We start from the raw sequence: 72,089 nt of genomic DNA on the forward strand, positions 1-72,089 counted from the left end.
TCTCATTCCCAGAGTTACTTTCCTATAGAATTTCCCCTCAAGTAATTGACCATTAGAAGATTCAGCACAATCTCTAAGAATGGTCTCAATAACAGTCTACTGTGTCAGACCATTAATCAGGAAGACCTTGGATGTCAAAACATAAATGGTCAACTTATATAAACTTGTAAGCATTGTCATTAATATTTGACCCCCTTATATTTTTTTTTATGGGCAAACTGTGTTGCTCATACTTTGACCTGGTAAATCAGTCCCATAAGCATTCAGTGCTATCCCTGTCAGAAGACAAACTTTTAAACTGTTGGAAAACCTTTCACAAAACAATTTATATGGCAGAATGAAGAATCATGAAAATAAAATTAAATGGAAAATATTGATATATGAAAAACAAAAAATATCTCACTTTTTCCAGTCCTGTCCTGAAGTTAGGAAATCCATGACATACACCTTCAGGTTGTTTTATTTTTTTTTAACTGTTTCGTTTGGATTACACATACCTGCCATGAGGAGAGATGTCCCAGTCCATGCAGGGAAGATTCACATGTGCTTGTTCCAGAAGATCCGGGTCACGTCATGGACTGAGCTAGAGGCTGAGCAATCTTGAGTTTGCGTAGAAAAAATGCAAAAGAAAAAAAAAATTGTGCATTCAAACAATATTTCTTATAGTACCTATGTACTGGTGAGATGGATGGACAGTCTGAACCAGAAGCAGCAAAATCATGAGCTTCTGAAAGTTCTGGGACCACAATATAGGAAGTTGTCACTGTAACTGCCAACGCCTCCCTTTGTTTATGGTAAAAGATCAGCATCAGTTTTTTTTTTTTTTTAATGGCTAAAGATCAAAATAATTTGTAAAAAATATTTGAGGCCTCCCTGGTGGCGCAAAGGGTTAAGCACTGATCTGTGAAGCCGTAAAAAGAGGTGTTATTATTTTCCAGCCCAGGATAAATCTTGGAAGTCCTTTGTTTCAGAAATTTAAGTTTCAGAAATCTTTTTCACCTCCTCATTAGGGTTCCATCAAATTATTTAATTAGCTTATTAATGTTATTATTGACCTGTCTTCCTGTATCAGCTATAGTCATTTTCAAAGCCCTGAAGGGGGCCTCACTGTTGGCGCAAGAGGTTATTGAGTGTAAAAAGAGCAAAAGCTTCCTGCAGTGAGGAGCAACAACTTCTAAGAAAAAAATAGTACTGAGTCTAGTCCCCACATCATTTTATTTTTAATGATACTTTTGCTTTATTTCTATGAATGTAGATGAAATTACTTCTATTTATAATTTTATTATTGGTAGTATTAATATTATTATATATTACATCATTCTTCCCTTATGTACAGTGCTTGATTTATTTCTCCTCTCACATCTTCAGTAAGTTTTCTTCTGGCAAAACCTGGAAGCAATCACTGTGATCCAAGACTTCAAAGTGAGAGGGTCAAATTGTTTTATAAAATACATTAAAATCAGGTGTTTTTTTTTGTTTTAAAGATTTATTTATTTTTTATACAAGAGGTGGGGTACAGGCCAGAGGTGTGGATGGGTGAGAGGATTCACCAGAGACAGAGTGGGGAGCCCAACAGGGACAGACACAAATACACTGCTGAGGGGAGCAGCGGGGAGACAGGAGCGGTCTGCTGCCCCATGTGGGAATCTCCCTGAAGGGCCGGGACTCAAACCCTCGCTGCAGAGGCTGCAGACAGCTTCACAGCACTGTGCTCAATCCACTGCACCACCGGGGAGGCCCAAAATCAGGTGTTTTATAAAACTTTTTTTGATATTTGTGCTTCAAGCAGAGACTTAAATTATATAAAAAATAATATATTTGGCTTAAAATTTATATAATGCCTATTACAATAAGATAAAATACACATTGGTACAATTCACTGTGTTAGGGAAGTGGGAAAATAATCCTGAGGTGTTAAAATGTAAGTGGTTCCTTTTTTGTCAGAATAGGCTTGAATTCTCCCTAAGAAAACTGTGAAGTGGGATGTTTCTTATAAATGTAATGGCTTTCATTTTATACCATCCCCTTTCCTTACATTGTGAGACTGATGATGATAATGTGAAAAAAGGGGAGAGAGAGTGTGTGTATGTGTATGTGTGTGTGTGTGCATGTGCATCACATACCTGTCTACAAATACATAAGGTCTGAAATCTGTATGGACACACAGACACTTTCATCCCTTGGGCCAACTGGGGTAAACTGGATAGAGAAGAATAATTTTATTCTGTTTTCTTTCTTTCCTTCTCTCACATTTCACATGTGGAGCTTGACTTCACTATGAAATGTGGATGACTGACGTCATATCTAAGGTTCAACTCAAAGAAAAAGCACTCACAAAAACTCTCAGACACTTAACACATTATAGAAAGGAAAATAGCACCTCCATCAGCAGGTGCTGAGTGGATCTGACCCAGTCAAAAGCTGGGAGGAAGTTTACAAAGCCCTGGTTGAAAGAGAGTCAATAAAATAAAATGAATTTCAACCCTGCAGCCCTAGACACAAAGATTCATATATTCATTTCTTTTTTTTATGGATGTTAATTTTTTTTATATATATAATTTTTTTACATCATTGTTCATTTTTAAATAATATTTGCTTCCCTCCACCCTCTCAGGTGTAGTCCCCATTGAGTTTTCTTCACCAATGCACCCGTGCACCATCACCACAGTCCCCAGTGTTCCTGCTTCCCTCCCTCTGATCCCTCTCCCTCCTCCTCCCCTGCAGGATGTCTCTGATTTATAATTGTTCATTTTTGATTTGTTGTGTTTTGTACTGTTATTATTTTTTTACACTGATGTCTTATTTGGTTCCCCTACATTCCTGCTATAAGTGAAACCATCCGATATTTTTCTTTTTTCTTCCGGCTTATTTCACTGAGTATAATTCCTTCTAGCTCCGTCCATGTTGCTACGAATGGCGTGAGTTTATCTTTTTTGTTTGCGGAATAATATTCCTTTGTGTATATGTGCCACATCTTCTTGATCCAGTCATATATTTTGGGCATTTCGGTTTTTTCTAGGTTTTACCAATTATAAATAGTGCTGCAATAAACATAGGTGTACAGGTGTTCTTTTGAATCAGTGTTTTTGTGTCCTTTGGAGAGATCCCTAGTAGTGGAATTGCCAGGCCGTATGGTAGCTCCAATTTTGTTCCTACAACTCAGGGCAACTTAGATTTTGTAAACCAAATACTGCCATCAAATGTACCCATTGAGTCTTGTACTCCAATGTGATTTTTCTCTTTTAATAAGAAAATAATCCTGTGATTCATCTTTTTATATTTTTCTTGTTTCAACTCTTTTTTGGCCGTTCCTTTATAGAATGTAAATCCCCTCACCTGCCTTCGTCTGAGAATTGAGAACAGAGATGTGATCAGAAATGTTTCCTTCCTAAATTATTAAAGATCCCACCTCCTGACACCTGAATCCAATGAAACTTTGTGGGAAAGTGCTGGCTTGTCCTGTAGCTAGAGAGTCAGGGCAGGTCCAATGAAGCCACAGCAGGATCTTCTTTCTTTCTTTTTTTTTTAAGATTTATTGATTGATTGATTGATTGATTGATTTGTTTGTTTGTTTGTTTGTTTATACAAGCACTGGGTACAGTTAGAAGCACGGGAGGGTGAGAGAATTCAACAGAGACAGTACAGGGAACAGAACAGGAAGGCTGATGAAATACACTGCTGAGGGAAGCAGTAGGCGTGGCAGGAGAGGTCTGCGTGCCATGTGGGATCCTCACTGGTGGCCGGGGGTCGAACTGGCACTGCAGAGGCTGCAGGCAGCTTCTCAGCCCAGCGCTCAACCGCTGTGCCCCCAGGGGAGGCCCAGGATCTTCTTTCTTAAAAGGATGGGACTATTTTTGATATTTAAACCTCTAAGACAGTTTCATTTGATATTTTAGGGGAAAAAAGCCTGCATCATTTTAAAACAAATGATAAAAATGACTTAAAATTACTAGATTGATGGGGCTCCAAGTAGTTGTTAAATAAAACAATGGATGGCATTTCACTATATGTTGAAATCAATATTAGATTATGATGTTTTTATTTCTCTCTTCGCCTAAGGAGCAAAATATGAAGTTATTAAGCTTCTTAAGTGAAATATCACAGGGCAAGAGCACTGAATATATATATATATATATATATATATATATATATTAGCCATATATTCAAAATTTGATTCATTTTTGCAGAAACATGGGTCTCTATACTGATATGAATATTATTGATCTAGTTTATTATAAATTTTCCTATATCTTATAGACACTTCCTAAAAACTTGAATTTTATAAAAGTTCTATATTTTCATATTACATAAAAGTTGTTATATAATGAGTTTAGAGTACTAGAAAGATTTACATGTGTGTTCAAAACTTCAATGTATAGCAGTCAAATTAAATGTTTACATTCATTTTAAAGTACATTTTAATGTTTCCTAAAGGAAACAACCAATAATTGACTCTCTTCTGAAAAATACACTGTAATTCCTGAAGGAGGGGATGTTACCATTATATGAAAGTACTTTAGAAATGAAGTGCAGTCACTTAGAATTGTAGATAAATATAAAGAATTAATGGAACACACACCTTGTGTAGGAAAATCTCTTTTTACTGGTAATTATCAGAGGGTAATTAATGTGCATATTATACTCATTAGATCTCATAGGATAAATCATAATTTTATTTATATACTTGAAGATTTATTTGACATTAATTTGTTGTTAAGATTCGGTAGAGAAAAAGGAAGAAGGAACAAGTGTGAGATAATTATCTCCATGGGGTTTGTCTATGTAGCACACACCTTCTACATGTTGAAATTTATCATTAAGTTCTTTTTTGCAACTACCCTATGAGGTAGGTTCTATTATTCACTTATTTTTATAGAAGATGGATAGAAACTGTACACAAATTGTTTGAATAACAAGACTGACATCATCCAAGTGGTAGAGACAAGCCATCAATCCAGATAGTTCATCTTCACACCCTGTGTTGTCAATTACCACATTAAACTGTGGAAATGAAGACAGGAAGCCAGAGTGTGAATATTTCAGCATTTCCCAGAGTCTCATTAAACTGACCTCTACAAACTTGTGATCTATTTGATATCACTGAGAATCACAAAAGTATGTATTTGCAATAAATGGAGTGAAATTTCAATACATCACTTGTATTGAGGGCATGTGCATGATGAGGCTCCTTTAACTTCCCTAATGGAAAATGGCTTTGCCTGAAACAATCTTGTTATACTTTTGCCAATAGCCTTGTCCCACCCTATTTCTTTCTTTCATGGTATGTGAGTCCTGCAGATACTTTCTACGTGCTAGTCAGGATGAAGTCCATTTGCAGAATCATATAATAATCCAATTAGAAATTTATATTTATTCATTATATTTTTTTAAAGATTTATTTATTTTTATTTATTGATGCAAGCACTGGGTACAGTCAGAAGCGCGGGAGGGTGAGAGAATTCACCAGAACCAGAGCAGGGAGCAGAGCAGGTAGACTGAAGTACACTGCTGAGGGGAGCAGCGGGCAGCAGGAGAGGTCAGCACGCCATGTGGGACCCTCCTCCTCCGGTGGCCGGGGAGCAGCCGGGGATCGAACCGGTGCCGCAGAGGCTGCGGGCAACTTCGCAACCCAGCGCTCAACTGCTGCGCCACCGGGGAGGCCCTATTTATTATATTTTTAATAATACATTTGACTGTGTGAAAATACTTGGTCCTACAGGTAGATTTCACTCTGTCTGCTTACATGGATACAGGTGTACATATCAAGCAAAATAGCTGATAACAAGTGAATTCTCAACTCTCTTCTACAAATATAATTATGTCTTAGACACTTCTAAGATTATTTTATTTCCTTCTTTGTTGCAGGAGATATTGCCCGGATACCTTTTTGAATTATATGAGTTCTGAATCACTAAGGGAAATGAGAAAGATTATATTTAACCTCAAAGAGAAAATTAATCGGACGATCCTGTTGGCCAAACACTATATTTACATAGAAAAAACAAAAGTGATTAATGGTTTGCATTGAAAAAAATCAATGTAATACAGACATAAACATAAGAATCAAACTATAATATTACAATTCCATACAGCAATTGGGCAGAAGACAGAATTTCTATTCTTGTAGCATTGTGAGCAAACTTCTCACAGTGAGTAAAATTAATTTTCAAAAGAAAAAGAAGGAATTTTTCTTGTAAAGCAAATATGACAACTGATAGGCATTAAGTAAAGTTCATGATATACTTTAAAATGAACAACGTTTCTATGTATTTGTAAGACATCATATTCAGTGTCTGTAGAGATTATTTTTTTGGTCAAGGAATAGAGTGGATCAAAAATGCATTGTTGTCAACAGATTATTCAGTATGAGTAGAAAAGAGGCGTATTTCTATTTTACACAGTGACTTACACTTCATGGCTAAGAATCCAGCAGACACAAGCAGCGCCAGGCAAACGATCCCCAGAATCAGTGCAAGGACTCTCCATGAAAGATGAAGTAGAAAGAACTAGAAAAGAGGTAAATAAGCCTGGGACATCAAGTCTATATTTCCCTGAGTTAAGCTTCTTTTTTAGGTGTAGAAAACTGTGCAACACAGCTCACACTTAAGAGAAGGAAAAGCAAGATAGTTTGAAAAGTCATTATTCATTTTGAGTGAGAAAGCACAATTCAAAAGCATTACGCTGAACTGTGTTCTAAAGAGGACATCACCCTGTGTCCGTGGAGAGACAGAACACAGACTCTACTTCACTTTTTCAAATCAGAGGAGAAAAGGAGGCAGCCATGAAGCACTGGAGAATTTAACAAAGTCTCTGAGGGGTGAGCAAGTTATTTTAAGATTAGAATCCCTTGTATCTGTAGATCAAGTTGAGTTCATTCTCTTTCCAACAGAATATATTAATTTCTACTGGGTACTCATGGAAAAAGGGGGGAATTTCAGAGGAACTGAGATCCCCTTCTGTGGCACAGTTCTTCTAAGGAACTGCCATCATTTGTGGGTGTAGCGTGAATATCTGGGGACCATGCGTGACCTACTGGTTAAGTTAAAAGTGATGAACAGCTGCCTTTGAGGAATAAACATCAAATCCATGGAAGCCAGAAATTCCTAATTTGAGGATTGTGATAAAGACAAGATGCCTCTGGAGAAGGAATGTTCATTCTCCACCACAGCAAACATAAATTAGTGTTCCTTTAAGATTCTTCGGTTTGTTTTGTTATTAGTAAAATGTTTTTCTTTAAAAGACTAATGGTAACTACATACATTGGTAAATTGAACTGTTTATTAGTAATATTTTTTTAAATTTTAATACATTACAGGCAGATTCTGTGTAAAAAACTTAAAAAATTGAAAATACAGTAAAATAATAATAAAATTAGTTTTAAAAACATCTAAAATAGCTTCTTTGAGCTCATGCACACTTAATTTCCCTCCTATCATCTCCCTTTTTAAATATTTTCTCTTGTCCTTTTCTCTATATCCTCTTTCCCTATCTGTAAACCATAATTTTATTCTCTTTTCTTCCAAATGACACAAGGAGAGACATAAATTATAGGTATAGATCTTGAAAATAATATATACAAATGTGTATATATATAGCTACAAATTATACATTTGTATATAGAATTTTCAAATACATATACAAATATATATACCACATTTAATAAATCTTTAGTCTTCAAATGCCTTTAGTTTCCTTCAATATCATTTCCTCAAAATTCCAAAAAAAAAAAAAAAAAAAAAGATGTTGAGACATGGAATAAATATCTGGGAAATTATAATTACCTGAAATTTAGAAGAAAAATATCAGACCTTTTGAAGAGCACATATATAATAACCAGGAAAGAGGCGGGCATTATCTCCAATTTAATAAGTTGGAATTTAAAATTTTTGAGAGTCCGTGATACACGTCTAGATCCCAGAACAAAAGATAAGAAAAAAAAGAAATGCATAGGCTGGGCCTCACTGGTGGCACAGGTGGTTGAGCGCAGTGCTATGAAGTTGTACACAACCTCTGCAGCACAGGTTCGATCCAGGCCGGCCAGCGTGATACCCACATGGCACAGCAGACCTCTTCTGTCTGCCGGATGCTGCCCTCAGCAGTGTATTTCAGTCAGTCTGCCTGTTCTGTTTCCCACTCTGTCTATGGTGAATCCTCTTACCTTCCCGCACATCTGGCCTGTACTCCAGTTCTTGTATAAATAATGTTTAAAAAAAAAAAGAAATGCACAGGCTAATAATAATGCCTTTGAGCACAGAGTTCAAGAATAAGAGAGTTGTGGATGCAACCATGCAGGAAACGTTTCTACTGCTGCTCAGCTTAGCTCTGTATCATCTCTAGATAGGATTTTTCTTCATCTTTCTTTACATTGCATAAGATACCCACCATATTTGGCTAATTAGGCATTCCCTTTCACATGATCTTTGTATGATCACAGATCTGCATGAACGGCATTCACTATTAAGAAAGTAGCTTCAGGCCTCCCCGGTGGCGCAGTGTTGAGCACTGGGTTGCGAAGCTGCCTGCAGCCTCGGCAGCGCCGGTTCGATCCCCGGCTTTTCCCAGGCCACTGGAGGAGGGTCCCACATGGCGTGCAGACCTCTCCTGCTGCCCGCTGTTCCCCTCAGCAGTGTACTTCGGTCCTTCTTCCTGCTCTGCTCCCTGCTCTGGCTCTGGTGAATTCTCTCACCCTCCCGTGCTTCTGACTGTACCCAGTGCTTGTATGTATAAAGAAAAAAGAAAGAAAAGAAAAAAAAAGTAGCTTCAGATATTTTTGTGAATTTCTATGTGTACTATAAAATTCCAAATTCAATTAGAATCTGGGTAAATCCTTCAGGCACTTTGTGATGTCTCTTGTTGACACTTTCAGTTCTAGAGGAGGTGCTGTATTTCATCGCTAGATGGTGCATGCCTGACCTGTGTCTGACCCCTCCAACTTTCTGGTTAGTGGACTGTCCACCAATTCCCAAGAATCATTCCTGTTAGTCATGTCACAGAAGCAAGCCAGTAATACTAATCAATGAGTTATTCACATCCATATCATATGCAATTTTATACAATATTATGCTTGGAATGATAGAAAACATTTAAACGTTTTAAAATTCTACACTGTTTTAGCTTAGGTTACATTATATTTGTATTTGTTTTATCCTTTCATTTAACTTTTTCAAAGGTTTTAACTAATTAATATGGGTCATTTCTTCATCATCTGTTGGAAATACGCATATTTGATACTATTAAGTAAATAGAACCCATATTCACAATCGTAATGTGAATTAAAGTAGTCATAACCCTTATAAAATTGCATAATAAGTTTAAGTACAAAGGTAAGTATATAACATATCACTTCTAAGAAATTGGGAGAACTTTATAAATAAATGTGGATTTTGTGTGGTTTTATTTGATTTTTTAAATTTTTCGATTGAAGGTAAGATATGTAATAAAACTACTCCTAACACATTGAAGATACTGATATCAAACAAGTATTTTTTTTCTTTTTTATCCAATGGCATGAAAGTAGAATTCCATAGCAAAAGAAACCAGAAAGTTCCCAAATTTGTCTCATGTTTTTGTAAATAAGTTATTTGTAAAACAAACCATTTATCTATATCCAAGATTTCTTTTTAATTACAATGCCAGAGCTGCAGAGTTTACACAGATTGACCCAAAGGTAGAAAAAAAAATTGCTAGCTAGTTCTTTAAAGATAGATTTACAAATACTCACTAGAATTTATATTTTAAAAGTTCAAAAGGTATAGAAAATTATGAAATTAAAAAGTGTTTAAATAGTAAATGATTTCCAAGTTTATAAAATGGAAAGAAACTGTAAGATTTCAAAGATTATTTCAAGTAACTGTGTTTAAATAAAGGCAAATAATATGAGACAGCAGGAGAAAGAGAATTAATTTTAGCTGTGGGAACCATGAAACCTCCAGGAACAAGCTCCCTGACATTCATATTTACATGGAGACATATATATATATATATTTTTTCCAACTCGATGAAGCTGCTGATATTTGCCTTGAAAAGTGGCTTCAGGAGAGCTCAGTGAGAAGTTTTATGCAGAGTCCCAGCAAATAGAAATAGGCACAGAAAGACTGTTTAAATTGCAAGTTGACATTCAAATATGAAGTAGTCTCTAGGTACCACAAGGAATTTTGAACTGTAATCAATTTACCACAACTTATTAGTTAGTTAGCTCACTGTCCTTATTTTTGCCAACAGCCAAAAATTGACAATGAAGCATCTTGGATATAAGCAAAGAACTCTCAGTCCATCTGCAAAATAACTGTCTTTATTATCAAATTTATATCACATTAATGGAGAGACTAAGAATTAAATATTAGGATGAATAGAAAAGGATTACTTGTTCTACAGTCTGTGAGTTAAATCCTTGGTTATTTTATCAAGAATCAAAAGTCCTTATTTAAATTCAGTATCCAGAGACTCTGAATATGAAGTATTGAATCATAACTGAAGTTTGAAACTGAGTCCCAACATATGCACACAGGACTTTCCACAAAACCAAAATATTCTTCCATGCACCAAACCTTACAAGATTACATTCATCAAAATTTAAAGAAAAGTATGAAGAATTGCTTAAACTAATGATTGAACCCACATCTAGATCAACACAGAGAGAAATTTACTGAAGTAAAAACAAGTTCTTCAAATCAGAGACAGAAAAATTCTACTGCAGTCACACAATCCTAATGAACTTGCAGTGAACAACACAAGGAAGGGCCCTATGTGTGTTGTATGATGTCCCTACTATTGGGCACCAAGTTGTTAGAGGTGGACAACCCCAGGGCTATGAGGGTGACCTGCGTGTGTCTTCACCCTTATGTTTTAGGACATGGGACGAGACTGAAAAGCAGAAATCACAGAGAATTTTAAAAATGTTTTATTTACAAGGGGAGTAGAAAAAGGGAGAGAGAGATATCAATTGGATGATATTTCCTACCAACAATATCAACTGAGGTGAGATGCCAGGGTACAAGCAAAATCTGGAAAAGCAAGAGTGACAGCATGCATTTGTTGAGGTTTTAAGGCAAATATGGCTGCTTACCTCTCCCAGTTCTTAAGAAAGAATTAACTACACAATTTCATGTAAGCAATAGAATACCTAACAATCTAAATGCAAAGGTCATATACAAAGACACATAATAGAAAATTATCAATTATCAAACATAAATATACAGATATCCAGAATTTCAAGACACATGAAACAAAATATCTCTTTCAAATTTAGTATGCATACAAAAGACTGAAGTGATGTTGCATACAAAAGACAAAGTGATATCATTTGATGTGAATCTTTGTTTAATTTAAATTTCTACAGAAAGACTGTATAAAATTATACACATAAAGCATAGGCAATATAATGTTGAACATGCATTTATCAAACTATCCATTACAATATTTATCTTGATGCTTTTTAATGTCATAGTAGCACAAATTTATCAATTTTAAAACATTTCAAATATGTGAAAATCATACATACAATCAGACCCAATTAGAAACATTTTACAGATTCTAGAAATACATAATTGGAATACTATTCTTTAGATGGAACTTCATTGTCCACTTTTGCCCCTAGAAACACCTATAGGTTCTTGCTTACAGATAAATAAGAGTGTCCTCATGCAAGGTTGATCCTGAACACCAAAGTTTGGGTTGTATACTATGCAGTTCTTTGAACGTGCAGTTTTATGGGATCGAAATCTGTAATGAAAATAAAATATTAACATATGGGAAAATGAAATTGCAATGTTCATTGATGTGTTTTTATTAAATAATAGAACTTTTCAATGCATTTCATTGACTCATTAGTGGCTCATATTGAGCCAGTATGTTTTTTATACAATAGCCACAGTTTTGACATTTACAGAGAACAATATTACAAAACTAGGCTATTACCTCAGTAAACAACAGCACAGAGTTCAGTCATTTTTTTTTGCATTTGTTTAAATGGATTTGGTATATTATATACTCTACTTTAATTCTGCTTAAATATTTTTTGACTAAACTAGTCTAGGTAAACAATATAGGTGAGACAATTTGTATGATACTGAAAAATACTGTGTTTATCAATGAAAAAGATATTCAAAAACTACAAACACACAGAAAATTAGTCTAGAAATTTAGAAAAGAAGGAAGTGTAAGCTGAGGCTATTGGTGCCAGCAAAATAAAAGCTATCATGGACACTGTTTCCTGTGGATAGTTCCTGTGAATGTAACATCTGTGCCCACACCCACCAGGGTGAAAAAGCCTCATCTCACTTATCTCACAAGTTCTTTCATGGTCACATGTACACAAATTTGATGGTAATTCACTTGTATTTTCCAGATGCAACAAAATTATTATTCTGTTGAATTGAGCTTGTCTATATTATCATGCTTTAGGAAAAGGATCTTAGCTAGAGTTGTGGAGAGATAAGGAATAAGTTAATACAGATCAGAAAAACTCTGAACAGAACAAACGTACAGATCTAGAGGGAGAGCAGAGCCATTCAGCCACACCCAGGTTTTTAGTTCTTCACTGTAGATGACTCCAATCCAGTAAAATTTGCTACTTAACTTCATAAAGTGCTGCTCAGAGACAGAAACAAACAATTATAATTTAAATCTACTCTGGAATAATATTGTTTTAAAAAGTTAGTCCAAATCCCTGCTATGTGGGGTATAAACAAGATGAAAATGCATATATTTGCAAAAATTAAAATTGATGTACAAAATATATTAAATTAAAAATTTAAAAAAATGAAATACTTTCAAAGAAATGAAAAAAAAGTTAGTGTCCAACATCAGATTCAGCCTTTCAATCACAAGCACTTAAAAGCAGTTTTAATTCTTGACTTAGGAGGTGGTCACAAGTCTATTTTTCCCTCAAATATCAAGCCTATCTACTTATGGGGGAAAATAACATAAAAATCTCAGGTCTTCACAGAATGAAGACTTTATCATATATATTACTATGTATTAAATATTATAACGGGAGTTAGAATTTTACTTCACAGGAGTCCGACATCCAAATTTACTCTACAGCAGAGTCTTAGGGAATAAATTTTGTGGATAAAAACTTCTCAACCTATATTCAGTACAGATTCTTCATACAGCTAGAGAAATATTTCACTTTTTATTAAGAACTGGGTAATTTTTATGATCATATATTTCATTTTCATTGTATATCCCATAATGATGACAAAATATACCGAATGACAAAATAAATTATAAAATTAATGAAAGCACTGAGATTCAGTTATTTAGTTTTTTTAGAAAAATACTCATATATTAGATTCTCTTTGAATTCTCTAAATCTCTTATACTTTCTCTGACATTTCTCTTGAGTTTTTTCCCAACAAAATCTGAATTTATCAAATTCCTGATAAAATTTTATAAGTTTTATAATTATTAAGTTAAAGGCTATTCGTAAGTCATTATTTCAAAAAATATTCTTCATTATCTGATTAAAGACTGAATCTAATTCGGCTTACTTAACGAGTACACATTCTTAGGTCAAAAAAATACGTCGGAAACCAGAAATAAATACATGCCAATTCATCTCTGTTGTGCATCTGAAAAAGTGTAGAGTTCTGAGAAATACAGAAAGCGCTACTTTCTTGCCAAGTTTTTGGTTCACTGGAAATGAGGTAACAGTTGCATCTGTACAGGAACCACCTTTCATGGCAAGAACAGCAGTCAGAGTCTAAGGAAAAAAAAAAAGCATAACTCTTGACATTGAAGATTCTGATTTTTTAATATTCTTTACTCCTATAAAAATTATTGTTTTTTTCCTACAATTTTCTAAAAAATTAAATTCAATGTTGAACATCCATTATAATATTTATTTTGACGTTTTATAATGTCAATTGTAAGTGCACAAATTCATCAATTCTAAACATTTCAAATACATGAAATTCAAATGATTTGACACAAGTAGAAACATATTACAGATTCTAGAAGTTCATGATTGCAATACCATTCTTTTTTTTTTTTAAAGATTTATTTATTTTTATACAAAAGCTAGGGTACAGGCCAGAGGCGCGGGAGGGTGAGAGGATCCACCAGAGACAGAGCAGGGAGCAGAACAGGCAGGCCACCGACTGAAATACACTGTTGAGACAGCTGGCGAGCCTCTGGCGAGACAGGAGGGGAGCAGCTGGCGAGACAGGAGAGGTCTGCCACATCATTTGGGATCCTGGCCAGCTGGCCCAGATGTAACCCGCACCCGCACTGCAGAGGCTGAGGACAACTTCACAGTGCCTCTCTCAACTTGCTGCATCGCCACCAGGGAGGCCCTGCAATACCATTCTTAAGGTGGAACCTCCTTGCCCACTTCTGTCCCAAGAAATACCTAAATAAATTGTGGTTAAAAAAACAAAAAAATCTTTGAACATCTATCTGAACATAAACAGGATGATCTAGAGGTAATTAAAAAGGTTTCTTTTAAGTCTTAAATGTACACAATGTTCTTTGTCAATTATACCTCAAAGCTAGAAACAAACTGAAGGAAAAAAGAATAAAATAAAGTGAGAAATAATCACAGAAGATATTGAGATAACATATAAAGTGCAGGCAAAATATATTAAAATTTGTGCATTGAACTGCTGAAATCTTTGTACTATGTTCTGAGTCATGGGAGATGCAAAAGCAAAGCTAAAGATATAAATTCATGGGTTATGAGCAAACACAATTAGGTAATTAGAATTAGCTGGGAAATAAAAAAGAACTTATTTTTTTATTTATTACTTCAATATGAATACTTATGTAGGAAAAACTAGATTATTTCAGGTTAATATTTTCCTTATTTAAATACACAAATGACACATATTCAAAGTAACTCAATAATTCTTACAATGGAAGACAATGAAATGAGACTATCCTGAAATTAGTGTATCAACTTGCAGAACTAGATCACAATATTCCATCATGATTCTGTGTGAGAAAAACAGGAAACTGCATATTTTATCCTCTACCAACCTCAAGATTTACAAAGTATGCAACTTACCTTCCTGGGATTTGAGGGTGGTTCCTGGAGAGAGTGTTGGTTGAACATCTGGTTTATGAAAAGCTATCAGAAATGATAAGAAATTAACTACTAGATACAAGTTTGTGAAATGATAAAATACTCCACATTAGTAAATGAAACCTTTATTAAATGATTTCTTCGATGCTCTAATGTTATACAAACATGACCATAACAACTTACAGTTTTTCGACACAATTCCCAAAATAGCCATCAACAAAAGACACATTACTGCTAAGATCCCAGAAATCCACCTCCATGGAGTGGTGCAAAAACCTATAAAGAAAGAGAGGTAGGGTAATGACTTCAAAGAAAGACATAGGAGCCAAAGATCTCAAAAACAGAAACAAGCACAAGAGAATTGAAAAAAAAAAAGGTTTTGGGTTGGAAACCTCATCATCTTCCCAATGAAACACTAGAAATATGAAGACATTGCATAGAAAACTGAAAACAAAAATCTATTCTTCTGTGAGATTATCTACACTCTTTCTTTTTGCCAAATGCATGTCATTAATGTGATTTACCAATTATTTATTTATTGGTATAGAAACTGAGAGACTATAGAGTAGAAGTGATCACACACAGAGTTATGCTTTGTTCTTCACAGCCAACATTTACTTTTATTTTCTCAACAAAATTCACAAGTGATAAGATTCTTATTAGGCAGTTGAGAAAACTAGAATTCATTAATAATGTTATTTATTTAAGTTATTAACACTAGTAACAACGCAGAAATGATATAAATTTGTCTCCTGGAGTCTTTCATCTAATATATCTATCATTGTGTAAATCACACTTCTGGGGACTGTGCACTTCTCCTAATCTCAATGTATTCCCTGATGAAGTGATGTCAGGCTGCTCATAACTCTGGGGAGTCCTATGGGGAAGAAAAGACAGGACTCTCTGGTCGGGGATGATCAGATTTTTCCAAAACAATTACGTGACACACCCGGGCGACTAGCATTTATTTCACATATTTTGAAAGATGGTTTAAAAGCAACCATTTTGAATAAGACATTTTCTCATTCCCAGAGTTACTTTCCTACAGGAATTTCCCCTCAAGCAATTGACCATTAGAAGATTCAGCACAATCTCTAAGAACAGAGTCAGTAACAGTCTACCGTGTCAGACTATTAATCAGGAAGACCTTGGATGTCAAAAACATAAATGGTCAACTTATATAAACTTACAATCATTGTCATTGATATTTGGCATCCCTAATTTTTTTTAATGCTCAAATTGTGTTGCTCATAATTTGACCTGGTAAATCAATCCCATAAGCATTTAGTGCTATCCCTGTCAGAAGACAACCTTTTAAACTGTTGGAAAAACTTACACAAAATAATTTATGTTGCAGAATGAAAAATCATGAAAATAAAATTAAATGGAAAATACTGATATATGAAAAACCAAAAAATCTCACTTTTTCCAGTCCTGTCCTGAAGTTAGCAAATCCATGACATACACCTTCTGGTTGTTTTTTATTTTTTTTAACTGTTCGGTTTGTATTACACATACCTGCCATGAGGGGAGATGTCCCAGTCCATGCAGGGAAGACTCGCAGTGTGCTTGTTCCAGAAGATCCGGGTCACGTCATGAACTGAGCTCGAGGCTGAGCAATCTTGAGTTTGTGAAGGAAAAATGTAAAAGAAAAAGAGAAATTGTGCATTCAAAGAATGTTCTCGTATCACCTATGTACTGGTGAGAATGGATGGACAGTCTGAATCAGAAGCAGCAAAATCACGAGCTTCTGAAAGTTCTGGGACCACAATACAGGAAATTGTCACTGTAGCTGCCAACGCCTCCCTTTGTTTTTGGTAAAAGGTCAGCATGAGTTTTGTTGTTGTTGTTTTTTTTTAATTACTAAAGATCAAAATAAATTTAAAAAAATATTTGGGGTCTCCCTGGTAGCGCAAGGGGTTAAGCATAGCACTGTGAAGTTATCTGCAGCCTCTGCAACACAAGTTCAATCCCTGGCTAGCCAGGGAGCTATCCACATGGCACAGAAGACCTCTCCTGTCTCACACGCTGCTCCCCTCAGCAGTGTATTTCAGCCAGTGTGCCTGTTCTGCTCCCCACTCTGTCTCTGGTGAACCTTCTCATCCCTGCACCTGTGGCCTGTACCCCAGTTCTTGTATACATAAATAAATCTTTTTTTTTAATTATTTGGGAAACAGGAAGAATATGGGGAAATCTAAATATGTAATTAGTGCAATAAAGTTCCACATAATAGGGGCTCCCCTGGTAGCGCAGAGGTTGAGCGCTGGGCTGCAAGTCTGCCCACAGCCTCTGCAGCACCAGCTTGATCCCCGGCCACAGGCGAACATGAGGAGGCAGACCTCTCCTGCCGCACCCACTGCTCCCCTCAGCAGTGTATTTCCTCGGTCTGCCTGTTCTCTTTCCTGCTCTGGCTCTGGTAAATTCTCTCACCCTCCCCCGTGCTTCTGACCATACCCAGTGCTTGTATAAATAAATAAATGTCTTTAAAAAAAAAAAGTTCCACATAATAAAAGTTTCCTTTTTTAATAAGAAACAGTCATTACTGACATGGTGCTATACGCTAATTAAAGCACTTAGCAAGTTTAGATTTATTTCTGAAACTGACTTAATAATGAAGATATATAAATAAACTCATTATTGGTGAAAAACCAAAGGCATGAGAAAACTAAGAAAATTGTCAAGAAGACTTACATTTGAAACTTGGTAGTATATGTCCATGAACTCATGCAGTTAATTTTAAATCAAGCTTTTTCTCCACATTTGTATATTTTGTGAATTTTCATTTTCTTAGCACAGAGTGTTTGGCATTTCCATATCTTATTCTGTGTTGTGATCCCTGACTCCATAACTCAGCTAGGGAAGTCAGGGATAAAAAAATTTAGAAGTGCTGTGACCTCCCACTATTTTTCCATGCACACACACACACACACACACACACACTCACACACGCTCTAGCACAGCCAAAGCTGGCCTGAGCCCACACTCAGTGTCTCATTAACATTAACCTTCAAACCTTCCTTCAACACTTGCCTCCCCAGATTTCCCTTCGCTTCAGGGCTTTAGCTCATACAGGAAGACAGATCTGTAATAACATTAGTAACCTAATTAAATAATTTGATGGAACACTTATGATGAGGTGGAAAAGATTCCTAACCTTGAATTCCTGAGACAAAGGACTTCCAAGATTCATCCTGGGCTGGAAAATAATAACACCTCTTTATACCTTTACAGCAAAAAACAATAAATGTATAGAAAGCAGAAATGGTATCAGCAGCTCCTTAAAGAAGTAGCAAAGAACAAACAGAAGAAGAATCATTGATTTTACTGCCAACCTCTTTTATAATGTGAATTTTTAATGAATATTCAAGTTTAGCTTTGGAAACTAAATGGACTTTTGACCAAAAAGCATAAACTCCTCCCCCCAAAAAAATTCATATAACACACTTAACTAATTTGAAAGATGGTATTTTTTTGATCTGCATCTGTCATCATATAAATAATGTTGTTACTCCTAATTCTCACCTTATTGAAAAATAAAATTGTTTTAGTTTGATACATATTGTCCTTAAACCTTGTGAAGGAAATGAAGTTTTCTTTAATCCACATGAGCACATTGTTTGGTGAAAATGTGAAACAAAATCATGTGCAGCTCATCTGTATTCTTAGTGCTTGTAATATACTATTAGGATCAAAATTATATTACCAACCCAAGCTTACTAAGCTATATCAGTGACATTATCACCAAGAGTTTTATAATATATGACACATGACATTTAGGAAAAGTGTTCTCTCTCAGTTGATCAATGAAAAAAGAGCAAAAGCTTCTGTAGTGTGGAGCAAGAACACGTAAGGAAAAAAAAAAGTGCTGAGTCTAGTCCCCACATCATTTTATTTTGAATGATATTTTGCTTTATTTCTGTTAATGTAGATGGAATTACTTCTTTTTTATAATTTATTATGTATATATTACATCGTTCTTCCTTTTTTTTTTTTTTAGATTTATTCATTTATTTATACAAGCACTGGGTATAGTCAGAAGCGGGGAGGGTGAGAGAATTCACCAGAGCCAGAGCAGGGAGCAGAGCAGGCAGAAGGACCCAAGTACACCACTGAGGGGAGCAGTAGGAGCGCAGGAGAGGTCTGCTCACAATGTGGGACCCTCACCTGGCAGCTGGGGATTGAACTGGTGATCCAGAGGCTGAGGGCAACTTTGCAACCCAGCACTCAACCGCTGCGCCACTGGGGAGGCCCCGTTTTTCCTTTTTGTACAGTGCATGCTCTCTCCTCTCTCCCACATCTTAATTAAGTTTTCTTTTGGCAAAATCTGGAAGCAATCACTGTGATCCATGACTTCAAAGTGAGAGGCTCAATTTTTTTTATAAAATACATTCAAATCAGGTGTTTTATAATTTCTTTTATATTTATGCTTCAAGCAGAGACTTAAATTATATAAAAATAATATATTTGGCATAAAATTTATATAATACCTATTACAATAAGATAAAATACACATTGATACAATTCACTGTGTTAGGGAGGAGGGAAAATGATCCCGAGGTGTTAAAATGTAAGTGGTTCCTTTTTTGTCAGAATAGGCTTGAATTCTCCCTAAGAAAACTGTGAAGTGGGATGTTTCTTATAAATGTAATGGCTTTCATTTTATACCATGCCCTTTCCCTACATTGTAGGGGTTGATGATGATAATGTGAAAAAAGAGAATGTGTGTGTGTGTGTGTATGTGCATGAGCATCACACACCTATCTACAAATACATAAGGTCTGAAATCTGTATGGACACACAGACACTTTCATCCCTTGGGCCAACTGGGGTAAACTGGATGGAGAAGAACTAATTATTATTCTGTTTTCTTTCTTTCCTTCTCTCACATTTCACATCCGGAGCTTGACTGCACTATGGAATGTGGATGACCGACATCATATCTAAGGTTAAACTCAAAGAAAAAGCACCCACAAAAATGCTGAGACACTTAACACAATATAGAAAGGAAAATAGCACCTCCATCACCAGGTGCTGAGTGAATGTGACCCAGTCAAAAGTTGGTAGGAAGTTTACAAAGCCCTGGTTGAAAGAGAGTCAATTATATGAAATGAATCCCAACCCTGCAGCCCAGAGACACAAAGATTCACATATTCATTTTTGCTCCTACAACTCAGGGCATCTTATGTTTTAAGTAAACTAAATTCCTGCCATCAGATATAGCCACTGAATCTTGCCCTCCAAAGTAATTTTCTCTTTTAATAAGAAAATTATCCTGCGATTCATTTTTATATGTTTTTCTTTTTTCAACCTTTTTTGGCCATTCATTTAAAGAATGTAAATCACCCTCACCTGCCTTCATCTAGGAGAGTCAGAACAGAGGTGTGGTGAACAGTGTTTCCTTCCTAAGTTGTTAAAGATCCCACCTCCTGACACCTGATTTCAGTGAAACACCATGGGAAAGTGCTGGCTTGTCCTGTAGCTAGAGAGTTAGGGCAGGTCCAAAGAAGCCACAATAGGACCTTCTTTCTTAAAAGGATGTTACTATTTTTGATATTTAGATCTCGAAGACAGTTCCATTTGATAGTTCAGAAAAAAATAACCTACGTCATTTTAAAACAAATGATAAAAATGATTTAAATCAATAGATACATGGAGCTCCAAGTAATTGTTAAATAAAACAATGGATGACATTATATATATGTTGAAATCAATATTAGATTATGATACTCCTTTTTTTCTCTAGTCACCTAAGGAGCAAAATATGAACTTATTAATATTCTTAAGTGAAATATCACAGGGCAAGAGCACTGAATATACATATAATAGTAATGTATTCAAAATTTGATTCATTTTTGAAGAAACATGGGTCTCTATACTGGTATAATTACTATTGATCTATTTTATTATAAATTTTCCTAAAAATAATATAGACTTCTTAAATACTTGAATTTTATAAAATTTCTATATTGTCATATTATATAAAACTTTTTCTATGAGTCTTGAGCACTATAAGATTTATATATGTGTTCAAAACTTCAATATCTAACAGTCAAATTAAATGTTTGCATTCATTTTGAAGTATTTTTCAATGGCTCCCAAAGGAAACAACCAATAATTACTCTCTCCTGAAAAATACACTGTAATACTGAAGGAGGGCATGTCACCATCATATGGAAGTGCATTAGAAATGAAGTGCAGTCACTTATTGTAGATAAATATGAGGTATTAATTGAACACAACCTTGTGTCAGAAAAGCACTTCCTTTTACTGGGGATTATCGGAAGGTAATGTGCATATTATACTTATAAGATCTCAGTGGAGAGATCATGTATTTTAATTATATTTATAGCCTTGAAGTATTCTTTGACATTAATTTACTGTTAAGTTATGGAAGAGAAAAAGGAAGAAGGAACAAATGTGAGATAATTATCTTCATGGAGATTGTCTATGTAGCAGGTACCTTCTACATGCGGAAACTTATCATCAAGGTCTTTTTTGTAACTACCCTGTGAGGTAGGTTCTATTATTCACTTATTTTTATAGAAGATGGGATAGAAACTCTAACACAAATTGTTTAAATAACAAGACTAACATAATCCAAGTGGCAGAGACAAGTCATCAATCCAGACAGTTTATCTTCATACCCTGTGTTGTCACTCACCACATTAAACTGTGGAAATGAAGACAGGAAGCCAGAGTGTGAATATTTCAGCATTTCTCAGAGTCTCATTAAACTGACCTCTACAAACTTGTGATCTACTTGCTATCCCTGGGAATCACGAAAGGATGTATTTGCAATAAATGAAGTAAAATGTCAGTACATCACTTGTACATGATAAGGCCCCTCTGACTTCCATCTTAGAATATGGCTTTGCCTGAAACAATCTTTTTATCCTTGTGCCAATCGTCTTGTCTCATCCTATTTCTGTCTTTAAAAACCCTTCATGGTGTGTAAGCCCTGCAGATTCTTTCTATGTGCTAGTCAGGATGAAGTCCATTTGAAGAATCATATAACAATCCAATAAGACATTTATATTTAGTAATTATATTTTTAATAATACATTTGACTTGTATTAGAAATACTTGGTCCCACATGTAGATTTCTTTCCATCTGCTTACATGGATACAGGTGTACATTTCAAAAAAATAGCTGATAACAAATGAATTCTCACCTCTCTCCTACTAATAAAATTATGACTCCGACATTTCTTAAGATTGCCTTTTTTATTTCCTTCCTTGTTGCAGGAGATATTGCCCGGATATTGTTTTGCATTATGTGTTCTGAATCACTAAGGGAACTGAGAAAGATCATTTTTAAACTCAAAGAGAAAATTAATTGGACAATCCTGTTTCCTAAACACTATATTTACATAAAAAAACAAAAGTGAGTAATGTTTTGCATTGAAGAAAACAATGTAATGCAGACATAAGCATAGGAATCAAACTATATTATGACAAGTCAATACAGCAATTATACAGAAGACAGAAATTCTACTCTTGTAACAGTGTGAGCAAGCTTCTTACAGTGAGATAAAAAATTTTCAAAAGAAAAAAGAAGGAATTTTTCTTGTAAAGCAAATATGACAACTGATAGGCATTAAGTAAAGTTCATGATATACTTTAAAATGAACAATTCTGTTTGTAAGACACCATATTCAGTCTCTGTTGAGATAATTTTATTTGGTCAAGGAATAGAGTGGATCAAAAATGCATTGTTGTCAACAGATTTTTCAGTATGAGTAGAAAAGCAGTTTATTTTATTTTATACCATAACTTAACACTTTGTGGCTAAAAACCCAGCAGACACAAGCAGCACCAAGTAAATAATCCCCAGATCACTGCAAGGACTCAAGGACTTTCCATTTAGAAGATGAAGAAGAAAGATCTAGAAAAGAGGTAAATAAGCCTGTGACATCAAGTCTAATATTTCCCTGAGTTCACTGTCTTTTTTAGGTGTAGGAAAGAGTGCGACACAGCTCACACCTAAGAGAAGGAAAAGCAAGGTAGTTTGCAAAGTCATTATTCATTTTAAGTGAGAAAGCACAATTCAAAAGCATTAAGCTGAACTGAGTTCTAAAGAGGACATCACCCTGTGTCCGTGGAGAGACAGAACACAGACTCTACTTCACTTTTTCAAATCAGAGGAGAAAAGGAGGCAGCCATGAAGCACTGGAGAATTTAACAAAGTCTCTGAGGGGTGAGCAAGTTATTTTAAGATTAGAATCCCTTGTATCTGTAGATCAAGTTGAGTTCATTCTCTTTCCAACAGAATATATTAATTTCTACTGGGTACTCATGGAAAAAGGGGGGAATTTCAGAGGAACTGAGATCCCCTTCTGTGGCACAGTTCTTCTAAGGAACTGCCATCATTTGTGGGTGTAGCATGTGTGGGGACCATGTGTGCCCTGATGGTTAAGTTAAAAGTGATGAATAGTGGCCTTTGAGGAATAAACATCAAATCCATAGAAGCCAGAAATTCCTAATTTGAGGATTGTGATGAAGACAAGATGCCTCTGGAGAAGAAATGTTCATTCCCCACTACAGCAAACATAAATTAATGTTCCTTTAAGATTCTTCGGATTGTTTTGTTATTAGTAAAAAGTTTTTCTATGAAAGTCTAATGGTAACTACATACATTGGTAAATTGAACTGTTCATTAGTAATATATTTTTTTTAATTTTAATACATTACAGGCAAATTCTAGTGTAAAAGCTTTTAAAAATTGAAAATACAGTAAAATAATAATAAAATTAGTTTTAAAAACATCTAAAATAGCTTCTTTAAGCTCATGCACACTTAATTTCCCTCCTATCATCTCCCTTTTTAAATATTTTTCTCTTGTCCTTTTCTCTATATCCTCTTTCCCTACCTGTAAACCACAATTTTATTCTCTTCTCTTCCAAATGACATAAGGAGAGACATAAATTATAGGTATAGAACTTGAAAATTCTATATACAAATGTGTATATATATATATAGCTACAAATTATATATTTGTATATAGAATTTTCCAATACATATATACTATAAAATTCCAAATTGAATTAGAATCTGGTAAATCCTTCAGGCACTTTGTGATGTCTCTTGCTGATCATTTCAGTTCTAGAGGATGTGCTGTATTTCATCGCTAGATGGTGCATGCCTGACCAGTGTCTGACCCCTCCATCTTTCTGGTTAGTGGACTGTCCACCAATTCCCAAGAATCATTCCTGCTGGTCATGTCACAGTAGCAAGCCAGTAATACTAATCAATGAGTTATTCACATCCATACATATGCAATTTTATACAATATTATGCTGGGAATGATAGAAAACATTTAAACGTTTTAAAATTCTACACTGTTTTAGCTTTTAGCTTAGGTTATGTTATATTTGCGTTTGTTTTATCCTTTCATTTAACATTTTCAAAGATTTTAACGAATTAATATGGGTCATTTCTTCATCATCTGTTGGGAAATATACATATTTGAAGCTATTACGTAAATAGAAATCATATTCACAATAGTAATGTGAATTAAAGTAGTCATAACCTTTATAAAGTTGCATAATAAGTTTAAGTAGAAAGGTAAGTACATAACATAACATATCACTTTTAAGAAATTGGGAGAACTTTATAAATAAATGTGGTAAAATAAATTTCAAATGAAGAAGCATTTTAACATCAAGTATTTAACCTGCTACTCAATTTTCAAGATTATTAATGAAAACAAACTGGGAGTAAATATAAATAATTATAAATGCTGTTTTATACTAGAAGACAGAAACCCCAAATTTGCAGACTTTTAACTATTCATAACAAAGTCACTATTTCTTTAGGAAAGAAGAAACAGAAAAATACTCCTCTGAACCTGCTGCAGTGTTGTAACCAATGTTACCTCCATTAAAAACAACAGAGAAAGTAAGCTCTATGATGCAATTATATAGCTAATCATATTTGCACAAATTGTTTGCATAGAAATAACCTGTGTTGTTGAAGTGTTGAATGCTATTAGACCTATATTTGAAAATTATATCTAGTGTTATTCTCGTGTACACAATTCAATTATTGGAAATCAATTAAAATAAAATTTGACCTTGGTAAAGTAAATCTTTATTCAAAGTTGTTCACTAAAAGAGATTTTGTAACTCAACAAGGAAATCAGAAATATTGCATGTCATAGAATGGAAAAAAATATTTAAATGGTTCATTAACTTACTATGAAATGATGAAATCATGAAAAAATTCATCAATGAGTCAAAAGTATGCAAGTATTTATTGAAGACTTTGACAATTCAGTTAAAACAGTGGTGACAAACATTATAATAGAAATTAGTTGCCCACATTCAAACCTCATTCTCATGGACAGGTAATCATTTTTCTTACATATTTTTCGATGTTCTTTGCAACAAAAGAACACACACACACATAGATAAATACACAAACTCATTGTTTATTAACATGATTGAAGAAAAATTTGGTAAGATTTGACTTTTTATGTTCTTCAGGTTTGTTTCATGGAACAGACTATGATCTAGTTCGTCAAAGTTAGTTTGCAAACCTTTAATGTTGGGTAAAATATATAAATGTCAATTCAAACAAGTTGTTAGAGATGGTACAAGAGATTTTCAATATTATTTTAATACTTCAATTAATAATTTCTAGAAAAGGGCGTTTTTAATATCTCCATCAGGAATTATACATATGTCTGTCTCATTCCCTTTTTCAACTGTGTCAAATATTGCTTCATGAATTTTGAACATTGCTACTTATTGCATTCATGGCATCGGGATTATTATAGCTACATAACAAATTCTTGTTGTTATGCTATAGTCTTGATTTCTGCTTAGGTACCTACCACATATTTTTTTATATATTTTTGTGTCAAAGTGCAGTAGGTTGGGCCTCCCCTGGTGGCGCAGGTGGTTGAGCACAGCTCTGTGAAGCTGTCCGCAGCCTCTTCAATGCCGGTTTGATCCTGGCCCGTCGGCAAGGGTCCCACATGGCGCAGCAGACCTCTCCTGTCTCTCCCGCTGCTCCCTTCAGCAGTGTATTTCATCAGTCTGCCTGTTCTGTTCCCTGGTCTGTCTCTGGTGAGTCCTCTCACCCTCCCACAGATCTGGCCTGTACCCCGGTTCTTTTACAAATAAATAAATAAATCTTTAAAAAAAGTGCACTAGGTTGATTCTAGTGTTTGGTTATTGCAAATTAAATACTTGTTTATTCTAAATACTCATTTAAAGAAACTTTCTGAACTCCTAAAGATATCATTTTATTTAAACATATTTTCCTTCAATTCATATTCCTTACTATGGAGCTATTTTAATTATCTCTTCAAAATAGATAATAATTTCAAAGTCATTTTGACTGTCATAGGTGCAGCTAACCATATGAATTTTCAAGTCTTAATGGAAATGTTTCAAGTGCCTCTCTATTTTGCAGGTTTGCTTGTTATTTGAAGCAGTAGAATGCAAAATTAAAAACTTCCTTTTATTCCTGGTTTACTATTTCATTATTTCTTTTCCTACTTTATATATGTTTGCCAAATTTTATCAAAGAAGTTTTGAGAGGATTTTCTGATAGTCTCTTTTGCATTTTCATTCACAAATGGATCAACTTGCAATTGGAGACCCTCTAATTATCAATTGTTGGTAAATATTTATGATTTGCACAAAATAAATTTGAGACATCACATATTTTTAGAGGCTTTACAATATTTTAATCAGAAGCAAATTTTTCTTAAAGTTTAAATAAAGTCCATATGAAATATTACATGGACCTTTTATTTTATCATTAGAACTCTAATTCTTTTTCTAACAATTTCAGTGCTTATTATTGTCTTCATGTTTTCTTTCTGTGTTTTCAGCAATCATATACTGTATGTTGCTAGCTAATGACCTATTACCATTCAAGTTTTCCAATTTACCACCGCAGATAGACAAATTAGTAATACATTTTGGACTTTCAATTGGTGACACCAACTAAATTTTTGACTTATTAAACCTTGTACCCTGTAGTTCTAAATTTTAGTTCCTTCATCAAATGCCTTATTAATTCTTTTTATTTGACATTTCCAAGATTCAGCTTTTGGTCATATATGTATATAATAAATATAATAAATACATATAATAAATATATGTGTGTATGTGTGTGTATAATATATAGTTGTGTATACTTACATATTGTCACTATATTTTTAAAAAAATCATTACTGACTTAACAGCTATTCCACAAAAAATGATATCTAAATGGACAAAAATATCAGCACTCTTATTCATAAACATTTTTCTCATAAATGCAGATTTAAGTTGCAATTATATCAGGAGCAGTCCTTTTTCAGAGTTGCCTCATTGGAATAAAAAAAGAAAATGATAGCACTGTGTCCTTAACCCTTTTACCACTAGAAAGGCCAGGCAAAAGGAATCTAGTAGAAGAGAAGAGAGGAAAAGAGTCAGCAGTGGGCATGGGAGGGCAGGGAAAAGAAGGAAATGGAAGAAAATTTCCTCCAAGTCTGTGTACAATTTAGCATTGCCTCCTGCAAGGTATGAAAATGTGTTTTCTCCTCAAACTTCCTCAGCTTTATACATGTTTGCCTAAGTGAGAGATGAGAAATGGAATTTCATTGCAATTTTACTTTTCAAATTAACTTTCCACAGGGATTTGACCATTTTTAAAAAGAATTTTGATATTTTTCTCAGGTTTTAATCATTCTTTTGCCTTATCTGTAATATCTGTTGAAAATATTTTTCCAAGTTTTCATGTGTATTTTAACCTTGCTTTAGGTGTTTTATGCTATGCCAGATCTTTCTATCTTTAAAGTCATTATGTTTATTTTTTAGGATAACTTAAGAAGTCTTTCCCCACAATGTAATGATGGCAATTTTTCTCCCATATATATGCATATTCCTTTAATATTGTAAGATCCATGGTCCATTTGAAGTTTATTCCTACATATGAGGAATATATCCAATTTTAACCTTTACAAACAACTATCCAGATGTCTGACAGAACATCTATTAAGAGGCCCATGTTTGACAATAATGTCTTTTCACATAGGAATTTCTGTATGTAGTTGAGAGAACTTTTGGCCTTTGCATTCTATTCCACTAGTCTATTTCTCTGTTACTAGCCAGAAAACTGTTATAAATGGGGAATTTTGAAATTTATTTTAATATTAGTAGACAAAGTCATTCTCAGAACTCGGCTTATGTAGTCTGCATAGTCCATTGACTGCCTTTCACATGAACTTCAGGATCAATTTATTCAGACCCATCAGTCATTGGATGTTTATTGGGATTATTTCAAAGATATAAATACACTTAAGCAAGGGTCTTATCCAAAAACAGATGGCTTTACCTTTCTAAATTCAACTGTTTTGTCTTTCTAAATATTTTCCATATTTTTCATATATATTATGAACAGCCTTTGTTAAGTATATTGCCAAATACTGCATCAGTTTTTCACCATTGCAAATAAGGTTTTTCACGTATCATGCCTTGCACATGATTTGAAGGTTGTGACATATGTATCTCTGGAGATACTGAGAGAGCATGGATTTTGTGTAGTTTTATTTGATTTTTTAAATTTTTCATTTGAAGGTAAGATATGTAATAAAACTACTCCTAACACATTGAAGATACTGATATAAAACAAGTAACTTTTTTCTTTTTTATCCAATGGCATGAAAGTAGAATTCCATAGCAAAAGAAACCAGAAAGTTCACAAATTTGTCTCACATCTGTTTTTGTAGATAAGTTATTTGTAAAACAAACCATTTATCTATATCCAAGATTTTTTTTTTAATTACGATGCCAGAGCTAAAGATTTTAAACAGATTGACCAAAGGTAGAAAAAAAAAATGCTAGCTAGTTCTTTAAAGATAAATTTCCAAATACTCACTAGAATTTATATTTTAAAAGTTCAAAAGGTATAGAAAATTATGAAATTAGAAAGTGTTTAAATAGTAATGATTTCCAAGTTTATAAAATGGAAAGAAACTGTAAGTTTTCAAAGATTATTTCAAGTAATGTGTATTTAAATAAAGAGAAATAATATGAGACAGCAGGAGAAAAAGAATTAATTTTAGCAGTGGGAACCATGAAATGTCCAGGAACAAGCTCCTCAACATTCATATTTACATGGAGACATATATATATATATATATGTGTGTGTGTGTGTGTATATATACACATATATATATACATACACACATACACACACACACACACATAGATATATTTTCAACTTGATGAAGCTGCCGATATTTGTGTCTTGAAAAGGGTCTTCAGGAGAGCTCAATGAGAAGTTTCATGCAGAGTCCCAGCAAATAGAAACAGGCACAGAAAGACTGTTTAAATTGCAAGTTGACTTTCAAATATGAAATAGTCCCTAGGTACCACAAGGAATTTTGAACTGTAATCAATTTACCACAACTTATTAGTTAGTTAGCTCACTGTCCTTATTTTTGCCAACAGCCAAAAATTGACAATGAAGCATCTCTGGATATAAGCAAAGAACTCTCAGTCCATCTGCAAAATAACTGTTTTTATTATCAAATTTATATCACATTAATGGAGAGACTAAGAATTAAATATTAGGATGAATAGAAAAGGATTACATGTCCTGCAATCTGTGAATTAAATCCTTGGTTATTTTATCAAGAATCAAAAGTCCTTATTTAAATTCAGTATCCAGAGACTCAAAATATGAAGTATTGAATCCTAACTGAAGTTTGAAACTCACTCCCAACATATGCCCACAGGACTTTCCACAACACCAAAATATTCTTCCATGCACCAAACCTTACAAGATTACATACATCAATATTTAAAGAAAAGTATGAAGAATTGCTTAAAGTAATGATTGAACACATATTTAGATCAACACAGAGAGAAATTTACTGAAGTAAAAACAAGTTCTTCAAATCAGAGACAGAAAAATTCCACTGCAAGTCACACAATCCTAATGAACTTGCAGTGAACAACACAAGGAAGGGCCCTATGTGTGATGTATGATGTCCCTACTATTGGGCACCAAGTTGTTAGAAGTAGACAACCCCAGGGCTATGGGGGTGACCTGAGTATGTCTTCACCTTTATGTTTTAGGACAAGGGACAAGACTGAAAAGCAGAAACCACAGATAAATTTTAAAATGCTTTATTTACAAAGGGCTAGAAAAAGGAGAGAGAGAGAGAGAGAGAGAGAGAGATCAACTGGATATTTCCTACCAAAAGTATCAACTGAGGTGAAACGCCTGGGTGCAAGTCAAATCTGGAAAATCAAGAGAGTGACAGCATGCATTTGTTTAGGATTTAAGGCAAATATGGCTGCATAACTCTCCCCAAGTTCCTAGTAGACCCTGTAAAGGAAGCCAGATTCAAGGAACACTGGGAGTTGTAAGTATCTGTGATCTCAGTGGCTTGGAGACTAGTGTGTAGTCTATAAACAGATCAGTGGGTGAGGTTCATTTAGCATTGCAATCACAGGCTCACATGACTCCTACCATTCCTATAACTAAGAAAGAACTAACTACACAATTTCGTGAAAACAATAGAATACCTAGCAATCTAAATGCAAAGGTCAAATACAAAGACACATAATAGAAAATTGTCAATTATCCAACATAAATATACAGAAATCCAGGAAGAACTAATTTCAAGAAACAAGAAACAAAATGTCTCTTCCAAATTTAGTATGCATACAAAAGACTTGAGTGATGTTGACATATATCATTTGATATGAATCTTTGCTTTATCTAAATTCTACAGAGGTTGTATAAAATTATATGCATAAAGCCTACACAATACAATGTTGAACATGCATTTATCAAAATATCCATTAGAATATTTATATATATATATCTCGATGCTTTATAATTTCAAGCATAGCAGCACAAATTTATCAATTTTAAAGCATTTCAAATATGTCAAAATCATACATACAGTCAGACACATACATACAATGAGAAACATTTCATAGATTCTAGAAATACATAATTGGAATACCATTCTTTAGATGGACCATCATTGTCCACTTCTGCCTCAAGAAATACCTGTAAGTTCTTGCTTACAGATAAATAAGAGTGTCCACATGCAAGGTTGATCCTGAACACCAAAGTTTGGGTTGTATACTATGCAGTTCTTTGGATTTGTAGTTTCATAGGATGAGAATCTGTAATGAAAAATAAAATATTAACACTTGGGAAAAGGAAATGAGACTATTCATTGGTGGGTGTTTACCAAATAATGGCTCTTTTCAAAGCATTTGATTGACTCATTACCAACTCATTGAGCCAGTATGTTTTTTATGCAATAGCCACAGTTTTGACACTTACAGAGAACAATATTACAAAACTAGGCTATGCCTCAGGAAACAACAGCACAGAGTTCAGTCATTTTTTTGCATTTGTTTTAATGGATTTGGTATAGTATATCCTCTGCTTCAATTTTGCTTAAATATGTTTTGACTAAACTGGTCTAGGTAAACAAGGTAGGTGATACAATTGTATGATACTAAAAACTGTGTTTATCAACAAAAAGGAGATTCAAAAACTACAAACACACAGAAAATTAGTCCAGAAATTTTGAAAAGAAGGAAGTGTAAGCTGAGGCTATTGACTTCCAGCAAAATAAAAGCTATCATGGACACTGTTTTCCCTGGATAGTTCCTGTGAATGTAACATCTGTGCATCCACCCACACCCATCAGGGTGAAAAAGCCTCATCTCAGGTATCCCACAAGTTCTTTTTGGTCACATGTACACAAATTTGATGGTAATTGACTTGTGTTTTCCAGATGCAACAAAATTATTATTCTTTGGAATTGAGTTTGTCTACATTATCATGCTTTAGGAAAAGGATCTTAGCAAGAGTTGTGGAGAGATAGGAATAAGTTCATACAGAACAGAAAAACTCTGAACAGAACAAACTTACAGATCTGGAGTGAGAGCAGAGCCATTCAGCCACACCCAGGTTTGTAGTTTTTCACTGTAGGTGACTCCAATCCAGTAAAATTTTCTACTTAATTTCATAAAGTGCTGCTCAGAGACAGAAACAAACAATTATAATTTAAATCTACTCTGGAATAATATTGTTTTAAAAAGTTAGTTCAAATTCCTGCTATGTGGACTATAAACAAGATGAAAATGCATACAGTTGCAAAAATGAAAATTGATGTACAAAATATATTAAATTAAAAATTAAAAAAAAAGAAATACTTTCACAGAAATAAAAAAAAGTTAGTATCCAACATCAGATTCAGCCTTTCAATCTAAGCACTTAAAAGCAGTTTTAATTCTTGACTTAGGAGGTGGTCACAAGTCCATTTTTTCCTCAAATATCAAGCCTATCTACTTATGGGGGAAAATAACATAAAAATCTCAGGTCTTCACAGAATGAAGACTTTATCATATATTACTATATATTAAATATTATATTATAACAGGAGTTAGAATTTTACTTCACAGGAGTCTAACATCCAAATTTGACTCTGCAGCAGAGTCTTAGGGAATACATTTTGTGGGTAACATCTTCTCAACTTATATTCAGTACAGATTCTGCACACAGTTAGAGAAATATTTCATTTTTTCTTAAGAACTGGGTAATTTTTATGATCACACATTTCATTTTCATTGCATATCCCATAATGATGACACAATATACAGAATTACAAAATAAATTATAAAATTAATGAAAGCACTGCGATTCAGTTATTTAGTTTTTTTTAGAAAAATACTCATATATTAGATTCTCTTTGAATTCTCTCTAAAATATCTCTTGTACTTTATCTGACATTTCTCCTGAGCTTTTTCACACTAAAACTCTGAATTTATCAATTTCCTGATAAAAATTTATAAGTTTTATAATGATTAAGTAAAGGCTATTAGTAAGTCATTATTTCAAAAAATATTCTTAATTATCTGATTAAAGATGGAATCTAATTCATCCTACTTAAATAGCACACATTCCTAGGTAAAAAAAAATACGTAGGAAACCAGAATTAAATACATGCCAATTCATCTCTGTTGTGCATCTGAAAAAGTATGGAGTTCTGAGAAAGACAGAAATTGTGACTTTCATTCCAAGTTTTTGGTTCGGTGGAAATGAAGTAACAGTTGCATCTGTACAGGATCCATCTTTCCTGGCAAGAACAACAGTCAGAATCTAAGAAAAAAAATAAAACACAACTTTTGATATTGGAGATTCTGATTTTTAATACTCTTCTCCTATAAAAATATTGGTGTTTTTCCTACAACTTTCTAAAAAACTAAATTCAGTGTTGAACACCCATTATAATATTTATCTTGATGCTTTATAATGTCAAATGTAGGTGCACAAATTCATCAATTCTAAACATTTCAAATACATGAAAATCATATGATTCAAAACAATTAGAAACATTTTACAGGTTCCAGAAGACTCTAATAGTAATACCATTCTTCAGGGGGACCCTCATTGTCCACTTCTGCCCCAAGAAATACCTAAACAAATTGTTGCCAAAAAAGGAAGAAATTCCTTGAATATCTATCTGAATATAACTGGATAGTCTAGAAGCAGTTAAAAAAGTTTTTTCTGGGGGCCTCTCCTGGTGGCGCAGGCTCTTGAGCACAGCACTATGACGCTGTCTGCAGTCTCTTCAGCGCCGGTTCGATCACGGCAGACCAGCGAGGGTACCACATGGCACAGCTGACCTCTCCTGTCGCGCCTGCTGGTCCTCTCAGCAGTGCATTTTGTCACTCTGCCTATTCTGTTCCCTGCTCTGTCTCTGGTGAGTCCTCTCGCCCTCCCCTGCATCTGGCCTATACGTAAATAAATAAATAAATCTGTTAAAAAAAAAAAAGTTTTTCTGTTCAGTCTTAAATGTACACAATGTCCCGTGTCAATTATATCCCAAAGCTAGAAACAAATTGAAGGAAAAAAGAATAAAATAAAGTGAGAAATAATCACAAAATATATTGAGACAACTTTGAAAGCTCACTAGGTAAAATACATTAAAAATTGTGCATTGAACTGCTGAAATCTGTTTACTATATTCTGAGTGATGGGAGATGCAAAAACACAGGAAAAGATATAAATTCATGGGTTATGAGCAAACACAATTAAGTAACTAGGATTAGCTGGGATATATAATAGAACTTATGTTTTATTTATTACTTAAATATGAATGTTCATATAGGAAAAACTAGGTTATTTCAGGTTAACATTTTCCTTATTTAAATACACAAATGATGCATATTCAAAGTAATTTAATAATTCTCACAATGGAAGACAAGGAAATGAGACAATCCTGCAATTAATATATCAACTTGCAAAACTAGATCACAGTACTCCATCATGATTCTGTGTGAGAAAAACAGGACACTGCATATTTCATCCTCTATCAACCCCAATTTACGAAGTGTGGAATTTACCTTCCTGGGATATGAGGGTGGTTCCTGGAGAAAGTGTTGGTTCAATATCTGCTTGAGGAAACACTATCAGAAATGATAAGAAATTAACTATTAGATACAAGTTTGTGAAACGATAAAATAATTCACATTAGTAAATAGAAAGCTTTATTAGAAATCAATCAAAAGAATGATTTCATCAGTGCTCTGAACTATATATAAACTTGACCAAGAAAACTCACAGTTTTTCAACACAATTCCCAAAATAGCCATCAACAAAAGGCACAATATTGCTAAGATCCCAGATATCCACCTCCATGGAGCGGTGCAAAAACCTATAAAGAAAGAGAGGTAGGGTAATGACTTCAAAGAAAGACATAGATCCGAAGACCTCAAAAACAGAAACTAACACAAGAGAATCGAAAAAAAAGTTTTTGGTTTGAAAACCTCTTCATCTTCCCAGTGAATCACTAGAAATATGAAGACAATGCATAGAAAACTGAAAACAAAAATCTATTCTTCTGTGAGATTATCCACACTTTTTCTTTTTGCCAAATGCATGTCATTAATGTGATTTACAAATTATTTATTTGTTGGCATAGAAATTGAGACATTATAGAGTAGAAGTGATCAGACAAAAGATTATGTTTTGGTCTTCATGCCAACATTTGCTAATATTTTTTCATCAAAATCACAAGTGATAAGATTCTTATTAGATAGTTGAGAAAACTAGAATTCATTAATAATGTTATTTTTTTAAGGCATCGACACTAGTAACAACTCAGAAATAAAATAAATTTGTCTCCCTGAGTCTTTCATGTAATTTATTTATCACTGTGTAAATCACACTTCTGAGGACTGTGCACTTCTCCTAATCTCAATGTATTCCCTGATAAAGTGCCGTCAGGCTGCTCATAACTCTGGGAGGTCCTGTGGGGAAGAAAAGACAGGATTCTCTAGTCCGGGGATAATCAGATGCTCCCAAAACAATTATGTGACACACCCGGGCGACCGGCATTTATTTCACATATTTTGAAAGATGATATAAAAGCAACCATTTTGAATAAGACATTTTCTCATTCCCAGAGTTACTTTTCTACAGGAATTTCCCCTCAAGCAATTGACCATTAGAAGATTCAGCACAATCTCTAAGAACAGTGTCAATAACAGTCTACTGTGTCAGGCTATTAATCAGGATGACCTTGGATGTCAAACATAAATGGTCAACTTATATAAACTTGTAAGCATCATAAAGGATATTTGGTCTCCCCTATATTTTTTAAAGCTCAAACTGTATTGCTCATACTTTTACCTGGTAAATCAGTCCCATAAGCATTTAGTGCTATCCCTGTCAGAAGCCAAACTTTTAAACTGTTGGAAAAACTTCCACAAACTAATTTATATGGCAGAATGAAGAATTTTGAAAATAAAACTAAATGGAAAATATTGATATATGATAAAAAAAAAAAATCACTTTTTCCTGTCCTGTCCTGAAGTTAGCAAATCCATGACATACACCTTCAGGTTGTTTTAATTTTTTTAACTGTTCAGTTTGGATTACACATACCTGCCATGAGGAGAGATGTCCCAGTCCATGCAGAGAAGACTCACTGTGTGCTTGTTTCAGAAAATCCAGGTCATGTCATGGACTGAGCTGGAGGCTGAGCAATCTTGAGTTTGCGTAGGAAAAATGTAAAAGAAAAAGAGAAATTGTGCAAACAGTGTTGTTATATCACCTATGTACTGGTGAAAATGGATGGACAGTCTGAACCAGAAGCAGCAAAATCACGAGCTTCTGAATGTCTGGGACCACAATACAGGAAGTTGCTGTACCTGCCAAAGCTTCCCTTTGTTAATGGTAAAAGGTCAGCATGAGTTTTGTTTTTTTTTTTTAATGACTAAAGATCAAAATAATTTTTTAAAAATATTTGGGGGCCTCCCTGGTGGCACAAGGGGTTAAGCACAGCACTGTGAAGTTCTCCACAGCCTCTGCAACACAAGATTGATCCCTGACCAGCCAGGGAACTACCCACATGGCGCAGCAGACCTCTCCTTACTTGCCCGCTGCTCCCCTCAGCAGTGTATTTCAATCTGCCTGTTTTGTTCCCCACTCTGTCTCGGTGAATCCTCTCATACCCTGCACTTCTGGCCTGTACCGCAGTTCTTGTATGCATAAATAAATAAGTCTTAAAAAAAGTGTTTGGAAAACAGGAGGAACCTGGGGAAATTTAAATATGCAATTAGTATAATAAAGTTGCACATAATAAAAATTTCCTTTTTTAATAAGAAAGTCATTACTTACATGGTGCCTCACACTAATTAAAGCACTTAGCATAGTTTAGATTTATTTGAAACTGACTTAATAATGAAGATATATAAATAAACTCATTATTGGTGAAAAACCAAAGGCATGAAAAAACTAAGAAAATTGTCAAGAAGACTTACATTTGAAATGTGGTAGTATATCTCCATGAATTCATGCAGTTAATTTTAAATTAAGCCTTTTCTCCACTTTTGTGTATTTTGTGAATTTCATTTTCTTAGCACAGAGTAGTTGACATTTCCATGTCTTATTCTGCACTGTGATCCCTGACTCTATAACTCAGCTAGGGAAGTCAAGGATAAAAATAATTTAGAAGCACAGTGACCTCACACTATTGTTCCATGCATACACGCATGCACACGCATGCACACACACACACACACAAACACACACACACACAAACACACACACACACACATGTGCTCTAGCACAGTCTCAGCTGGCCTGAGCCTGCACTCAGTGTCTCATTCACGTTAACCTTCAAACCTTCCTTCAACACTTGTCGCCCAAGTGTTCCGTTCCCCTCAGGGCTTTGAAAGTGACTATAGCTCATACAGGAAGACATTGGTAATACCATTACTAAGCTAATTAAACAATTATGAAGCTAATTAAATAATTAATTAATAATATTAACAAATAATTAATAATTAATTACATAAATTTCCACCTGATAATGAGGTGGAAAAGATTTCTGAACCTTGAATTGCTGAGATAAAGGACTTCCAAGATTCATCCTGGGCTGGAAAATAATAACACCTCTTTATACCTTTACAACAAAAAAACAATAACTGAATAGAAAGCAGAAATAGTATCAGCAGCTCCTTAGAGCAGTAGCAAAGAACAAACAGAAGAAGAATCATTGATTTTACTGCCAACCTCTTTTATAATGTGAATTTTTAATGAATATTCAAGTTTAGCTTTGGAAACAAAATGAACTTCTGACCAAAAAGCATAAATTCCCCCAAAAGAATAATTCATAAAGCACACATAAATATTTTGAAAGATGGTATTTTATAATCTGCTTCAATCATCATATAAAGAATGTTACTACTCCTAATTCTCATCTTATTGAAAAATAAAATTGTTTTAGTTTGATACATATTGTCCTTATACCTTAAGAAAGAAATGAAGTTTTCTGTAGTTCACATGAGCACATTGTTTGGTGAAAATGTGAAACCAAATCATGTACAGCTTATCTGTATTCTTAGGGCTTGTAACATACAGTTAGGATCAAAATAATATTAACAACCCAAGTTTACTAGGATATGTCAGTGACATTATCACAAGAGTTTTAAAATATATGATACATGACATTTAGGAAAAGTGTTCTCTCTCAGTTGATCAGTGAAAAAAGAGCAAAAGCTTCCTGTAGTGTGGAGCAAGAACATCTAAGAGGAAAAAAAGTTCTGAGTCTAGTCCCCACATCATTTTATTTTGAATGATATATTTGCTTTATTTCTATCAATGTAGATGGAATTACTTCTTTTTTATAATTATTATTATTATTATTATTATATTACATCATTTTTCCTTTCTGTACAGTCCATGTTCTCTCCTCTCAGGTGCAGTCCCCACATCTTAAGTAAGTTTTCTTCTGGCAAAATCTGGAAGCAATCACTGTGATCCATGACTTCAAAGTGAGAGGCTCAAATTGTTTTATCAAATACATTAAAATCAGGTGTTTTATATTTTTTTATATTTATGCTTCAAGCAGAGACTTGAATTATATCAAAATAATATATTTGGTTTAAAATGTATGTAATATATTAGAATAAAATAAAATACACATTGATACAATTCACTGTCTTTGGAGGTGGGAAAATGATCCTGTGGTGTTAAAATGTACAGAGTCCCTTTTTTGTCAGAATTGGCTTGAATTCCTCCTAAGAAAACTGTGAAAAAGGTTGTTTCTTATAAATATAATGGCTTTCATTTTACACCTTTCCACTTTCCCTGCTCTGTACAGACTGATGATGATAATTGAAACAAAGAGAATATATGCGAGCGTGCGTGCATGCATCACATACCTGTCTACAAATACATAAGGTCTGAAATCTGTATGGACACACAGACATTTTCATCCCTTGGGCCAACTGGGGTAAACTGGATGGAGAAGAATAATTATTATTCTGTTTTCTTTCTTTCCTTGTCTCACATTTCACATCTGGAGCTTGACTTCACTATGGAATGTGAATGACTGACATCATATCTAAGGTTAAACTCAAAGAAAAAGCACCCACAAAAACGCTCAGACACTTAACACAATATAGAAAGGAAAATAGCACCTCCATCACCAGGTGCTGAGTGGATCTGATTGAGTCAAAGATGGTCGGAGGTTTATAAAGCCCTGGCTGAAAGAGAGTCAATTAAATAAAATGAATCCCAACCCTGCAGCCCAGAGACACGAAGATTCACACATTCATTTTTGCTCCTGCAACTCAAGGCACCTTATGTTTTGAGTAAACTAAATTCCTGCCAGCAGATGTAGCCACTGAGTCTTGCACTCCAAAGTGTTTGTTCTCTTTTAATAAGAAAATTATCTTGGATTCATCTTTTTATATTTCTCTTTTTTCATTTTTTTTGGCCATTCACTTACAGAATGTAAATCACCCTCACCTGCCTTCATCTAGGAGCGTCAGAACAGAGATGTGATGAGTAGTGTTGCTTTGCTAATTTATTAAAGATCCCACCTCCTGACACCTGAATCCAGTGAAACACTGTGGGTAAGGGTTGGCTTGTCCTGTACCTGGAGAGTCAGGGCAGGTCCCATGAAGCCACAGCAGGTCCTTCTTTCTTAAAAGGATGGGACTATTTTGGATATTTAGACCTCCAACACAGTTCCATTTGATATTTCAGAAAAAAACCTGCATCATTTTAATACAAATGATAAAATGACTTAAAATTACTAGCTTGATGGAGCTCCAAGTAGCTGCTAAATAAAACAATGGATGACATTTTACTCTATGTTCAAATCAATATTAGATTTTGTTTTTATTTCTCTCTAGTGGCCTAAGGAACAAAATATGAACTTATTAAGCTTCTTAAGTGAAATTTCATAGGGTAAGTGCATTGAATACATATATTGAATATCATGTATTCAACAATTTGACTCATTTTTGCAGAAACATGGCTGTTTACTGATCTAATTCTTATTGATCTATTTTATTATAAATTTTCCGAAATGCTATCAATACTTCCTAAAAACTTGAATTTTATAGAATTTCTATATTTTCATGTTATATAAAACGATCTATAATAAGCCTAGAGCCCGAGAAAGATTTACATATGTGTTCAATGTCTAGCAGTCAAATTAAATGTTTACATTCATTTTTAAGTATTTTTCAATAGCTCCCAAAGGAAACAACCAATAATTGACTCTCTTCTGAAAAATACACTGTAATTCCTGAAGGAGGGCATGTCACCACTATATGAAAGTGCATTAGAAATGAAGTGCAGTCGGGCCTCCCCTGGTGGCGGAGGCAGTTGAGTGCTGAGCTATGAAGCTGTCTATAGCCTCTGCAGCACAGGTTCGATCTCAGCCAGCCAGAGAGAGTCCCACATGGCAAGCAGACGTCTCCCCCCTGCTCCCCTCAGCAGTATACTTCATCAGTCTGTCTGTTCTGCTCCCCACTCTGTCTCTGGTGAATCCTCTCACCCTCCCACAAATCTAGCCTGTACCCTGGTCTTATATAAATAAATAAATAAATCTTTTAAAAAAATGAAGTGCAGTCATTTAGAATTGTAGCTAAATATGAAGTACTAATTGAGCACAGATCTTGTGTTGGAAAATCACTTCCTTTTACTGGGGATTATCAGAAGACAATGTACATTTTATGCTCATTAGATCTCATAGGATAAATCATATGTTTTAGTTATACTTATATACTTGAAGATTTATTTGTCATTAATTCTTTGTTAAGATCAGTAGAGAAAAAGGAAGAAAGAAAAATGTGAGACAATTATCTTCATGGAGTATGTCTATGTAGCACAAACCTTCTACATGCTGAAACTTATCATCAAGGTCTTTTTTGCAACTACCCTATGAGGTAGTCGGTTCTCTTATTCACTTATTTTTTATGAAGATGGATAGAAACTGTACACAAATTGTTTGACTAACAAGACTGACATCATCCAAGTGGCAGACACAAGCCATCAATACAGACAGTTCATCTTCACACCCTGTGTTGTCAATTACTCACCACATTAAACTGTGGAAATGAAGACAGGAAGCCAGTGTTAATACTTCAGCATTTCCCAGAGTCTCATTAAACTGACCTCTACATTTCCCAGAGTCTCATTAAATTGACCTCCACAGACATTGTGATCTACTTGATAACTTGGTATCATTGGGAATCACAAAAGGATGTGTTTGCAATAAATGGAGTGAAATTTCAATACATCACTTGTATTGAGGGCATGTGCGTGATGAGGCCCCTCTAAGTTACCTAATGGAAAATGACTTTGCCTGAAACAACCTTTTTATACTTTTGCCAAGCATCTTGTCCCATCCTCTTTCTGTCTTTATAATCCCTCCATGGTGTGTAAGCCCTGCATATACTTTCTATGTGCTAGTCAGGATGAAGTGCTTTTGAAGAATCATATAACAATCCAATTAGAAATGTATATTTATTCATTATATTTTTTAATAATACATTTGACTGTATGAGGAATATTTGGTCCCACATGTGGATTTCACTCTATCTGCTTACATTGATACATGTGTACATATCAAGAAAGTAGCTGATAACAAGTGAATTCTCAACTCTTTCCTACAAATATAATTATGACTCAGACACTTCTAAGATTACCTTTTTTATTTCTTTCCTTGTTGCAGGAGATATTGCCTGGATGTCTTTTTGCATTATATGCGTTCTGAATCATGAAAATAAATGAGAAAGATCATTTTTAACCTCAAAGAGAAAATTAATCAAACAATCCTATTTGCCAAACACTACATTTACATAGAAAAAAAAGTGATTAAATGTTTTGCATTAAAAAAAATCAATGTAATGCGGACATAAAAATAAAAATCAAACTTTATTACGACAAGTCCATACAGCAATTGTGCAGAAGACAGAAATTCTATTCATGTAACAGTCTGGGCAAGCTTCTCGCAGTGAGATAAAATAATTTTCTAAAGAAAAAGAAGGAATTTTTCTTGTAAAGCAAATATGACAACTGATAGGCATTAAGTAAAGTTCATGATATACTTTAAAATGAACAACAATTCTATCTATTTTTAAGATACAATATTCAGTCTCTGTAGAGATTATTTTATATGGTCAAGGAATAGAGTGGATCAAAAATGCATTATTGTCAACAGATTTTTAAGTATGAGTAGAAAAGAAGTGTATTTCTATTTTACACAGTGACTTACACTTCATAGCTAAGAATCCAGCAGACACAAGCAGCGCCGGGCAAATGATCTCAGAATCACTGCAAGGACTTTCCATGAAGAAGATGAAGTAGAAAGATCTAGAAAAGAGGTAAATAAGCCTGTTATATCAAGTCTAAAATTCCCTGAGTTCAGCTTCTTTTTTTAGGTGTGCAACACAGCTCACACCTAAAAGAAGGAAAAGCAAGGTAGTTTGCAAAGTCATTATTCATTTTGAGTGAGAAAGCTCAATTCAAAAGCACCTCGTTGAACTGAATTCTAAAGAGACATCATCACCTGTGTCCGTGGAGAGACAGAACACAGACTCTACTTCACTTTTTCAAATCAGAGGAGAAAAGGAGGCAGCCATGAAGCACTGGAGAATTTTAACAAAGTCTCTGAGAGGTGAGCAAGTTATTTTAAGATTAGAATCCCTTTATCTGTAGAGCAAGGTGAGCCAATTCTCTTTCCAACAGAATATGTTGATTTCTACTGGGTACTCATGGAAAGAAGAGAAAATTTTAGAAGAACTAGGAGACCCTCTTCTGTGGCACTGTTCTTCTAAGGGACTGCCATCATTTGTGGGTGTAGCATGTATATCTGGGGACCACACCTGACCTGATAGTTAAGGTAAAAGTGATGAATAGTGATGTTTGAGGAATAAACATCAAATCCATAGAACCAGAAATTCCTAATTTGAGGACTGTGATGGAGACAAGATGCCTCTGGAAAAGGAATGTTCACTCCCCACTACAGCAAATGTAAAATTTTGTTCCTTTGAGATTCTTCCTTTTGCTTAGTTATTAGTATAAAGTTTTTCTACAAAAATCTAATGGTAAATATATACATTGGAAAATTGAACTGTTCATTAGTATTAATTTTCTTAAATTTAAATACATTACAGGCAATTCTAGCTTAAAAAACTTAAAAAATTGAAAATACAGTAAAATAATAATAAAATTAATTTTAAAAACATCCAAAATAGCTTCTTAAGCTCACGCACACTTAATTTGCCTCCTATCATCTCCTTTTAAATACTTTTCTCTTGTCGTTTTCTCTATGTCCTCTTTCCCTATCTGTAAGTCATATTTTACTGTCTTTTCAAGGAGAGACATAAATTATAGGTATAGATCTTGAAAATTCTATATGCAAATGTATAATTTGTAGCTATATATATATCCCACACATTTAAATCTTCTGTCTTCAAATGTATATGCCTTTAGTTTCCTTCAATCTCATTTCCCTCAAAATTATAAAAAAAAAAAGATATTGAGACACAGAATAAATATCTGGGAAATTATAATTACCTGAAATTTAGAAGAAAATATCTGATCTTTTGGGAGAGTGTATATAATATCCTGGAAAGAGGCGGGCATTAACTCTTACTATTTTATATATGCTTGCCAAATTTTATCAAAGAACTTTTGAGAGGATTTTCTGATAGTCTCTTTTGCATTTTCATTTACAAATGGATCAACTTGCAATTGGAGGCCCTCTAATTATCAATTGTTGGTAAATATTTGTGATTTGCAAAAAATAAATTGGAGACATCACCTCTTTTTAGAGGTTCTACAATATTTGAATTGGATAGCCGCAAATTTTTCTTATAATTTAAATAAAGTCCATATGAAATATTACATGGACCTTTTGTTTTATCATTAGAACTCTAATTCTTTTTCTAACAATTTCAGTGCTTATTATAGTGTTCATGTTTTCTTCCTGTGTTTTCAGCAATCATATGCTATATGTTGCTAGGTAATGACCTATTACCATTCAATTTTTCCAATTCACCACTGCAGATAGCCAAAATAGTGATACATTTTAGACTATCAATTTGTGACACAGAACTAAATTTTTAACTTATTAAACCTGTGCCCTGTAGTACTAAATTTTACTTCCTTCATCAAATGCCTTAGGAATTCTTTTTATTTGACAGTTTCAAATTTCAGCTTTTGGTTATACATATGGATTAAGTCAATATGTGTGTGCGTTTATGTTTGTGTGTGTATATGTATTTGTATATATTTGTGTATACATGTGTATTGTCACTATATTTATTTTTTTAAAAATCATTAAAGACTTAATAGCTATTGCACAGAAAATGATATCTAAATGGACACAAATGTCAGCACTGTTATTCATAAAATATTTCTCATAAATGCAGATTTAAGTTGCAATTATATCAAGAGCTGTCCTTTTTCAAGAGTTACCTCATTGGCATAAAGCAAAAAAAAAAAAAAAAAATGATAGCACTGTGCCCTTAACCCTTGCACCACCAGGGAGGCCAGGCAAAAGGAATCTAGTAGAAGAGTCAGGAGCAGTGGGCATGGGAGGACAGGGAAAGGAAGGATGGAAGATGGAAGAAAATTCCCTCCATGATGGTGTAACATTTAGCATTCCCTCCTGCAACGTATAAAAATGTGTTTTCTCCTCAAACTTCATCAGCTTTATAAATGTTTGCCTAACTGAGAGATGAGAATTGGAATTTCATTGCCATTTTACTTTTCAAATTAACTTTCCACAGGGATTTGACCATTTTAAAAAAGAATTTTGATTTTCTTTCCTCAGGTTTTAATCATTCTTTCATCTTATCTATAAAGTATGTTGAAAATATTTTTCCAAGTTTTCATGTGTATTTTGACCTTGCATTAGGTGTTTTATGCTATGCCAGATCTTCCTATCTTTATAGTCATTATATTTATTTTTTAGGATAATTTAAGAATTCTTTCTCCAGAAAGTAATGATTGCAATTTTCTTCACGTGTATGTGCATATTCCTTTAATATTATACGATCCATGGTCCATTTGAAGTTTTTTCCTACATATGAGGAATATATCCAATTTTAACCTTTATAAATGACTATCCGGATGTGTGACAGAATATCTATTAAGAAGCCCATGTTTGACAGTAGTGTCTTTTCATATATGAATTTCTTTATGTAATTGAGACTACTTTTGGCCTTTTCATTCTATTCCATTAGTCTGTGTATTCTTTGTTACTAGCCAGCAAAGTGTTATAAATGGGGAAATTTGAAATTAGTTTTAATATTAGTAGACAGAGTCATTCCTCAGAGCTCAGCTTGTGTAGTCTGCATAGTCCATTGACTGTCTTTCACATGAACTTCAGTGTCAATTTGTTCAGTCCCATCAGTCATTGGATGTTTGTTGGGATCACTTCAAAGATATAAATTCACTTAAGCAAGGTCTTATCCAAAACCAAATGTGTTTACCTTTCTAAATTCAACTGTTTTGTCTTTCTGAAATCTTTCACATATTTTTCATATATATTATGAATAGCTTTTTTAAGTATATTTCCAAACACTTCAGTTTTTCACCATTGCAAATAAGGTTTTTCATGTATTATGTATTGCACATGATTTGTATGTTGTGGCAGCTGTATCTCTAGAGATACTGAGAGAATAGGATTTGTGTGGTTTTATTTGAAATTTTTAATTTTTAGATTGAAGGTAAGATATGTAATAAAACCACTCTTTTTTTTAAGATTTTTTTTTCCATTGACGACTTTTATTATTGCATCTTTTTTTTTTTTTTTTTTTTAAATAGAGGCATGTTTCATTTATTTATTTGTTTGTTTGTTTGTTTTGTTTATACATGCACTGGGTACAGTCAGAAGCACGGGAGGGTGAGAGAATTCACCAGAGCCAGAGCGGGGAGCAGAGCAGGCAGAAGGACCGAAGTACACTGCTGAGGGGAGCAGCGGGCGGCAGGAGAGGTCTGCGCGCCATGTGGGACCCTCCTCTGGTGGCCGGGGAGCAGTCGGGGATCGAACCGGCGCCGCAGAGGCCGCGGGCAGCTTCGCAACCCAGTGCTCAACCGCTGCGCCACCGGGGAGGCCCTATTATTGCATCTTAAAGATGTATCACAAATAGATCTAAGAAATCATCCATTATCTTGCTGCTCTGTAGCTGGACAACTTAAATCTTATTCATCATGAACTGTTCCTTTTTCAGAAACATAGATACCATCCAAAAATTTCCTAATATCCTTGTTTTTAACTGTCGTGGCTTGCTGAATCAAAGCAGCTGAATTTGATACAAGTTCAATGTCGTTTCCTTCAAGAATCAACTCATCTTTCTGGGCTTGAGATACTGAACAAGCAACACCTTGTCTCATCCGAACCCCGCGAATGTATTTTTTGCCCAAGAAATTTCGGATTTCAACAAGAGACCCATTCTCCTGAATAACAACGTTGATAGGGAAGTGAGCATACACAGACCTCATCTTATAACGGAAGCCCAGTGTAACACCTTTGATCATGTTCTGTACATGACTACAGATAGTGCGAACAGTAGCCAGTTCCTTTCTATTTCCCGACCATTTGTCAACCTGGAGCCTCTTCTTTTTCTTTTTTTTTTTAAATAATAAATTATATTTTTATATTCCCCATACAATTTGCAACCCCCCTATTCAGAACCCAATCCCTCCCCTCCCGCCCCCACCCCCAAAAAGTGTCTCTGGTTCAAAGTTTTTTGTTGATTTTGATTTTCACTTTCTTATAGTTATTCATTTTCCTGGTCCCTTTTTTAAGTTTTCTAGATTCCTGCTATGAGTGAGACCATCCGGTATTTTTCTTTTTCTTTCTGGCTTATTTCGCTGAGCATGATCCCTTCCAGCGCCATCCGTGTTGCTGCAAATTGCATGTGTTTATCTTTTTTTGAATGCTGAGTAATATTCAATGGTATATATGTACCATATCTTCTTGATCCAGTCATCTATTTTTGGGCATTTGGGCTGTTTCCAAAGCTTAGCTATTGTAAATAGTGCGGTCCACAGTCTGATTGCTGAGAATGGCCTTCATTCTCGCAGTAGATGAGGCAAAGAGAGAACTTCTAGATTTATTTATTTTATACAAGAACCGGGTACAGGCCAGATGCGCGGGAGGGTGAGAGGATACACCAGAAACAGAGCGGGGAGCAGAACAGGCAGACTGACGAAATACACTGTTGAGGGGAGCAGCGGGCTAAACAGGAGCGGTCTACCATGCAATGTGGGATTCTAGCAAGTGGCCTGGCATAGACCCCTCACTGCAGAGGATGTAAACAGCTTCAAAGTCCTCTGCTCAATGGCCTGCGCCACCAGGGAGTCCCAAAACTATTCTTAACACATTAAAGATACTGATAATCAAACAAGTTACTTTTTTTCTTTTTTATCCAATGGCATGAAAGTAACAATACACAGCAGAAGAAACCAGAAGGTTCCCAAATTTGTGTCACATCTGTTTTTGTAAATAAGTTATCTGTAAAACAAACCATTTACCTATATCCAAGATTTCTTTTTAATTACAATGCCAGAGCTAGAGTTTAAACAGATGACCCAAAGGTAGAAAAAAAATTCTATCTACTTTCTTTAAAGAGAGATTTCCAAATACTCACTAGAATTTATATTTTCAAAGTTCAAAAGGTATAAAAATTAATGAAATTAGAAAGGGTATTTAAATATTAAAATGATTTCCAAATTTATGAAATGGAATGAAACTGTAAATTTTCAAAGATTATTTCAAGTAACCTGTGTTTAAATAAAGGCAAATAATATGAGCCAGCAGGAGAAAGAGAATTAATTTTAGCAGTGGGAGCCATGAAACCTCCAGGAAAAACCTCCCCGACATTCATATTGACATGGAGACATATATATGGTATGTCAACTCTGGTGAAATATAAATATTATATCTGTATGTATGTATGTATTTATTTATTTATTTTCAACTCTGGTGAAGCTGCTGATATGTGTGTCCTGAAAGTGGTTTCAGGAGAGCTCAATGAAAAGTTCCTTATTTTTTTTAAACTTTATTTTTTCTTTTTAAAGATTTATTTATTTATATAAGCACTGGGTACAGTCAGAAGTGTGGGAGGGTGAGAGAATTCATGAGAGCCAGAGCAGGGAGCAGAACAGGCAGACCGACGAAGTATACTGAGGGAAGCAAAGGGCGTGGCAGGAAAGATCTTAGTGCCCTGTGGGACCTTTGCAAGGCGGCTGGGGATCTAACCGACACTGCAGCGCACACGGGGGAGGCCCTCCATGAGAAGTTTCATCCAGAGTCCCATCAAACAGAAACAGGCTGAGAAATAACTGTCTAAATTGCAAGCTGACATTCAAATATTAAATTGTCCCTACGTACCACTTGGAATTTTGAACTGTAATCAACTGACCACAACTTCTTAGTTAGTTAGTTCACTGTCCTTATTTTTGCCAACAGCCAAAAACTGACATTGAAGCATCTTTGGATATAAGCATGAACTCTCAATCCATCTGCAAAATAACTATCTTTATTATAAAAGTTATATCACATTAAAAGCGAAACTAAGAGCTAAATATTAGGATGAATAGAAAAGGATTACATGTCCTGCAATCTGTGAATTAAATCCTTGGTTATTTTATCAAGAATCAAAAGTCCTTATTTAAATTCAATATCCAAGGACTCTGAAAATGAAGTATTGAATCCTAACTGAAGTTTGAAACTCAGTCCCAACATATGCCCACAGGACTTTCCACAACACCAAAATGTTCTTCCATGTACCAAACCTTACAAGATTACATACATCAATATTTAAAGAAAAGTATGAAGAATTGCTTAAACCAATGATTGATCCCACATCTAGATCAACACATAGAGAAATTTACTGAAGTGAAAACAAGTTCTTCAAATCAGAGACAGAAAAATTCCACTGCAAGTCACACAATCCTAATGAACTTGCAGTGAACAACACAAGGAAGGGCTCTACTGTGTGATGTATGATGTTTCTACTATTGGGGACCAAGTTGTTAGAGGTGGACAACCACAGGGCTATGTGGGTGACCTGCGTATGTCTTCACCTTTATATTTTAGGACATGGGACGAGACTGAAAAGCAGAAACAACAGATAAATTTTAAAATGTTTTATTTACAAGGGGATAGAAAAAGGAGAGAGAGAGAGAGAGAGAGAGATCAACTGGATATTTCCTACCAAAAGTATCAACTGAGGTGAGACGCCAGGGTGCAAGTCAAATCTGGAAAAGCAAGAGAGTGACAGCATGCATTTGTTTAGGATTTAAGGCAAATATGGCTGCATAACTCTCCCCAAGTTCCTAGTAGACCCTGTAAAGGAAGCCAGATTCAAGGAACACTGGGAGTTGTAAGTATCTGTGATCTCAGTGGCTTGGAGACTAGTGTGTAGTCTATAAACAGATCAGTGGGTGAGGTTCATTTAGCATTGCAATCACAGGCTCACATGACTCCTACCATTCCTATAACTAAGAAAGAACTAACTACACAATTTCATGAAAACGATAGAATACCTAGCAATCTAAATGCAAAGGTCAAATACAAAGACACATAATAGAAAATTGTCAATTATCAAACATTAATATACAGATATCCAGGAAGAACTAATTTCAAGAAACAAGAAAACAAAATGTCTCTTCCAAATTTAGTATGCATACAAAAGACTTTAGTGATGTTGACATATATCATTTAATATGAATCTTTGCTTTATCTAAATTTCTACAGAGGTTGTATAAAATTATATGCATAAAGCCTACGCAATACAATGTTGAACATGCATTTATCAAAATATCCATTACAATATTTATATATATATATCTTGATGATTTATAATTTCAAGCACAGTAGCACAAATTTATCAATTTTAAAGCATTTCAAATACGTCAAAATCATACATACAATCAGACACATTTTACATACATACAATCAGACACATACATATAATTAGAAACATTTTACAGATTCTAGAAATACATAATTGGAATACCATTCTTTAGATGGACCGTCATTCTCCACTTCTGCTCCAAGAAACACCTGTAAGTTCTTGCTTACAGATAAATAATTGTGTCCACATGCAGGCTTGATCCTGAACACCAAGGTTTGGGTTGTATACTATGCAGTTCTTCGGATTTGTAGTTTTATAGGATGAGAATCTGTAATTAAAAATAAAATACTAACACTTGGGAAAAGGAAATGAGACTATTCATTGGTGGGTGTTTACCAAATAATAGCTCTTTTCAAAGCATTCGATTGACTCATTACCGACTCATTGAGCCAGTATGTTTTTTATACAATAGCCACAATTTTGACACTTACAGAGAACAATATTACAAAACTAGGCTATGCCTCAGGAAACAACAGCACAGAGTTCAGTCATTTTTTTTGCATTTGTTTTAATGGATTTGATATAGTATATACTCTGCATCAATTTTGCTTAAATATGTTTTGACTAAACTGGTCTAGGTAAACAAGGTAGGTGATACAAAAGTATGATACTAAAAACTCTGTGTTTATCAACAAAAAGGAGATTCAAAAACTACAAACACACAGAAAATTAGTCTAGATATTTTGAAAAGAAGGAAGTGTAAGCTGAGGCTATTGGCTTCCAGCAAAATAAAAGCTATCATGGACACTGCTTTCTGTGGATAGTTCCTGTGAATGTACCATCTGTGCATCCATCCACACCCATCAGGGTGAAAAAGCCTCATCTCACTTATCCCACAAGTTCTTTTTGGTCACATGTACACAAATTTGATGGTAATTGACTTGTGTTTTCCAGATGCAACAAAATTATTATTCTTTTGAATTGAGTTTGTCTACATTATCATGCTTTAGGAAAAGGATCTTAGCTAGAGTTGTGGAGAGATAGGAATAAGATCATACAGAACAGAAAAACTCTGAACAGAACAAACTTACAGATCTGGAGGGAGAGCAGTGCCATTCAGCCACACCCAGGTTTGTAGTTCTTTACTGTAGATGACTCCAATCCAGTAAAATTTGCTACTTAATTTCATAAAGTGCTGCTCAGAGACAGAAACAAACAATTGTAATTTAAATCTACTCTGGACTAATATTGTTTTAAAAAGTTAGTTCAAATTCCTGCTATGTGGACTATAAACAAGATGAAAATGCATACATTTGCAAAAATGAAAATTGATGTACTAAATATATTAAATTAAAAATTAAAACAAGAAACACTTTCACAAAAATAAAAAAAAAGTATCCAACATCAGATTCAGCCTTTCAATCATAAACACTTAAAAGCAGTTTTAATTCTTGACTTAGGAGGTGGTCACAAGTCTATTTTTTCCTCAAATATCAAGCCTATCCACTTACGGGGGAAAATAACATAAAAATCTCAGGTCTTCCCAGAATGAAGACTTTATCATATATATTACTATGTATTAAATATTATATTATAAAGGGAGTTAGAATGTTACTTCACAGGAGACTGACATCCAAATTTGACTCTACAGCAAAGTCTTATGAAATAAATTTTGTGGGTAACATCTTCTCAACCTATATTCAGTACAGATTCTGCACACAGCTAGAGAAATATTTCACTTTTTCTTAAGAACTGGGTAATTTTTATGATCACACATTTCATTTTCATTGCATATCCCATAATGATGACACAATATACAGAATTACAAAATAAATTACAAAATTAATGAAGCACTGAGATTCAGTTATTTAGGTTTTTTTAGAAAAATACTCATCTATTAGTTTCTCTTTGAATTCTCTCTAAAATATCTCTTGTACGTTATCTGACATTTCTCTTGAGCTTTTCACAGTAAAACTCTGAATTTATCAAATTCCTGATAAAATTTAATAAGTTTTATAATGATTAAGTTAAAGGCTATTAGTAAGTCATTATTTAAAAAATATTCTTAATTATCTGATTAAAGATGGAATCTAATTCATCCTACTTAAATAGTACACATTCCTAGGTAAAAAAAAAATACGTAGGAAACCAGAATTAAATACATGCCAATTCATCTCTGTTGTGCATCTGAAAAAGTGTGGAGTTCTGAGAAACACAGATATTTTGACTTTCATTCCAAGTTTTTGGTTCACTGGAAATGAAGTAACAGTTGCATCTGTACAGGATCCATCTTTCCTGGCAAGAACAACAGACAGAATCTAAGAAAAAAAAAAAAAAAAAAACGTGACTTTTGATATTGGAGATTCTGATTTTTAATACTCTTCTCCTATAAAAATATTGGTGTTTTTCCTACAACTTTCTAAAAAACTAAATTCAGTGTTGAACACCCATTATAATATTTATCTTGATGCTTTATAATGTCAAATTCATCAATTCTAAACATTTCAAATACATGAAAATCATATGATTCAACACAATTAGAAACATTTTACAGATTCTAGAAGAACCTAATTGCAATACCATTCTTAAGGAGGACCCTCATTGTCCACTTCTGCCCCAAGAAATACCTAAAAAATTGTTGCCAAAAAAGGAAGAAATTCTTTGAACATCTATCTGAATATAACTGGATAGTCTAGAGACAGTTAAAAAAGTTTTTTTCTGGGGGCCTCTCCTGGTGGCGCAGGCACTTGAGCACAGTGCTGTGACACTGTTTGCAGCCTCTTTAGCGCCGCTTCGATCCCGGCAGGCCAGAGAGTGTTCCACATGGCGCAGCAGACCTCTCCTGTTGCGTCTGCTGGTCCCCTCAGCAGTGCATTTCGTCACTCTGCCTGTTCTGTCCCTGCTCTGTTTCTGGTGAGTCCTCTCGCCCTCCCCTGCATCTGGCCTATACCCTGGTTCTTGTATAAATAAATAAATAAATCTGTTAAAAAAAAAAAAAAAAAAAAGTTTTTCTGTTCAGTCTTAAATGTACACAATGTCCCGTGTCAGTTATATCCCAAAGCTAGAAACAAATTGAAGGAAAAAAGAATAAAATAAAGTGAGAAATAATCACAGAAGATATTGAGACAACTTTGAAAGCTTACTAGGTAAAATACATTAAAAATTGTGCATTGAACTGCTGAAATCTGTTTACTATATTCTGAGTGATGGGAGATGCAAAAACACAGGAAAAGATATAAATTCATGGGTTATGAACAAACACAATTACGTAATTAGGATTAGCTGGGATATATAATAGAACTTACATTTTATTTATTACTTAAATATGAATGTTCATATAGCAAAAACTAGGTTATTTCAGGTTAACATTTTCCTTATTTAAATACACAAATGATGCATATTCAAAGTAATTTAATAATTCTCACAATGGAAGACAAGGAAATGAGACAATCCTGCAATTAATATATCAACTTGCAAAACTAGATCACAGTACTCCATCATGATTCTGTGTGAGAAAAACAGGAAATTGTATATTTCATCCTCTATCAACCTCAATTTACAAAGTGTGGAATTTACCTTCCTGGGATATGAGGGTGGTTCCTGGAGAAAGTGTTGGTTCAGTATCTGCTTGAGGAAACACTATCAGAAATGATAAGAAATTAACTATTAGATACAAGTTTGTGAAACGATAAAATAATTCACATTAGTAAATGAAAGCTTTATTAGAAATCAATCAAAAGAATGATTTCATCAGTGCTCTGAACTATATATAAACTTGACCAGGAAAACTCACAGTTTTTCAACACAATTCCCAAAATAGCCATCAACAAAAGGCACAATATTGCTAAGATCCCAGAAATCCACCTCCATGGAGTGGTGCAAAAACCTATAAAGAAAGAGAGGTAGGGTAATGACTTCAAAGAAAGACATAGATCCGAAGACCTCAAAAACAGAAACTAGCACAAGAGAATCGAAAATAAGTTTTTGGTTTGAAAACCTCTTCATCTTCCCAGTGAATCACTAGAAATATGAAGACAATGCATAGAAAACTGAAAACAAAAATCTATTCTTCTGTGAGATTATCCACACTTTTTCTTTTTGCCAAATGCATGTCATTAATGTGATTTACAAATTATTTATTTGTTGGCATAGAAATTGAGACATTATAGAGTAGAAGTGATCAGACAAAAAATTATGTTTTGTTCTTCATGCCAACATTTACTTTGATTTTTTTCATCAAAATCACAAGTGATATGATTCTTATTAGATAGTTGAGAAAACTAGAATTCATTAATAATGTTATTTTTTAAGGCATCAACACTAGTAATAATTCAGAAATAAAATAAATTTGTCTCCCTGAGTCTTTCATGTAATTTATTTATCACTGTGTAAATCACACTTCTAAGGACTGTGCACTTCTCCTAATCTCAATGTATTCCCTGATAAAGTGCTGTCAGGCTGCAAATAACTCTGGGAGGTCCTGTGGGGAAGAAAAGACAGGACTCTCTGGTCCGGGGATGATCATATGCTCCCAAAACAATTATGTGACACACCCGGGCAACCGGCATTTATTTCACATATTTTGAAAGATGATATAAAAGCAACCATTTTGAACAAGACATTTTCTCATTCCCAGAGTTATTTTCCTGCAGGAATTTCCTCTCAAGCAATTGACCATTAGAAGATTCAGCACAATCTCTAAGAACAGTGTCAATAACAGTCTATTGTGTCAGACTATTAATCAGGATGACCTTGGATGTCAAACATAAATGGTCAACTTATATAAACTTGTAAGCATCATAAAGGATATTTGGTCTCCCCTATATTTTTTTTAATAATAAATTTTATTTTTATATTCCCCATACAATTGTCCTATATTTTTTTAATGCTCAAACTGTACTGTTCATACTTTTACCTGGTAAATCAGTCCCATAAGCATTTAGTGCTATCCCTGTCAGAAGCCAAACTTCTAAACTGTTGGAAAAACTTCCACAAACTAATTTATATGGCAGAATGAAGAATTATGAAAATAAAATTAAATGGAAAATATTGATATATGATAAACAAAAAAATCTCACTTTTTCCTGTCTTGTCCTGAAGTTAGCAAATCCATGACATACACCTTCAGGTTGTTTTGATTTTTTTAACTGTTCAGTTTGGATTACACATACCTGCCATGAGGAGAGATGTCCCAGTCCATGCAGAGAAGACTCACAGTGTGCTTGTTTCAGAAAATCCGGGTCATGTCATGGACTGAGCTGGAGGCTGAGCAATCTTGAGTTTGCGTAGGAAAAATGTAAAAGAAAAAGAGAAATTGTGCAAACAGTGTTCTTATGTCACCTATGTACTGGTGAGAATGGATGGACAGTCTGAACCAGAAGCAGCAAAATCACGAGCTTCTGAATGTCTGGGACCACAATACAGGAAGTTGCTGTACCTGCCAAAGCTTCCCTTTGTTAATGGTAAAAGGTCAGCGTGAGTTTTGTTTTTTTTTTTGTAATGACTAAAGATCAAAATAATTTTTAAAAAATATTTGGGGGCCTCCCTGGTGGCACAAGGGGTTAAGCACAGCACTGTGAAGTTCTCCACAGCCTCTGCAACACAAGATTGATCCCTGGCCAGCCAGGGAACTACCCACATGGCGCAGCAAACCTCTCCTGTCTTGCCCGCTGCTCCCCTCAGCAGTGTACTACAATCTGCCTGTTTTGTTCCCCACTCTGTCTCGGTGAATCCTCTCATACCTTGTACCTCTGGCCTGTACCCCAGTTCTTGTATGCGTAAATAAAGAAGTCTTAAAAAAAAGAGTTTGGAAAACAGGAGGAACATGGGGAAATTTAAATATGCAATTAGTATAATAAAGTTGCACATAATAAAAATTTCCTTTTTTAATAAGAAAGTCATTACTTACATGGTGCCTCACACTAATTAAAGCACTTAGCATAGTTTAGATTTCTTTCTGAAACTGACTTAATAATGAAGATATATAAATAAACTCATTATTGGTTGAAAACCAAAGGCATGAAAAACTAAGAAAATTGTCAAGAAGACTTACATTTGAAACGTGGTAGTATATCTCCATGAATGCATGCAGTTAATTTTAAATTAAGCCTTTTCTCCACATTTGTGTATTTTGTGAATTTTCATTTTCATAGCACAGAGTAGTTGACATTTCCATGTCTTATTCTGCACTATAATCCCTGACTCTATAACTCAGCTAGGGAAGTCAAGGATAAAAATAATTTAGAAGCACAGTGACCTCCCACTATTGTTCTAGGCATACACGCACGCACACGCATGCACACACACACACAACACACACACACACACACACACATGTGCTCTAGCACAGTCTCCGCTGGCCTGAGCCGGCACTCAGTGTCTCATTCATGTTAACCTTCAAACCTTCCTTCAACACTTGTCTCCCCAGTGTTCCCTTCCCCTCAGGGCTTTGAAAGTGACTATACCTCATACAGGAAGACATCGGTAATACCATTACTAAGCTAATTAAATAATCACTAAGCTAATTAAATAATTAATTAATGATATTAATAATTAATTAATAAAATAATTTTCCACCTAATAATGAGGTTGAAAAGATTTCTGAACCTTGAATTGCTGAGATAAAGGACCTCCAAGATTCATCCTGGGCTGGAAAATAATAACACCTCTTTATACCTTTACAATAAATATATTGAAAGCAGAAATAGTATCAGCAGCTCCTTAAAGAAGTAGCAAAGAACAAACAGAAGAAGAATCATTGATTTCACTGCCAACCTCTTTTATAATGTGAATTTTTAATGAATATTCAAGTTTAGCTTTGGAAACAAAATGAACTTCTGACCAAAAAACATAAATTCCCCCAAAAGAATAATTCATAAAGCACACATAAATATTTTGAAAGATGGTATTTTGTAATCTGCACCAACCATCATATAAAGAATGTTACTACTCCTAATTCTCATCTTATTGAAAAATAAAATTGTTTTAGTTTGATACATATTGTCCTTATACCTTAAGAAAGAAATGAAGTTTTCTGTAGTTCACATGAGCACATTGTTTGGTGAAAATGTGAAACCAAATCATGTGCAACTTATCTGTATTCTTAGGGCTTGTAACATACAGTTAGGATCAAAATAATATTAACAACCCAAGTTTACTAGGATATGTCAATGACATTATCACAAGAGTTTTAAAATATATGACACAAGACATTTAGGAAAAGTGTTCTCTCTCAGTTGATCAATGAAAAAAGAGCAAAAGCTTCCTGTAGTGTGGAGCAAGAACATCTAAGAGGAAAAAAAGTTCTGAGTCTAGTCCCCACATCATTTTATTTTGAATGATACTTTTGCTTTATTTCTATTAATGTATGGAATTACTTCTTTTTTTATTATTATTATTATTATTATTATTATTATTATTATAGTACATCATTTTTCCTTTCTGTACAGTCCATGTTCTCTCCTCTCAGGTGCAGTCCCCACCTCTTAGGTAAGTTTTCTTCTGGCAAAATCTGGAAGTAATCACTGTGATCCATGACTTCAAAGTGAGAGGCTCAAATTGGTTTATAAAATACATTAAAATCGAAATATTTGATGATTAAAAAAAAAAATCAGGTGTTTTATATTTTTTTATATTTACACTTCAAGCAGAGACTTGAATTATATCAAAATAATATATTTGGTTTAAAATTTATATAATATATTACAATAAAATACACATTGATACAATTCACTGTCTTTGGATGTGGGAAAATGATCCTGAGGTGTTAAAATGTATGGAGTCCCTTTTTTGTCAGTTTTGGCTTGAATTCTCCAAGAAAACTGTGAAAAAGGATGTTTCTTATAAACATAATGGCTTTCATTTTACACCTTTCCACTTTCCCTGCACCGTACAGACTGATGATGATAATTGAAACAAAGAGAATATATGCATGTGTGTGTGTGTGTGCGCGTGTGTGTGTGCATCACATACCTGTCTACAAATACATAAGGTCTAAAATCTGCATGGACACACAGGCACTTTCATCCCTTGGGCCAACTGGGGTAAACTGGATGGAGAAGAATAATTATTATTTTGTTTTCTTTCTTTCCTTCTCTCACGTTTCACATCTGGAGCTTGACTTCACTATGGAATGTGGATGACTGACGTCATATCTAAGGTTCAACTCAAAGAAAAAATACCCACAAAAACTCTCAGACACTTAGCACAATATAGAAAGGAAAATAGCACCTCCATCACCGGTGCTGATTGGATCTGATAGAGTCAAAGATGGTCAGAGGTTTATAAAGCCCTGGTTGAAAGAGAGTCAATTAAATAAAATGAATCCCAACCCTGCAGCCCAGAGACACGAAGATTCGCACATTCATTTTTGCTCCTGCAACTCAAGGCACCTTATGTTTTGAGTAAACTAAATTCCTGCCATCGGATGTAGCCATTGAGTCTTGCACTCCAAAGTGTTTTTTCTCTTTTATTAAGAAAATTATCTTGGATTCATCTTTTTATATTTCTCTTTTTTCAATCTTTTTTGGCCAGTCATTTATAGAATGTAAATCACCCTCACCTGCCTTCATCTAGGAGAGTCAGAACAGAGATGTGATGAGCAGTGTTTCCTTCCTAATTTATTAAAGATCCCACCTCCTGACTTCTGAATCCAGTGAAACACTGTGGGTAAGGGCTGGCTTGTCCTGTGCCTGGAAAGTCAGGGCAGGTCCCATGAAGCCGCAACAGGACCTTCTTTCTTAAAAGGATGGGACTATTTTGGATATTTAGACCTCTAAGACAGTTCCATTTGATATTTCAGAAAAAAAACCTGCATCATTTTAATACAAATGATAAAATGACTTAAATTACTAGCTTGATGGAGCTCCAAGTAGCTGTTAAATAAAACAATGGATGACATTTTACTCTGTGTTCAAATCAATATTAGATTATGTTTTTATTTCTCTTTAGGATAGGGTAAGTGCACTGAATACATATATATTAGTCATGTATTCAACAATTTGACTCATTTTTGCAGAAACATGGCTCTGTATACTGATCTAATTCTTATTGATCTATTTTATTATAAATTTTCCTAAATGCTATCAATACTTCCTAAAAACTTGAATTTTATAAAATTTCTGTATTTTCATATTATCTAAAACTTGATCTATAATAAGCCTAGAGGCCGAGAAAGATTTACATACGTGTTCAATGTCTAGCAGTCAAATTAAATGTTTACATTCGTTTTTAAGTATTTTTCAATAGCTCCCAAAGGAAACAACCAATAATTGACTCTCTTCTGAAAAATACACTGTAATTCCTGAAGGAGGGCTTGTCACCACTATATGAAAGTGCATTAGAAACAAACCGCAGTCGGGCCTCCCCTGGTGGCAGAGGTGGTTGAGTGCTGCGCTATGAAGCTGTCTATAGCCTCTGCAGCACAGGTTCGATCTCAGCCAGCCAGAGAGGGTCCCACATGGCAAGCAGACGTCTCCCCCGCTGCTCCCCTCAGCAGTGTACTTCATCAGTCTGTCTGTTCTGCTCCCCACTCTGTCTCTGGTGAATCCTCTCACCGTCCCGCATATCTGGCCTGTACCCCGGTCTTATTTAAATAAATAAATAAATCTTTAAAAAAAATGAAGTGCAGTCACTTAGAATAGTAGCTAAATATGAAGAATTAATTGAGCACAGACCTTGTGTTGCAAAATCACTTCCTTTTACTGGGGATTATCAGATGATAATGTACATTTTATACTCATTAGATCTCATAGGATAAATCATGTGTTTTAGTTATACTTATATACTTGAAGATTTATTTGTCATTAATTTGTTCTTAAGATCAGTAGAGAAAAAGGAAAAAGGAAAAATGTGAGATAATTATCTTCATGGAGTTTGTCTTGTAGCACAAACTTTCTACATGGTGAAACTTATCATCAAGGTCTTTTTTGCAACTACCCTATGAGGTAGATTCTCTTATTCACTTATTTTTATAGAAGATGGATAGAAACTGTACACAAATTGTTTGACTAACAAGACTGACATCATCCAGGTGGCAGAGACAAGCCATCAATCCAGACAGTTCATCTTCACACCCTGTGTTGTCAATTACTCACTGCATCAAACTGTGGAAATGAAGACAGGAAGCCAGTGTTAATACTTCAGCATTTCCCAGAGTCTCATTTAACTGACCTCTACAGACATTGTGATCTACTTGATATCATTGGTAATCACAAAAGGATGTGTTTGCAATAACTGGAGTGAAATTTCAATACATCACTTGTATTGAGGGCATGTGCATGATGAGGCCCCTCTAACTTCCCTAATGGAAAATGACTTTGCTTGAAACAACCTTTTTATACTTTTGCCAATCATCTTGTGCCATCCTATTTCTGTCTTTAAAATCCCTCCATGGTGTTTAAGCCCTGCATATCCTTTCTATGTGCTAGTCAGGATGAAGTACTTTTGAAGAATCATATAACAATACAATTAGAAATGTATATTTATTCTTTATATTTTTTAATAATACATTTGACTGAATGAGAAATATTTGGTCCCACATGTAGATTTCACTCTATCTGCTTACATTGATACATGTGTACATATCAAGAAAGTAGCTGATAACAAGTGAATTCTCAACTCTCTCCCACAAATAAAATTATGACTCAGACACTTCTAAGATTACCTTTTTTATTTCCTTCCTTGTTGCAGGAGATATTGCCTGCATATCTTTTTGCATTATATGCGTTCTGAATCACGAAGAGAAATGAGAAAGATTATTTTTAATCTCAAAGAGAAAATGAATCAAACAATCCTACTTGCCAAACACTATATTTACATAGAAAAAAAAGTGATTAACGTTTTGCATTGAAAAAAATCAATGTAACACCAACATAAACATAAGAATCAAACTTTATAATATCTGGGAAATTATAATTACCTGAAATTTTGAAGAAAATATCTGATCTTTTGGGAGAGTGTATATAATATCCTGGAAAGAGGCGGGCGTTAACTCTTACTATTTTATATTGCTTGCCAAATTTTATCAAAGAACTTTTGAGAGGATTTTCTGATAGTCTCTTTTGCATTTTCATTAACAAATGGATCAACTTGCAATTGGAGGCCCTCTAATTATCAATTGTTGGTAAATATTTGTGATTTGCACAAAATAAATTGGAGACATCACCTCTTTTTAGAGGTTCTACAATATTTGAATTGGATAGCAGCAAAATTTTCTTATAATTTAAATAAAGTCCATATGAAATATTACATGGACCTTTTATTTTATCAGTAGAACTCTAATTCTTTTTCTAACAATTTCAGTGCTTATTATTGTGTTCATGTTTTCTTACTGTGTTTTCAGCAATCACATGCTATATGTTGCTAGCTAATGACCTATTACCATTCAATTTTTCCAATTCACCACTGCAGATAGCCAAAATAGTGATACATTTTAGACTATCAATTTGTGACACAGAACTAAATTTTAACTTATTAAACCTGTGCCCTGTAGTACTAAATTTTACTTCCCTCATCAAATGCCTTAGTAATTCTTTTTATTTGACAGTTCCAAATTTCAGCTTTTGGTTATATATATGGATTAAGTCAATATGTGTGCGTGTTTATGTTTGTGTGTGTATATGTATTTGTATATATTTGTGTATACATATGTATTGTCACTATATTTATTTTTTTTAAAAATCATTAAAGACTTAATAGCTATTGCACAGAAAATGATATCTAAATGGACACAAATGTCAGCACTGTTATTCATAAAATATTTCTCATAAATGCAGATTTAAGTTGCAATTATATCAAAAGCTGTCCTTTTTCAAGAGTTACCTCATTAACATAAAGCAAAAAAAAATGATAGCACTGTGTCCTTAACCCTTGCACCACCAGGGAGGCCAGGCGAAAGGAATCTAGTAGAAGAGAAGAGAGAATAAGAGTCAGGGAGCAGTGGGCATGGGAAGGCAGGGAAAGGAAGGAGATGGAAGAAAATTCCCTCCATGCGGTGTACCATTTAGCATTCCCTCCTGCAACATATAAAAATGTGTTTTCTCCTCAAACTTCATCAGCTTTATAAATGTTTGCCTAACTGAGAGATGAGAATTGGAATTTCATTGCCATTTTACTTTTCAAATTAACTTTCCACAGGGATTTGACCATTTTAAAAAAGAATTATGGTTTTCTTTCCTCAGGTTTTAATCATTCTTACATCTTATCTATAAAGTATGTTGAAAATATTTTTCCAAGTTTTCATGTGTATTTTGACCTTGCATTAGGTGTTTTATGCTATGCCAGCTTCCTATCTTTACAGTCATTATATTTATTTTTTAGGATAATTTAAGAATTCTTTCTCCAGAAAGTAATGATGCAATTTTCTTTCCATCTATATGAATATTCCTTTAATATTATAAGATCCATGGTCCATTTGAAGTTATTTCCTACATATGAGGAATATATCCAATTTTAACCTTTACAAATGACTATCCAGATGTGTGACAGAATATCTAGAGAAGCCCTTGTTTGACAGTAGTGTCTTTTCATATATGAATTTCTTTATGTAATTGAGACTACTTTTGGCCTTTTCATTCTATTCCATTAGTCTGTGTATTCTTTGTTACTAGCCAGCAAAGTGTTATAAATGGGGAAATTTGAAATTTGTTTTAATATTAGTAGACAGAGTCATTCCTCAGAGCTCAGCTTGTGTAGTCTGCATAGTCCATTGACTGTCTTTCACATGAACTTCAGTGTCAATTTGTTCAGTCCCATCAGTCATTGGATGTTTGTTGGGATCACTTTAAAGATATAAATTCACTTAAGCAAGGTCTTATCCAAAACCAAATGTGTTTACTTTTCTAAATTCAACTGTTTTGTCTTTCTGAAATCTTTCACATATTTTTCATATACATTATGAATAACTTTTTTAAGTATATTTCCAAACACTTCAGTTTTTCACCATTGCAAATAAGGTTTTTCATGTATTATGTATTGCACATGATTTGTATGTTGTGGCAGCTGTATCTCTAGAGATACTGAGAGAATAGGATTTGTGTGGTTTTATTTGGAATTTTTAATTTTTAGATTGAAGGTAAGATATGTAATAAAACCACTCCTTTTTTTAAGATTTATTTATTTTTTTTTCAATGACGACTTTTATTATTGCATCTTAAAGATGTATCACAAATAGATCTAAGAAATCATCCATTATCTTGCTGCTCTGTAGCTGGACAACTTAAATCTTATTCATCAGCTTGCTGAACTGTTCCTTTTTCAGAAACATAGATACCATCCAAAAAATTCCTAATATCCTTGTTTTTAACTGTCGTGGCTTGCTGAATCAAAGCAGCTGAATTTGATACAAGTTCAATGTCGTTTCCTTCAAGAATCAACTCATCTTTCTGGGCTTGAGATACTGAACAAGCAACACCTTGTCTCATCCGAACCCTGCGAATGTATTTTTGCCCAAGAAATTTCGGATTTCAACAAGAGACCCATTCTCCTGAATAACAACGTTGATAGGGAAGTGAGCATACACAGACCTCATCTTATAACGGAAGCCCAATGTAACACCTTTGATCATGTTCTGTACATGACTACAGATAGTGCGAACAGTAGCCAGTTCCTTTCTATTTCCCCACCATTTGTCAACCCGAAGCCTCTTCTTTTTCTTCCCAAGCAAACTGAGTTCGACATTGATGTGATTGAAGTCCCTCCGCAGGGTGCCTCTGGGGCCCTTCACAATAACAGTGCGACCCTTCAGGGATATGTCAACATTTTCTGGAAGGTCGACAGTCTGATTGCTGAGAATGGTCTTCATTTTCGCAGTAGATGTGGCAAAGAGAGAGCGTCTAGATTTATTTATTTTATACAAGAACTGGGATACAGGCCAGATGTGCGGGAGGGTGAGAGGATACACCAGAGACAGAGCGGGGAGCAAAGCAGGCAGACTGACGAAATACACTGCTGAGGGGAGCAGCGGGCCAAACAGGAGCGGTCTACCGTGCCATGTGGGATTCTAGCCAGTGGCCCGGCATAGACCCCGCACTGCAGAGGATGTAAACAGCTTCAAAGTCCTCTGCTCAATGGCCTGCACCGCCAGGGAGTCCCAAAACTATTCTTATCACATTAAAGATACTGATAATCAAACAAGTTACTTTTTTCCTTTTTATCCAATGGCATGAAAGTAGAATTCCATAGTAAAAGAAACCAGAAAGTTCCCAAATTTGTGTCACATCTGTTTTTGTAAATAAGTTATCTGTAAAACAAACCATTTATCTATATCCAAGATTTCTTTTTAATTACAATGCCAGAGCTAGAGTTTAAACAGATGACCCAAAGGTAGAAAAAAAATTCTATCTACTTTCTTCAAAGAGAGTTTTCCAAATACTCACTAGAATTTATATTTTCAAAGTTCAAAAGGTATAAAAATTTATGAAATTAGAAAGGGCATTTAAATATTAAAATGATTTCCAAATTTATGAAATGGAATGAAACTGTAAATTTTCAAAGATTATTTCAAGTAACCTGTGTTTAAATAAAGGCAAATAATATGAGCCAGCAGGAGAAAGAGAATTAATTTTAGCAGTGGGAGCCATGAGACCTCCAGGAACAAGCTCCCTGATATTCATATTTACATGGAGACATATATATGTATATGACAACTCTGGTGAAATACATATATTATATATTTATGTATGAGTGTATGTATGTATTTATTTTCAACTCTGGTGAAGCAGCTGATATTTGTGTCCTGAAAGTGGTTTCAGGAGAGCTCAATGAAAAGTTCCTTATTTTTTTTTAAACTTTATTTATTTTTTTCTTTTTAAAGTTTTATTTATTTATATAAGCACAGGGTACAGTCAGAAGTGTGGGAGGGTGAGAGAATTCATGAGAGCCAGAGCAGGGAGCAGAACAGGCAGACCGACGAAGTACGCTGAGGGAAGCAACGGGCGTGGCAGGAGAGGTCTTCCTGCCCTGTGGGACCTTTGCTAGGCGGCCGGGGATCTAAGCTACACTGCAGTGCGCCACGGGGGAGGCCCTCAATGAGAAGTTTCATCCAGAGTCCCATCAAACAGAAAAAGGCACAGAAATAACTGTCTAAATTGCAAGCTGACATTCAAATATTAAATTGTCCCTAGCTACCACTTGGAATTTTGAACTGTAATCAACTGACCACAACTTCTTAGTTAGTAAGTTCACTGTCCTTATTTTTGCCAACAGCCAAAAACTGACATTGAAGCATCTTTGGATATAAGCATGAACTCTCAATCCATCTGCAAAATAACTATCTTTATTATAAAAGTTATATCACATTAAAAGCGAAACTAAGAGCTAAATATTAGGATGAATAGAAAAGGATTACATGTCTTGCAATCTGTGAATTAAATCCTTGGTTATTTTATCAAGAATCAAAAGTCCTTATTTAAATTCAATATCCAAGGACTCTGAAAATGAAGTATTGAATCCTAACTGAAGTTTGAAACTCAGTCCCAACATATGCCCACAGGACTTTCCACAACACCAAAATATTCTTCCATGCACCAAACCTTACAAGATTAAAACATCAATATTTAAAGAAAAGTATGAAGAACTGCTTAAACTAATGATTGAACCCACATCTAGATCAACACAGAGAGAAATTTACTGAAGTAAAAACAAGTTCTTCAAATCAGAGACAGAAAAATTCCACTGCAAGTCACACAATCCTAATGAACTTGCAGTGACCAACACAAGGAAGGGCCCTATGTGTGTTGTATGATGTCCCTACTATTGGGCACCAAGTTGTTAGAGGTGGACAACCCCAGGGCTATGTGGGTGACCTGCGTATGTCTTCACCGTTAAGTTTTAGGACATGGGACGAGACTGAAAAGCAGAAACCACAGATAAATTTTAAAATGGTTTATCTACAAGGGGCTAGAAAAAGGGAGAGAGAGAGAGAGAGAGATCAACTGGATATTTCCTACCAAAAGTATTAAGTGAGGTGAGATGCCAGGGTGCAAGTCAAATCTGGAAAAGCAAGAGAGTGACAGCATGCATTTGTTTAGGATTTAAGGCAAATATGGCTGCATAACTCTCCCCAAGTTCCTAGCAGACCCTGTAAAGGAAGCCAGATTCAAGGAACACTGGGAGTTGTAAGTATCTGTGATCTCAGTGGCTTGGAGACTAGTGTGTAGTCTATAAACAGATCAGTGGGTGAGGTTCATTTAGCATTGCAATCACAGGCTCACATGACTCCTACCATTCCTATAACTAAGAAAGAACTAACTACACAATTTCATGAAAACAATAGAATACCTAGCAATCTAAATGCAAAGGTCAAATACAAAGACACATAATAGAAAATTGTCAATTATCTAACAAAAATATACAGAAATCCAGGAAGAACTAATTTCAAGAAACAAGAAAACAAAATGTCTCTTCCAAATTTAGTATGCATAAAAAAGACTTGAGTTATGTTGACATATATCATTTGATATGAATCTTTGCTTTATCTAAATTTCTACAGAGGTTGTATAAAATCATATGCATAAAGCCTACGCAATACAATGTTGAACATGCATTTATCAAAATATCCATTACAATATTTATATATATATATCTTGATGCTTTATAATTTCAAGCATAGTAGCACAAATTTATCAATTTTAAAGCATTTCAAATACGTCAAAATCATACATACAATCAGACACATTTTACATACATACAATCAGACACATACATATAATTAGAAACATTTTACAGATTCTAGAAATACATAATTGGAATACCATTCTTTAGATGGACCGTCATTCTCCACCTCTGCCTCAAGAAACACCTGTAAGTTCTTGCTTACAGATAAATAAGTGTGTCCACATGCAGGGTTGATCCTGAGCACCAAGGTTTGGGTTGTATACTATGCACTTCTTTGGATTTGTAGTTTTATAGGATGAGAATCTGTAATTAAAAATAAAATATTAACACTTGGGAAAAGGAAATGAGACTATTCATTGGTGGGTGTTTACCAAATAATAGATATTTTCAAAGCATTCGATTGACTCATTACCGACTCATTGAGCCAGTATGTTTTTTATGCAATAGCCACAGTTTTGACACTTACAGAGAACAATATTACAAAACTAGGCTATGCCTCAGGAAACAACAGCACAGAGTTCAGTCATTTTTTTGCATTTGTTTTAATGGATTTGATATAGTATATACTCTGCTTCAATTTTGCTTAAGTATGTTTTGACTAAACTGGTCTAGGTAAACAAGTTAGGTGATACAATTGTATGATACTAAAAACTCTGTGTTTATCAACAAAAAGGAGAATCAAACACACAGAAAATTAGTCTAGAAATTTTGAAAAGAAGGAAGTGTAAGCCGAGGCTATTGGCTTCCAGCAAAATAAAAGGTATCATGGACACTGCTTTCTGTGGATAGTTCCTGTGAAAGTAACATCTGTGCATCCACCCACACCCATCAGGGTGAAAAAGCCTCATCTCACTTATCCCACAAGTTCTTTTTGGTCACATGTACACAAATTTGATGGTAATTGACTTGTGTTTTCCAGATGCAACAAAATTATTATTCTTTTGAATTGAGTTTGTCTACATTATCATGCTTTAGGAAAAGGATCTCAGCTAGAGTTGTGGAGAGATAGGAATAAGTTCACACAGAACAGAAAAACTCTGAAAAGAGAAAACTTACAGATTTGGAGGGAAAGCAGAGCCATTCAGCCACACCCAGGTTTGTAGTTTTTCACTGTAGATGACTCCAATCCAGTAAAATTCTCTACTTAATTTCATAAAGTGCTGCTCAGAGACAGAAACAAACAATTGTAATTTAAATCTACTCTGGACTAATATTGTTTTAAAAAGTTAGTCCAAATTCCTGCTATGTGAACTATAAACAAGATGAAAACACATACATTTGCCAAAATGAAAATTGATGTAAAAAAATATATAAAATTAAAAATTTTAAAAAAGGAAATACTTTCACAGTAATAAAAAAAAAAAGTTAGTGCCCAACATCAGTTTTAGCCTTTTAATCATTAACACTTAAAAGCAGTTTTAATTCTTGACTTAGGAGGTGATCACAAGTCTCTTTTTTCCTCAAATATCAAGCCTATCTACTTATCGGGAAAAATCACATAAAAATCTCAGGTCTTCACTGAATGAAGCCTTTACCATATATATTACTATGTATTACATTTTATATTATAAAGGGAGTTAGAATTTTACTTCACAGGAGTCTGACATCCAAATTTGACTCTACAGCAGAGTCTTAGGGAATAAATTTTGTGGGTAAAATCTTCTCAACCTATATTCAGTACAAATTCTGCATACAGTTAGAGAAATATTTCTTTTCTTAAGAACCGGGTAATTTTTATGATCACACATTTCATTTTCATTGCATATCCCATAACGATGATACAATATACAGAATTACAAAATAAATTATAAAATTAATGAAAGCACTGAGATTCAGTTATTTATTTTTTTTAGAAAAATGCTCATATATTAGACTCTCTTTGAATTCTCTCTAAAATATCTCTTGTACTTTATTTGACATTTCTCTTGAGCTTTTTCACACTAAAACTCTGAATTTATCAAATTCCTGATAAAATTTTATAAGTTTTATAATGATTAAGTTAAAGGCTATTAGTAAGTCATTATTTCAAAAAAATATTCCTAATTATCTGATTAAAGACAGAATCTAATTCATCTTACTTAAATAGTACACATTCCTAGGTCAAAAATATATGTAGGAAATGAGAATTAAATACATACTAATTCATCTCTGTTGTGCATCTGAAAAAGTAAGGAGTTCTGAGAAACACAGATATTTTGACTTTCATTCCAAGTTTTTGGTTCACTGGAAATGAAGTAACAGTTGCATCTGTACAGGATCCAGCCTTCCTGGCAAGAACAACAGTCAGAATCTAAGAAAAAAAATAAAACACGACTCTTGATATTGGAGATTCTGATTTTTAATACTCTTTACTCCTATAAAAATATTGGTTTTTTTCCTACAACTTTCTAAAAAACTAAATTCAGTGTTGAACACCCATTATAATATTTATCTTGATGCTTTATAATGTCAAATGTAGGTGCACAAATTCATCAACTCTAAACATTTGAAATACATGAAAATCATACGATTCAACACAATTAGAAACATTTTACAGATTCTAGAAGAACCTAATTGCAATACCATTCTTAAAGGAAACTGCACATTTCATCCACTACCAACCCCAGGATTTACAAAGTATAGAACTTACCTTCCTGGGATTTGAGGGTGGTTCCTGGAGAAAGTGTTGGTTCAATATCTAATTTATGAAATGCTATCAGAAATGATAAGAAATTAACTATTAGATACAAGTTTGTGAAACAATAAAATATTCCACATTAGTAAATGAAAGCTTTATTAAATTATTCCATCAGTGCTCTGAACTTTATATAAACTTGACCAGGAAAACTCACAGTTTTTCAAAACAATTCCCAAAATAGCCATCAACAAAAGACACAATACTGCTAAGATTCCAGAAATCCACCTCCATGGAGTGGTGCAAAAACCTATAAAGAAAAAGAGGTAGATTAATGACTTCAAAGAAAGACATAGCTCCGAAGATCTCAAAAACAGAAACTAGCACAAGAGAATCGAAAAAAAAGGTTTTGGTTTGGAAACCTCTTCATCTTCCCAGTGAAGCAATAGAAATATGAAGACAATGCATAGAAAACTGAAAACAAAAATATATTCTTCTGTGAGATTATCCACACTTTTTCTTTTTGTCAAATACATGTCATTAATGTGATTTACAAATTATTTATTTGTTGGCATAGAAATTAAGACATTACAGAGTAGAAGTGATCAGACAAAAAATTCTGTTTTGGTCTTTATAGCCAACATTTACTTTTATTTTTTCATCAAAATCACAAGTGATATGATTCTTATTAGGTAGTTGAGAAAACTAGAATTCATTAATAGTGTTATTTTTTCTAGGCATCGACACTAGTAACAACTCGGAAATAAAATAAATTTGTCTCCTGGAGTCTTTCATGTAATTTATTTATCATTGTGTAAATCACACTTCTGAGGACTGCACTTCTCCTAATCTCAATATATTCCCTAATGCAGTTCTGTCAGGCTGCTCATAACTCTGGGAGGTCCTGTGGGGAAGAAAAGACAGGACTCTCTAGTCCGGGGATGATCAGATGTTCCCAAAACAATTATGTGACACATCCGGGCAATCGGCATTTATTTCACATATTTTGAAAGATGATATAAAAGTAACCATTTTGAACAAGACATTTTCTCATTCCCAGAGTTACTTTCCTACAGGAATTTCCCCTCAAGCAAATGACCATTAGAAGATTCAGCACAATCTCTAAGAACAGTGTCAATAACAGTCTACTGTGTCAGACTATTAATAAGGATGACTTTGGATGTCAAACATAAATGGTCAACTTATATAAACTTGTAGCATCATCACTGATATTTGTTCTCCTCTAAATTTTGTTTTATGCTCAAACTGTGTTGCTCATACTTCGACCTGGTAAATCAGTCCCATAAGCATAGTGCTATCCCTGTCATAAGCCAACCTTTAAACTGTTGGAAAAGCTTTCACAAACTAATTTATATGGCAGAATGAAGAATTATGAAAATAAAATTAAATGGAAAATATTGATATATGATAAACAAAAAAAAAAATTTCACTTTTTCTTATCCTGTCCTGAAGTTACCAAATCTATGACATACACCTTCAGGTTGTTTTAATTTTTTTAACTGTTCAGTTTGGATTACACATACCTGCCATGAGGAGAGATGTCCCAGTCCATGCAGGGAAGACTCACTGTGTGCTTGTTTCAGAAAATCCAGGTCACATCATGGACTCAGCTGGAGGCTGAGCAATCTTGAGTTTGCGTAGAAAAAATGTAAAAGAAAAAGAGAAATTGTGCATTCAAACAATGTTCTTATATCACCTACGTACTGGTGAGAATGGATGGACAGTCTGAACCAGAAGCAGCAAAATCACGAGCTTCTGAAAGTTCTGGGACCACAATACAGGAAGTTGCTGTAGCTGCCAAAGCTTCCCTTTGTTCATGGTAAAAGGTCAGCATCAGTTTTTTTTTTTCAATGACTGAAGATCAAAATAATTTTTAAAAAATATTTGGGGGCCTCCCTGGTGGCACAAGGGATTAAGCACAGCACTGTGAACATCTCTGCAGCCTCTGGCCAGCTAGGGAGCTACCCACATGGCGCAGCAGATCTCTCCTGTCTTGCCCGCTGCTCCCCTCACCAATGTATTTCAGTCAATCTGCCTGTTTTGTTCCCCAGTCTGTCTCTGGTGAATTCTCTCATCCCCTGCATCTCTGGCCTGTACCCCAGTACTTGTATGCATAAATAAATAAGTCTTAAAAAAAGTGTTTGGAAAACAGGAGGAACATGGGGAAATTTAAATATGTAATTAGTGTAATGAAGTTCCACATCATAAAAATTTCCTTTTTTAATAAGAAACAGTCATTAGTTACATGGTACTACACACTGATTAAAGCACTTAGCATAGTTTAGATTTATTTCTGAAACTGACTTAATAGTAAAGTTATATAAATAAACTCATTATTGGTGAAAAAACCAAAGGAATAAAAAACTAAGAAAATTGTCAAAAAGACTTACATTTGAAACTTGGTAGTATTCTCCATGAACTCATGCAGTTAATTTTAAATTAAGCCTTTTCTCCACATTTGTGTATTTTGTGAATTTTCATTTTCTTAGCACAGAGTGGTTACCATTTCCATGTCTTATTCTGCACTGTGATCCCTGCCTCCATAACTCAGCTGGGGAAGTCAGGGATAAAAATAATTGAGAAGCACCTCCCACTATTGTTCCATGCACACACACACACACAAACACATGCTCTAGCAAAGCCTCAGCTGACCTGAACCCACACTCAGTGTCTCATTCACGTTAACCTTCAAACCTTCCTTCAACACTTTTCTCCCCAGTGTTCCCTTCCCTTCAGGGCTTTGAAAGTGACTATAGCTCATACAAGAAGACAGATCAGTAATACCATTACTAAGCTAATTAAATTATTTGATGGAACACTAATAATGAGGTGGAAAAGATTTCTGAACCTTGAATTGCTGAGATAAAGGACTTCCAAGATTCATCCTGGGCTGGAAAATAATAACAACTCTTTATACCTTTACAACAAAAAACAATAAATGTATAGAAAGCAGAAATGGTATCAGCAGCTCCTTAGAGAAGTAGCAAAGAACAATCAAGAAGAATCATTGATTTTACTGCCAACCTCTTTTATAATGTGAATTTTTAATGAATATTCAAGTTTAGCTTTGGAAACAAAATGAACTTCTGACCAAAAAGCATAAATTCCCCCAAAAGAATAATTCATAAAATACACGCAAATATTTTGAAAGATGGTA

The 72,089-nt window shown here is 34.3% G+C and overlaps 4 protein-coding genes and 1 pseudogene across 4 annotated transcripts; all 5 read right to left on the bottom strand.

Annotated features, from left to right (window-relative positions):
- Positions 1-15,204: 15,204 nt before the first annotated feature.
- Positions 15,205-44,295, bottom strand: LOC129146023 (natural killer cells antigen CD94-like). Its single transcript, XM_054696774.1, has 8 exons — positions 44,291-44,295; positions 42,084-42,181; positions 34,626-34,718; positions 33,009-33,160; positions 31,931-32,034; positions 31,052-31,170; positions 16,544-16,646; positions 15,205-15,301 (listed from the first exon to the last, which is right to left on the bottom strand). The coding sequence occupies exons 1-8, from the start codon at positions 44,293-44,295 to the stop codon at positions 15,205-15,207; spliced, it is 771 nt and encodes a 256-aa protein (XP_054552749.1).
- Positions 44,296-46,021: 1,726 nt separating this feature from the next.
- On the bottom strand, positions 46,022-49,867 carry LOC119247019 (60S ribosomal protein L9-like). The gene is made up of 2 exons (XM_037513245.1): positions 49,862-49,867; positions 46,022-46,444 (listed from the first exon to the last, which is right to left on the bottom strand). Exons 1-2 carry the CDS (start codon positions 49,865-49,867, stop codon positions 46,022-46,024), a joined length of 429 nt encoding a protein of 142 aa, XP_037369142.1.
- LOC119247020 (natural killer cells antigen CD94-like) lies at positions 49,864-54,861 on the bottom strand. The gene is made up of 5 exons (XM_037513246.2): positions 54,855-54,861; positions 53,477-53,569; positions 51,850-52,001; positions 50,775-50,878; positions 49,864-50,011 (listed from the first exon to the last, which is right to left on the bottom strand). The coding sequence occupies exons 1-5, from the start codon at positions 54,859-54,861 to the stop codon at positions 49,864-49,866; spliced, it is 504 nt and encodes a 167-aa protein (XP_037369143.1).
- A 7,971-nt stretch (positions 54,862-62,832) lies between these two features.
- Positions 62,833-63,511, bottom strand: LOC119248349 (60S ribosomal protein L9-like; annotated as a pseudogene).
- Positions 63,512-66,411: 2,900 nt separating this feature from the next.
- Positions 66,412-70,484, bottom strand: LOC119248350 (natural killer cells antigen CD94-like). Its single transcript, XM_037515304.2, has 6 exons — positions 70,456-70,484; positions 69,129-69,221; positions 68,927-68,989; positions 68,436-68,587; positions 67,354-67,457; positions 66,412-66,600 (listed from the first exon to the last, which is right to left on the bottom strand). Exons 1-6 carry the CDS (start codon positions 70,460-70,462, stop codon positions 66,471-66,473), a joined length of 549 nt encoding a protein of 182 aa, XP_037371201.1. The 5' UTR covers positions 70,463-70,484; the 3' UTR covers positions 66,412-66,470.
- Positions 70,485-72,089: the final 1,605 nt, after the last annotated feature.

Source organism: Talpa occidentalis, unplaced genomic scaffold (assembly GCF_014898055.3).
Source record: "Talpa occidentalis isolate TD23 unplaced genomic scaffold, MPIMG_talOcc4v2.1 talOcc4.16, whole genome shotgun sequence".
Lineage (NCBI taxonomy): Eukaryota > Metazoa > Chordata > Mammalia > Eulipotyphla > Talpidae > Talpa > Talpa occidentalis.

Bases quoted from the DNA above. Each gene is read 5' to 3' on its own strand.
- LOC129146023 (XM_054696774.1), bottom strand. The intron at 33,161-34,625 runs GTGAGTTTTCTT...TTTTTTTCTTAG, and splicing joins GGGAATTGTGTTGAAAAACT to ATTCTGACTGTTGTTCTTGC. The intron at 15,302-16,543 runs GTATGTGTAATA...CTTTCTTTATAG, and splicing joins GACATCTCCCCTCATGGCAG to GTTTTTGCACCACTCCATGG.
- LOC119247020 (XM_037513246.2), bottom strand. The intron at 50,879-51,849 runs GCATGTATTTAA...GTCTCTGAGCAG, and splicing joins TGCACAACAGAGATGAATTG to CACTTTATGAAATTAAGTAG. The intron at 50,012-50,774 runs GTAAGTTTGTTC...TTTTAATTACAG, and splicing joins ACTGCTCTCCCTCCAGATCT to ATTCTCATCCTATAAAACTA.
- LOC119248350 (XM_037515304.2), bottom strand. The intron at 67,458-68,435 runs GTATGTATTTAA...GTCTCTGAGCAG, and splicing joins TGCACAACAGAGATGAATTA to CACTTTATGAAATTAAGTAG. The intron at 66,601-67,353 runs GTAAGTTTTCTC...TTTTAATTACAG, and splicing joins TCTGCTTTCCCTCCAAATCT to ATTCTCATCCTATAAAACTA.